Consider the following 72,089-nt stretch of genomic DNA (forward strand, 5'->3'; position numbering starts at 1 on the left):
TCGTTAATATAAACATTCTTACTAATTTTCATCCAATAAATATTGTCTTAGTGTGATAACAAGATGTTTCTAAGATTTAACTAGGTGAACTATTTTTTTGAAATGCACCATACCCTGAATAGAACTTTGCCTAGAAATTTTCCAAATAACAATTCTGACTTAAGTTACATCAAGGTTTAGTCATTAATATTGCCTCTTGAGTAGAAACAAGGTTTTTCTAACATTTGACCTGGTTATACCTACTTTTTGGACACACTTAAACCAGAATCGAACTTGCCTAAATATTCTACGGATGTGCAAATATCCACAGGTTTCATCAAGATTGGATACTAAGATGTGGCCTCTTGACGGGTAACAAGCTTAATGTTTACTACACATTCAACACTATGATAGACGCCTGATATGGGGTGATTACAATAGCTCATTTTACGGTTAATTAGGTCAGCTAAATACTGTTTTGAGGTTATTTATACATTTAAATGAGTTGACATTTTAAAATGTTTAACTCAGGTAAAATATATTTTAAATTAATTATAATATTTTTTCCATAATATTCTATCAGTTGGCTTATTTTTATGTGGAGTATCCATTTATCTTTTTATCTTCAGTTCTTGTATCTCTCTATTACAAAATGTTGCATTTTCATTTAATGCCGACTTCCTATTTCTCAATTCATATGGACTACAAAATCTGATATGCAGAGGAATACCTGTAATATGATTGAGAAGGATAAAACACAATAGTGTGAGTAGACTTAATGATATGAAACATGTCTTATTCTGTAGCAGATATGTTTATCTTAAATAATGTGCAATTCAGGATTTTTATGTTTCAAATTTCTAACCTGAAACACAACAGTTGGTAAATAGCGAGTGAGAACTGTTAAATCAGCAAAGACTATCAGATGATTTGTAACCTCTGATTTCAGAGTGTGTTTCAGTTCACTGGGAATATCATGTGTCACTGTATTTTCAGAAAATGGTTTAACCCTGCTTTATTATCAGCAAAATGTTAAGCAACTATAACCTTGTTTGTAGCGTGGCTATGGACTTTGTATTCAGTGTGTATTTAATAAGTTGTGTGTGCTTAAACCTGCAACATAATTGAGCTATATACAAGGTTTAAATAAAGAACATGGGAAATATATTAACTAAAAAACTGTGTGTGTTTTCATAAATACTCATTTTGTTTCCAGAAATGGGATAATAATAACAGTGAATACAAAGAACTTAAAACTCAAGGACAGTTTCATGACAATATCTATCCCAAAATGATGGCATCTCTGGATTCAGGCCTCAACAGTTCAGATTTAGTGAAGGACTATGTTTGTGGAGGTTGCGAAAGTAGAAATAATCTTGAAAGTGCAGATTATTTTTGTGCATCGTGTACAAAGTTTTTCTGCAGAAAATGCATTGATCCTCATGATCAAATATATGCAAACCATTCCAAATATGGAAGAGGAGAAACAAATAAATGGCCTCTTACAAAGACAATGGAGAATTTGCTACTGAAATGTGATGTTCATAAAGACAAGAAACTTAAAATGTTTTGTCAGGACCACAGTCAGCTGTGTTGCAATGATTGTGCTTTTCTGAATCATAGGTAAGTTGCACAAAGTCATGCAATAAATGGGGAAATCCCACCAATGTCAAATGGTACAAACAAAGCTTGCCCAATTAAATCTATTCCAACTCATATAACCCGCAAGGTATCAAGGTCAGTTTATGGTCAGTAACAAAAACGCTAACCATGTAAACTTGAAGTTTATTTTTATCAGAAAGATAGTAAATGAAGATATTTGGCGATATTAATACGGTATGTCAATAATAGATTCTTATTTTTTTCAAAAATTGCATGATAAGTACCAGTTTTGATTAATTCAAATAGAAATATTCAACCATATAGACCAATTTATTAAGCATGAGCACGATGATTCACAATACTATTAATAATCAAATCAAATAATAGTGTCAAACCACTAAACCAGATCTGTTCCAAGAACGTGCGTACATTTTTTTCAAATATGTAAGGATGATTTCTTTTGTTGCCAGCTGACCTATAAAGCTTTCATTTATTTTCATTCTTCTTGTGTTTTTCTATTATGTAAATATAGATGTCTGATTAATAATACATTATAAACAAGAGGGCCAAGATAGCCCTAGTTCACTCACCCCAGAGGAGTCGGTTCATTCAATCTTTACCAAATGTCAAACTTGACCTAGATATTGTCCAGACAAACATGCTGGTCAAGTTTCATCATAATTTCATCTGCGAGTCATTATCAATGTACCTATGAAGTTTCATGACTCTAGGCGTAAGCATTCTTGAGTTATCATCCGGAAACCATTTTTCTAAGTTGAGTCACCGTGACCTTGACAGCCATTGTGTGAATACAATTTTTGGTACTGTGACCTTGACCTTTGACCTAGTGACCTGAAAATCAATAGGGGTCATCTGTGAGTCATGATCAATCTACCTATGAAGTTTCATTAACCTAGGCATAAGCGTTTTTGAGTTATCATCTGGAAACAATTTAACTATTTCAGGTCAACGTGACCTTGACCTTTGACCTAGTGACCTGAAAATCTATAGGGGTCATCTACGAGTCATGATCAATGTAACTATGAAGTTTCATGATCCTAGGCCAAAGCGTTCTTGAGTTATAATCCGGAAACCATTTTACTATTTCGGGTCATCGTGACCTTGACCTTTGACCTAGTGACCTGAAAATCAATAGGGGTTATCTGCGAGTCATGATCAATGTATCTATGAAGTTTCATGATCCTAAGCATACGCGTTCTTGAGTTATCATCTGGAAACCATTTTACTGCTTTGGGTCACTGTGACCTTGACCTTTGACCTAGTGACCTGAAAATCAATAGGGGTCATCTGCGAGTCATGATCAATGTATCTATGAAGTTTCATGATCCTAGGCATAAGTGTTCTTGAGTTATCATCCGGAAACCATTTTACTATTTCTGGTCATCGTGACCTTGACCTTTGACTTAGTGACCTGAAAATCAATAGGAGTCATCTGCGAGTCATGATCAATGTACCTATGAAGTTTCATGATCCTTGGCATAAGCGCTCTTGAGTTATCATCCGGAAACCATCTGGTGGACGGACGACATGACATGAGCAAAACAATATACCCCCTCTTCTTCGAAAGGGGGGGGGGGGGGGGGAATGAGAAAACTGCCCCCCTCCCAGCAGCCATGTTATTCAACTGACCGAAACCATTTTTGAACTTAACTCTCGTATCAAGGAAACAAATCTTCTGAGCAAATTTCATGAAAATTGGGCCAAAAATGTGACTTCTACTGTGTTCACATGTTTTCACTATATACATATAGAGAAAAATGCCCCGCCCACTGGCGGTCATGTTTTTTCACCGATCCCAACCATTTTCAAACTCGTCCGAGATATCAATAAAACCAATGTTTTGACCAACTTTTATGATGATTGGGCAAAAATTGTGACTTCTAGAGTGTTTACAAGGTTTCTCTATAGCCAAATAGGGAAAACTGCCACTATATACATATAGAGAAAAATGCCCCGCCCACTGGTGGCCATGTTTTTTCACCGATCTCGACCATTTTCGAAATCGTCAGAGGTATCAATTGAACCAATGTTTTGACCAACTTTCATGATGATTGGGCAAAAATTGTGACTTCTAGAGTGTTTACAAGGTTTCTCTATAGCAAATTCAGGAAAACTACCCCGCCCACTGGTGGCCATGTTTTTCAACGGATCGGAACCACTTTTGAACTCAACCAAGATATCATTAAGACAAACATTTTTACAAAGTAACATGAAGATTGAACATAATATGTGACTTCTACAGTATTTACCGGTACAAGGATTTTCTTTTTTTTGACCTAGTGCCCTAGTTTTTGACCAGGCACAACCCAGTTTCGAACTCGTCTGAGATTTCATTGGGACAAAGCTTCTGCCCAAGTTTCATGAAAATGGGACAAGAAATGTGGCCTCTAGAGTGTTTACGAGCAAATGTTAACGGACGGACAGACGGACATACAACGGACAAAGACCGGTCACAAAAGCTCACCTGAGCAATCAGGTGAGCTAAAAATAAGCCACAAAATCTGGCAAAACATCCCGTAATTGATTTGCGTGTGATGCATCTTAGAACTGTCCAGGAAAAAAGGCATTTCTTATCTTTGATCGCATAGACATCACTTTTGATCAATCAACATCGACCACAATCAACGCTGTATATCTTTTTTTCAAGATATTTCTTGTTTCATTCTTCAGCTGAACTTCACAGTTGTTAAATGCATTTTGCAGTTAATCATAACAAGCAAGTAAAATTCTTCTTTATCAAACTGTTAAATTCATGTTTATAAAACTGTTAAGTGTAAAATAGATCATGATTTTTTATTAGCTTGGCTGTTTTCGGAAAAAAACCAAGGTATTGTCATAGCCAGCTGGTCGTCCGCCGTCCGGCGTCGTGCCAAAACCTTAACATAGGCTCTAAAATCAAACTGCTTCCACCTACAACTTTGAAACATCATATGTAGATGCACCTTGATGAGTTCTACACGCCACACCCATTTTGGGGTTACTAGGTCAAAGTTCAAGGTCACTGAGACCTCTAAAAACAATTATTCTGACAAGCTTTCATTTATTTTAACTGCACCGGCAGCCGAGCATTGGGAACCGCTATGCGGTGCTCTTGTTTCCTTAAGGATAAGTTTTTAATTTAGACTCAAAATGTTTGCCAAGACATGACCTGCTTTGCAAATTATAAATTTGATAGTTGTTTATGTTGTATTGTCATAAGAAAATGTTGCCAAGACATGACCTGCTTTGCAAATTATAAATTTATAGTTGTTTATGTTGTATTGTCGTAATAAAATGCATGCTCACAAATGATTCTTGCGGTAATTTTTATTCTTAATTGCTATTTCAGACAATGCACAAATGTGGCTCTAATTTCTGACTTAGCCAAAAACCTGTCAATGAATATGCAACAGTTGTCAAACAATCTTCAAACTATTGTTGGTGAACTAAATAAGTTTAAGAGTAAACAAGAGGCCAGCATTCAGTCCGTGGAAGTATCATGTAATGAAAAACTACAAGAAATAAAAGACATTCGAAAGAAATTAAATGCTGCATTGGATGCACTAGAAAATACAACATTAAAAGAATTGGATGAAATTCGGACCACATTGCAAACCTCTCTTAAGAAAGATAATGACAACTGTATCAAACTGAAAGATGACTTGCAAAAACTCATTGAAGCTGTAAATGGCCTTTGTGATAAGAGCAAGAAAGAACTTGAGTTCATAGCCAGCAGAAAATGTTTGGACAAAATACAAGAGTCAGAGTCATATCTGAAGGAGAACCCTGTAAAGGTGCAGAGTTTTATATTCCATGCAAACGCTGACATTGAGCAGTACCTGTCTAAACAGTCTAGTCTAGGGAAGATTGTAGACAGTATGCCATCTCTAAATTTCAATATGAATCCAGACCAGGTGTTAACTGTGAAGAGATTGGAGTATACTGTAAGCATACCGAACGACACAAGTAAGCCTTACTGCATTGGCATTTGCAGCCTGCCTAGTGGCCATGTCATTGTTGCAGATTATCATAATCAAAAAGTGAAGCTTTTGGACCAGCATTACAACGTGTCCAGTCACTGTGATGTGTCTGGTAATCCATATGACATTTGCAATATCACATCCAGTGAGGTGGCTGTGACTGTTGGTAAAAATGTCCAGTTTATATCTGTGAGCAATGGGCAATTGGTGAGTGGGAGGAAGATTTTATTACAGCATGATGCCAACGGTATCGCCCACCATGAGGGAGCGTTGTATATCACCTCTGGAACTGCCCTGTACCACTACAGTATGACTGGAACACTTGTGAAAAAGCTGTTTGAGGATGCAAGAGGCTCTTTTACAGGTAAATGTATTTTTTATTGATACACATACAAGATTTTATCTATTGATGACACTTTAAAACTCTTAAAAATTTTTGATTATTTTACAGAACATAAATGTAATAAAAGTAACAATAGTGTTAATGCATATATCATAATCCTAATCTACTTATATAAACATGTTAATTGCTTTGCAGTGTTTTACTGCGCAGTGAATCCTGCTGGTGACAGGATCTATGTCACCAACCTCTTTCAGCACAAGCTCATTACTCTGGCTACAGATGGAACTCTGATATCCACCTTTACAGACCCTGAACTAATACACCCAAGGTGTGTAATGGTAACACCTGTAGGACAAGTGTTGATCTGCGGATGCAGCTCCCATACTGTCATACAGGTGGATCGTGAGGGAACAAAGAGACTGGCAACTTTGGCTTCACAAAAAGATGGACTCAGCCAACCAGCCTCTGTCTGCTACAACACCAACACTCACCAGATCATTGTTGGTCTAAGTAATAACAGTAAAATCATTGTTATGGACTTGCAATAGCTCTTGCATTAGATGAAAACATTGACATAAAACACTTTTATAAACATAATTACCCATTTTTCTTTGAATTGCTTATGCAGTATTAGCAATTTATATCTAGGTAAACAAAAAACCGTCGGAGACGGGTGATGCTCCCCAAAGTATTTTTTTGTCACAATATTGCACTATATATTTAGATAAAAGGAAACGTCTTGAGGGGCATAACTTTGGACAAAATAATATGATGGATGGTTTAGCAACTTAAAAATTTCAAAGGGCCATAACTCTCTAAATAAATCATCTAACCAGAGCCCACAAATAACATTCGCATCTCCTCTTGGTAGTTAAGCTTCTCATAAAGCTTCATTGAATTTCAGTCGTTAGTTGCTGAGAAATAGCCCGGACAAGAATTGCACTGTGTACAGTTAATGGAAAATTTCAAAGGGTCATTACTCTGTTAAAAATCATCCGACTAGAACCCGCTGATAATATGCACATGTCCTCTTGGTAGTGAAGCTTCCCATAAAGTTTCATTGAATTCCGGTCATTAGTTCCTTAGAAATAGCCCGGACAAGAATTGCACTATATGAACAGTAAATGGAAAATTTCAAAGGGCCATAACTCTGTGAAAAATCATCCGACCAGAACCGGCTGATAATAATTGAATTCCGGTCATTAATTTGCTGGGAAATAGCCCGGACAAAAATTGTGCTCAGACCGATGGACACACGCACGGACAGACGAAGCGGCGACTATATGCTCCCCCAAAAAATTTTAAGGAGCATAAAAAAACATATTCATAGAGTTAAATTTTGTTATGAACAAGTAATTAAACTTCATTTGAAAATCAGTTGTTTTCATGCTTGAAAGATTGCACAATTTTTAAAGTGAATTTATGTCATCTATCTATAATGTTGATGCTGATTAGTTCTTAAGTCTGGCTTTATTAAATGTTTTAATTATACAATATGCATGTTCTATGTTAAGCAATTATTATGATGTATTAACATTTGATTATTTTTATGCCATTTATGCCTTTTCTTTTATAAAATTATGTATTTTGATATTGTCATATTTGAATGTGTGCTTTTGAATGCCTATTAAAGGCAATATATATATGTTATACTTTGGAAACTTCAGTAAAATATAACAATAAGATAAAAGCGTTTATTTGGCAATGTATCCACTTTAGGCTTACATTTTTACTGTGGTCTAACACAGATGTTTATTAAACCACTTACAATATGAGCTCTGTGGTGGGTAAGACTTCTAGCAGAAAAATACACTAATATCTCGGAACAATTATAAAGACTCAGAAAAGATGGAAACATTTAAATACAAATGCCCCATGAAATATGAAAACAAATCCTTATTAATAAATGATAATTGATTCAACAGCTTGTTGTTTTCAAGGCTTGCTATCTCACTTGAGTGCATACAGAGCTTTAGTCTCAATCATCATCTTTTGTTCTCAGTTACAATTAATGGGTGGATTGTATTCATTTTTGCAGAAATGTTCTTTGAATTGTCATTTTATAAAAGTTCATTGAAATCATCAGAATATTTGGAAAACTGCATGCAACAGAAAGTGTGAAACATTAGCAGGACAACTTGTAAAATTTGTGTGATCGCGCACAAAATTTCTTAAGATTATTTAAATTAAAATAAAAACATGGCTGCCAATAGGAATCACACTTTTAATGTCTGCCAAAGGGAGAAATACAAGGATGAAAATGTCCTTCTGTCAACGATCTCTCGACCTCTTATTTATAGCATAACTCAGAAAGAATTGAAGGGATACATATGAAATTCACAAACTGATATGGAAATATTAAAGAATAACCATAACTCTCTTCAAGATATACTGAATTATTGCCCTTTAGTCAATTTCCATTGTGGATCATGACTGCGTTGTTATTGGAGGTCTTTCAATAACATTATTTTTTATTGATTGAGGACTTTGAATGGAAATGCACTTTTAAGTACCACAACCCTGTTATCAAATATGTTTCAAACTGTGCTTTTTGCACATCTGTTCCAGATTTGCAATTGCCTGATTGTGACGCTGCTTTCGGCTTATATTGTAATTTTTGTAAAAATGAGTCTCTTCTTACAAAAATTCCAGTATACACCTATAGTGTTGTCCTTGAATAGCCAGTGCAACTTTTTGACAATGAGGCTCAAGATAATTGAACATTTGTGTAAACTGACCTATGACATGTTTAGGGTCCAGTGCTGCAGGGGTTGGGGACTGTGCCCCACTTTTCTCCTCCCCCTCCTGGTACATTCCCTCATCCACCACCTTCTGGTATCGACCCAGAGTGAATCTTGTGTCCTTTACATCACGCCAGTTGTGGGGCTAAAACATGGTCAAGATTTACTTCAGTGGGACTCAAATTAGCCTGGCTCTGGGAAAATAAGCTCTTATGCATGTGCAGTCTGCACAGGCTAATCTGGGATGACACTTTCTGGCAAAAACAGGATTTTTGCAAAAAAGAGACGTGATTTATACTTTAAACACAATATTAGCTGAAAGTTTGTCCCCAATTAGCCTGTGGGGACTGCCCAGGCTAATCAGGGACAACACTTAAAGCCATATTTCCCCAGAGGGAGGTTCATGTATGTTTTTATTCAGTGGGAATTTAATGCATCAAGAGTATATGCACTCACAATAAGATTGAAAAAACAATAATTTTGCTGTCAAAAATGATCACACTTAATTGACCAGCTAAATAGCTAGCTTTTATTTGCATCTTTTAGCTTTTTTAGACAGCTTGTACAAGAATTAAAAGTGGATTGAATGAATCAACCCTTATACCGAGCTAAGATACCTACTTTGATGTATCTGTAGTCTCTTAGAAAATAAAAGTTTAGTTTAAGAAGTTTCTTACTAGATTCAAGTTATAAATGCTTCATTTAAAACACTTAAGTACTGATGAGCAGCAGACTGCATAATATCTGAACAGCCTCCAAGCTTCTCTGTTCTGTTCTGGTTTTATGCTGTTTACAAATACCTGTGTTAACTGAGCTCCTAAACAGCATTGGATTAAACAACTACATACATTTTTACCACAGACATGACAGACACAAGTTAAGACTATACTCTCCTTCAGTGGAACCTGTATGGTCTAATAAAAACTTAGCTCGAATTTCACAGAACATGGTTTTAACCAGCTAAATTTCTGAATTCAAAGGAAAAACTAATTGGCCTAGCCAATGATGAGCAGAGCTTACCAAGGCCTTGTAGAGCTCATTCTTGTAGTAGGTCCAGGGCGACTCTCCCACGTGTAGCCGATGCCGTTTTAACGACAACTTCCAGTGTTGCTCCTGACCCTGCTCCTGAAACCAAAATGAAAGAATCTTAATGATTCATCAGTGTTTGAACCTTGCTCTGCAGACTGCACAGGCTGATCTGGGACGACACTTTTGCATTAACTAATTTTTGCTATTTTTTCCTCAACTTCCTTCAAAAAAACATTCCATAAAAGAGGAAAGTGTTGTCCCTGATAAGCCTGTGCAATATTGAAGCCCAGTTTTCTTAGAACCAGGCTCAGTGTTTATATTGGGTCAATTTACAGCACACAAAAAAGTCTCATGTCTCTTCATATGTTTTTTTTTGTCCCAATATTTTGTATTAATTAAAAAAATGGCTTAACTCAGACTACAAAAGTGGAACATATTTTAAAATTCCATATTTTTCATCAAAATTTTGACTTCTATTTCATAAGGAAACCCTCTAACTCCATGGCTCAGAAATTCAAAAACTACAATTTTAAGAGAAATGAAAGCAATGCCAAGAATAAATGTTGCTCAAAACAAATTAGCTCAGCCGAGTTACATTTCAGCTCAACTCTGTTTACCTCATGTTTTGTCTCTTCTTCTCCAAACTCCCCTGGCAGATGGTGCCAGCGTGTGGTGCCGTCCCGCCCAGCCAGGGCAAATGTTGAGAAGTGGGTGTACGTGTTCTCATCAACACTGTGTTCCTTGTGAGACGAATCTGTGGCATTGCTGGCAGTTGGGATAGAGAAGAAATGCATGTATATACAAATAAGCATACCATAACTAATATTGATATTGTGTTATAATAAATAACCCTTTCCCACTCTGAAGCAAAGTTAAAATGGCTATGTGCACTCGCAGTCTGTTCAGGTTTTATGCTGTGTGCTGCTCATCAGTATCAAAGGGTTGAAATTGAAGCATTTAAAACTTGAATCTAGTAAGAAAGGTCTTTAATTAAATTAAACTGTCTAAGGGACTAATAAGATGTGTTTGTGAAATACAATGTCCCCCTATATGACGTTTGACCTTGAAGGATGACCTTGACCCTTCACCACTCAAAATGTGCAGCTCCATAAGATACACATGCATGTCGAATATAAAATTGATAGCTTCAATATTGCAGAAGTGACATTACATGAGCAATTCTGACCAAAATCTTTGACCTTGAAGGATGACCTTGACGTTTCACCACTTAAAATGTGCAGCACCATGAGATACACATGCATGCCAAGTATCAAGTTGCTATCTTCATTATTGCAAAAGTACTCATCAAATGAGCGATTTTGGCCACATATATTTGACCTCCGACCTTGAAGGATGACCTTGACCTTGACCTTTCACCCCTCAAAATGTGCAGCTCCATGAGATACACATGCATGCCAAATATCAAGTTGCTATCTTGAAAATTGAAATATTGCAAAAGTGTACATTAAATGAGCGATTTTGACCCATATATTTAACCTTTGACCTTGAAGGATGACCTTGACCTTTCACCACTCAAAATGTGCAGCTCTATAGGATACATATGCATGCCAAATATCAAGTTGCTATCTTCAATATTGCAAAAGTTATTGCAAATGTTAAGTTGGCGCAAACCTATAGACCAACCAACCAACAGACCAACAGACAGGGCAAAAACAATATGTCCCCTACTACTATAGTGGGGGACATAAAAATGCGTAAAAATACGTATCTAAGTGGTAAAGGGATAATGCAACCCATAGTAAACTTCTCTACAACACAGCTGCCTTGTTTTTTGATGGACTGGAACCATATCTCACTCAGCGAATATATAATTTGAAAAAACATTCTGACCAAGTTTCATGAAGCTTTCACAAACAAATGTTACTTCTACAAGCATTTTCTTAAATTTGATCTAGTGTTCAAAATTTTGAACTCAACTGAATCAGTTTGTAACTCGGCTGATATATAAATAGGACTTATTTCTAAACAAGTTTTATGAAGATTGGGCAAAAAATGTAGCCTCCAGAGTGTTCAAAAGCTTTTTACCAGTAGTTCCTTTGAGCAAGTTTTTGACCTCATGTGACACAGTTTCAAACTTTGCTTAGCTCTCTTTGGGATAAAGATCATGAGCAAGTTTCTTGAAGATTGGGAAAGTTATATGCAGCAGGCATGCATACACGGGATCATAACTGTGGTTAAGTGAGGTTAGTTTGAAGTTTATACTTCCAAGATGGCGTCGTTTTTGTGTTTTTCGTGAAGAAGTAGCGGATATTTTCACCCGGTTAGCCACTTTGTATTTATATTCATATTAAATGGATACTCCCTTTAGTATTATAACAATAACTTACATTGTTAACATAAATAAACAACGATTACTCTTGATCTCTAGCGAGAAAATGTTTTCCAAAACATTTGCACCAATGCGAAATTCATTTGCGACAGTTATTTGTGTCAAACCTTATAACATGGGAAAGAGGCTGAGCATTTTCATTTTGAAGTCAGGTTCCAAAATGTGCTAAAAAAAGAAGTCGGTTCCAAAAATGGGGGGGGGGGGGGGGTTAAGAGAAAATGATATGTGTAAATCCAATTTCTCAAACGTCACGTAAGTAGACAACAAATTTGTGGACGGTTTCCCTTCAATAACTTTTTTATCCTGACATCTACAACCTTGAAACAAAACACAGAGAGAAGCACAACACCGAAGAGCCGAAAGGCTGCATTCATTTAAAATAAATATAAATACAAAGTGGCTTACCGGGTAAAAAACTTCTGCTACTCCGTCATTAAAAATACATAAACGAAGACACCTTGGAAGTGGATTCCAACTAACGTCACTTAAACCCGGTAAGCTCCCATATACGCACGCCCCCCCCCCCCCCCCCCCCCCCCCCCCCCCCCCCCCCATTGAATATGGCCTGAGCAAATTGTATTCAGGTGAGCTAACACTTTACAACTACATGTATGCAATTTACATCAACCATGCAACGCTTCATACAGCTGCATTTTTTCTAGCCCTACTTAACCAATTTGGGAATGGGGTCAGACCCTTTTTGTTGGTAAAAATAGCATCTAAAATTAGTATATTGGTGTTCAATATTATATTTACTAAGGTTCAACCCATAGAAATACTTAGTGAAATTTACTAAATGTTTGGAAAGCATCAATTGGAAATTTAAGGCAGACATTTGGGAAAAAAATAAACCTTTTAATATTGGGCAAGGGACTGAATAAAGGCCCTAAATTTGACCCCTCCAAATATGCCTTACCCATCCTTGTTTATTTCCTTCTCTTCTGTCTCAAGGTGTTGCTTGTGAGCGTAGCTGCCCCCAACAATGATCAGACCCCCATCAGACTTTTTCACGGACTGTGAGGTGACGTGGGCGCCCATGGACTTGACGTAGTAGTTATCAAACTGCTCCTTGAAGTCTAGCAGCTGTCGCTGCCAGAGAAGCTTAAGGTCAGACGAGTAACAGAACACCCACCATGTGTTGGTGACTATTACAATGACCTGGAATAGCAAAGAAACAAATTGAGTTGTGCTCTGGGAAAATGGTGCTTAATGAATGTGCGTAAAGTGTCGTCCATGGATAGCCTCAGAGACAACTATTTCTGCCTGGACTGTTTTTCTGTTTCGATGAGACTCCCTTTAAACCAAAAATTCCCTAAAAGGCTTTAAGCAGAAAGTGTCGTTCCTGATTAGGCTCTCCATACTCAGTGTTTTTTTTCACCATTTTGGGAATGGGGCCCGGTCCGTTTAGATTGGGAAAATTCGCGGTGTTTTGACCAAAATTGGGAAATTAGTGTTGTTGTTGTTTTGCTAACAAATGCTTCAAAAGTGAGGATACAAGTGTGTCCAGTATTAAATGTACTAAGGTTGATCTTATCTGGATGGGAAATGAACGAAATATTGATCTAAAAAAAATATATTTTTTTTGGGGTTCCATTGGGAATTTTTAGCTCTCATTTGGGAAAAATATATACTTTTTTCCATTGGGAATGGTCCTGTTACCAGACCCGATTTTGAATGAAAAAACCACTGATACTATACGAAGGGTGCAAACACTTAAAGAAATGTTACATATACTAGGTTGGCACTGAGAAATCTATAGCCAAAATACATGTTATTTAGAAAGTTACTACCGGTAGTACCTGTAGCTCAGAAAGCGTGACAATCTGTTTTATTTCAAAAATATAAATACATTTTAGTAACCAATTCATGAATTTAGATTTCAGAGCCATTGCCTATTTGGGCAACGGGTAATGCAAACATAGTAAATATTTAAAATAAAAAAAGTTTTGTTTCCATTTACCTGATGTCTCACTTGTACCATTGATAAGTATGGCTCTGTAAATCCAGTTACCATGACCACCGGCCATCCCGAGGGTTGGTCCTGTCCCCCATTGGTTGCCTGGGGCAACACGGCCTTGTGCTTAACTGACACATGCGGCAGAGTTTTATCTTCCTCATCTTTTTTCACTGCATCAGGCAGGGTCATAACGCTCAGCTTTAAGTCGTTTGTCACTAATATAACTTCATTAATTCCATCACTATCTAGATCTGTGATAACTGGTGGGGGCAGTTGTTCAGATTTCACAGGGTATTTCTTGTTCTCAAAATGATGATATTCCGCCCGCTTGCGCCACACTGGCCTTAGTTCATACGAGTCTCTTGATCGAATGAGATAGCTTATGACAGCACACAACAGTAACAAAATGAAATGATTCTTTGATGGAGTTCTTATTTTGCTGATGATACCCATCGTTAAAACTGAAAAGAAAGGAGTTAAATTTTTATTAAACAATGAATAAGTCTGTGAAAGGCAGTTATTGGAAGAGTCTCATGGCCAAACAAGTCCCGAACCATCTTTTTATGGAGAAGCATTAATGATCAGGCCAATTATAATTCTGATATGCCACTAACCATGTTTTTGAAAATTAAACAAAAATATAGTAATTAAGTAGGTAACAAAATAATATGCTGAGAGTTTCACCATGTTCAGTATGTATCTTATTCAAATTAATAACAATTAATAACAACAGTATAGTTGTTATAAGAATGCATTTTCTTTACACTAATGTGTCAAATAATATTGTTTTGATTTATTGTGAACATATATTATGATTATGATCTTTCTCTATATACACGTATATAAATAGAGCCCTATTTGCCAACCGATGGGTTGAGTCTAACAGAGATCGGAATATTTTTTTCTCTGTCAGATGGGATTACTGCCCCATAGATGAAAAAAAACAATGGGCAGTTACAAAGTTGAATGGGCACTTTGCAAAAATGAATGGACACTAAATATTTATTTCGGGTAAAAATTACAGGCAATAGGAAGATCAGCCTCAGTAAAATTGCGACCCCATCAAATTTATTTTGGAGACTGTGACACAACTATATTGTTTTAAATGTTATTTATATTTAACAAACACGATATTATTGTAGATAAAAATAGTATTACCTTGCAATATGATAATTAGTACAAATAGTCCAATAAAACACTGCCATTATTTACGATATATGTGTTTAGGAATTTTGTAATCATGGGCGTCCGCCATAGTAAGGAACTGTACAGAAAGTTTGTAAATCGGAACTAATTGGTATATTTTGGAAAATCATTGATAAATGTATTTGTTGTTTCAATGCTTAGGGCCGAGTAATTTCGGTAAATCGGAACTCAACTTGCGTAAAACGACCAGCGTTCAACCCTAATCCGACATCCCAGGGGTTTTTTCCCCACTTTTTGGGAAGATAGCCCATGGCTTTGGAATTGGGAATTTTATCAGCATTTTCATGAAAATGGGAAAATAAATTCATTAGCCTTTTTTTTCCACACGAAAAGTCCACTGATAAGGAAAATACTACATTTGATATAACTGTTTATAATCATTCAAATTAAAAGAACAAAATCATATAATACTTTGTTAGATGTAATTGAATAAAAATTGAGATAAAATACGCATTAGACACTTCTTTCTAAAAAAAAAATAATTTTTTTTTTGGAAATTGGGAATTTTTGCCACATTTTGGGACAAAAGTATACTTTTTGGGATTGGGAACATAGCCGAATTTCGGCTACAGGGCCCTCAATCTGTCAAATCCACGGCCGAAATTCGGCCGCATTCTCCCCCTGAAAAGTATACTTTTGTTCCCCTTTTTGGGGGAAAAATTCCCCCTAAAAAAAAATGAACAAAAAAATAAAAAAATATTTTATTTTTTTTATAGATAGATGTGTCTCATGATTATTATATTTCAATTCTATTTTAATTTAATCTTGCCAAACATACTAAATTATGAAATAAGCAATGAATATAGGGCAAACATGTACATATGTACAAATGTAATAATTAGACAGCAAGTGAAAAATCCCCCAAAAAGGGAAACGCCGCAAAAATTCCCCCTGCTATGGGTAGCGACGTGCTTCCCCTAAAATGGATTAAGGGCCCTGGGCTATAAAATCGGGCCAAAAAAAACCTGCATCCACAAATAAGTATAAAAAATTTATGAGCGAAAATTACTTGTGTGGAATATATACCAAGCGACTAATGTATACCAAGAGACTCTTGTGATGAAGAATCTGTGGATCAAGGAAACTTTGCTGGTGTGTGTGACGGCACTGTCAACTGGTCTATTGTGCACAGTTTATTAGAGGGTACAGTATTGTTGAGATTTGCACCAGCTAATCAACTAAAATATCTTGCACTGGTTTTTTAAGTGCGAAAATGAAATCAAATTAAGATAACTGCTTTAAAAATGCAATAACTTATAACATTAAATATTATTTTATTGACAATATATCACATTTAAGAATATCCGAATGTGTGAATCCGAAATTGCAGCCCTTTCAATAACTGCTCAAAAATACTAAACCAATACCACATTAATTGTGTGGCTAACTGCGACAATAACTTCGCATCATTTTGAAACAAAACCTCATTGAAAACAGAATTTTGGACTCAAGGAGTCAACAAAATATCAATGTATTTTCGGATGTACTGTAGTTTGTATTTACATGCAAGTCAAAACGGTCTGACCAAGAATTGGGTACCATTTGGTCGTGTACTTGCCAATTTGTATAATGCCAGGGCACTGTTATGAACGGTTTGTGTGGGCGCAGGATGCTGGCCAGCGTGAGTTGGTAGCTTCTATCGAACTCAAGAAGTCTCAGCCCTCTTTTGTTGGTCTCTAATGTACCAACTTGACTTACTGTCCTTGATCAGTCCTGGTAGGCGTCTGGTCCAACCTTTGCGTTCCAGTCGCTTTGGACGATGATGATCTCGTTCTTCAGGACCTTAGCTATGATGCGCTACAACTGCTCATAAAAATATTCAGTCTTAATGGTTTCGTAGTATGATGTTGGTGCGTACTTTGATGATGGTGATGATGTTTGCTGAGATGCCAATGGAGATGAGTCCGCTGGAGACTAGGGTGCAACTGATGACACCGTTTACTACCTTCTTCACACTGATGAAAGTAACACCATGGCGATGTTTGGCATACTCTCCGTTGAACCGTATCATATCAGATCAATACCATGCTTGCACCACAAATGTCCAGCATCAACAATGCAAACACACGAACGTTTCCTGGCACAGGCATCGGCAGTGACCATCACTTAGCTCTCCTGACTATCAAGCTGATGACAACGAACATTTGTATTACCATGAACTTTCGCATTAGATTTGACTTACAGAAACTGAGAGATCCAGAGATAGCGGAGGTATTTCAAGCACAGATAGGTGGAAAGCTTGCAACCCTGAAAATTGTAGACAAATACATTGACACCATCACCATCAATGAAGTCCTTCTGTCATCTGCCGAAGAATTTCTTGGGAACAAGGCATGGGTAACGACCGAGATTATGGACCGCTGCGACCAAAGAAGATAGCTGTGGCATTAGACCAGCCAGGACTCTAGAACAGAATACCAGAAAGCAGACAGGGGTCAGAAAGAAGCTGAAAGAGAAAAAGGAGGAGTGTGCTAAAGACCAATTTGTCAACATTGACAAAAAGATGACTACATGCAACAGTTAGAAGGCCTACATCGCCTTCAAGACCCTAACTCAGACCAGTCAGAACAAGGCCAGTGTAATTGCTGACGCCTACAGGAACCTTTTTGACCGATAGTTTCGCAATCCTGATCGAGCATTGAAGCGACCGTTATAACTAATCGCATCATTTTGACCCCAGATTCCTTCAGAATGATCCTAGACCTGAAGCCGACAGCGAAAGTCCGTCCATACTAGAAACATATTTGAAGGAGACTGTGCACAGTATGAAGGCATGAAAATCTCTGGGTCTGGACAACGTCCTTTCCTAGCTGATTAAGCACGGATAATAGGCAACGACTGCAGCAATTAAAGCACTTTACCAACACAAAATCTGGGAAAAGAAGTGACCCAATGAGTGAACCCAGTCTCTGGTAATCAACGTACAGAAAAAGGGCAACCTCAAGCTGTTCGAGAATTCCCGCATCATAAGCTGTATCAGCCATCCTAGCAAAGTCATGTTACACATAATCCTCAAACGACTGTAAAGTTAGGCCGAGTAGGCATTAGTGAATTCCCACATCTGTCTTGTTTTATATGATATATATTGGTTCTTGAACAAACGTATGTAAACGTATTGAGGATCATCACTTTACATGACGGTCATGTGTCATCAACGACAACGAAATACAATCATGTCATCGCTGTAAAATTCCCACGGAGACAAATTGGCCGCACTGCGACAGTTTTTAAATATATACTTTAAAACGAATAGTTACTTTGAAGACAATCAATATAGAACAATGTATAATGTACCTTATACTAGTGCTTGATTTATCATTGTCGGCTCGGGAACTACTTAGATGTACCCCGTGTATGTTAATACACATACCTGAATTATTCAAGAAAACATGATTGCAATAAAAAAAAAGTATATATGCATCACATTAAAAAAACACTATCAAAATAAACAAGAAATATCTTTTAAAAAGATATACGGCGTTGATTGTGGTTGTGGTTGATGAAAGATAATGAGACAGCAAATTCCTTTTTCTACGCAGTTCTTAGGAGCATCACATGCAAATCAATAACCTTGCGCCATATTGCGTGGCTTACTTCGCATTATTAGATATTGTTTACCATATATCTATAGATATAGAACAAAATATACATGAAGAATAGAAATTTAATGAAGATATACGAGTTTATGGCCAAACACGAATCAACTGTACATATTTAAAATATTAATACGCGCGTTCTTGTATTGTTGTAGTGGTTTTTCGGACATAGTTATTTGATTCGATTGTTAATAGTATCGTGAATCATCGCGCACATGCTTAGTAACTTGGGGGAATAATTCTTATTCTTATTAAAGTATTCAAAACTATTACCTATCATGGAATTATTGAAAAACCAATCCTTTATTGACATACCATAATTATATCATAATTATATCGCCGAATATCTGCAATGGAGATCATGTTCACCGGGTTAACGCGATAGAGTTTATATAATGAGTCTTGTACTGACCGCGAACTGAACTTTATACCTTGCGAGATGGAATGCAATGCGTTAAAGTGAGGACACGATTTCACTGCTAGAACGACGGTTTGTTTAAAGCTTTATACTTTTACATATTATTTTCTGTGTTTCGAAAACAATTAAACATATTTTGGTCAAAACAAATATCAGGATATGGAACAACAATATTTATATGATATAAAATATACGTGGTCACAGAATGCAATACGGTAGTAATAACTAAATATGAGAACGCAGCCTTTAAAAACAAACGCTATGGCGCTGACCACTGAAAATAAAAGGTGCACACACAAACCGTATTGATGTCAAGAATTGAGTGTTAAACTGTTCTATCTATCAATATAAAGAAGTGAAACTCCAGCTGCTGGAGCAGTATTGAATTCTCATTAAAAACAATTAGTTGGTCCTTTATTTAAGGCAAGTGACCGATTGCCCAAACAATACAAAACAGCACAATACAAACCAACATAAAAACAAAATATGAATAAAGCTGGGGTCACCGCCTTGGAACGGTCAATGCAAAGCATTGGGGGTTTAAACCGGTTATAGAGCGCTAAACCTCACACTTGGCCCATCAATATTCATAATACATTTAAGTGTAAATAAAATTTAACGTCATAGCATTGTAACTCAAATCAAACAATAATAAAAGGGGATTTAAACGCATTCAATTTAATTACCATTTAATTACTCAATGGTATTGAAGATACCAGAGCAACAGAGTAACAACTTTTTGACGAACGATAAAATGAAAATACAAACAAATGTCAACTACATTCCTTCTTTCTAGAAACAGATTTAAATATATAGCGTTATTAAGTTAATATTTCAGATAATCATCGCGCAAATACAGGAAGAAGCAGCAATAATGGGTGTAAAAATTCCATATTACATTGCTTGGTTGTTTATGTGACTGCTAAAAATTAAATTAATAATAATTAAATAAAAAAAAGAAACGCCTATCAGAGAGAAAATATAAATAAAATTGAACGTTATAAACCCAATGACCTATGCATGTAGCTTACAATTGGAACAGAGAAAGAGTTATGACGTAATTGACAGGCAAAGACACAATGACGTGAAAAAAATCCAGGGGTGGTACTGTAAAGAAATAATAAAACTATTAAATGGGGGGGGGGGCTACTGCAAAATTGTACTACATTTGTATTAATAAAACAAGTTTAGTTGATTAAATATTAAGAATCAAATATATAAAAATAGTAATTCCATTAAAGCGACATTATTGGAATCAAACAGTATATAGGTGTTTTGACAACTGACGACAGAAATGATTTGATGTACGATTTGAGTCCAAATGTAGTTTTCATGCAGATTTGTTTATACGACACAAAGACACAGTTTTGTTCAACAGTGAAAAATGCCCTAATAAAACAAGTTTAGTTGATTAAATATTTAGAATCAAATATATAAAAAAAATAGTAATTCCATTAAAGCGACATTATTGGAATCAAACAGTATATAGGTGTTTTGACAACTGACGACAGAAATGAGTTGATGTACGATTTGAGTCCAAAGGTAGTTTTCATGCAGATTTGTTCATACGACACAAAGACACAATTTTGTTCAACAGTGAAGCCTTTTCATTAGAGATACAATTGTTTCATGCCGAACACGCAGTAAAACAGTGTTACAAAGACGCGGACATGTTTCCAATGTTTTGGTTGTATGCTGAAGTCAGCCAATGGAGTAAATGTAAGTGTATTCATTTGTAAATAAATATTTATTTCAGAGAAATTTGTTCTGACTTATTGAAAAAATGTTAGTGTATACAGTAGACTGTGTAGCCTGTATCAAAATACCTAGCCATTTTCTAATCAAGTAATCATCAAGTCGTGCATCTCGCACTAGAAAGGCTAATTTACTTGATTGGTTCGTTAAACAGTTAGGCAGCAACGAAGTTAACGGCTTCATCGTTGGAATGCGATTGTGCAAAAAACAAATATTTGACGATATAAACAATACTTTTAGAGTACGGAGGTATTGCGATTGATATATAAAAAAACATTACGAGATGAAAACCTGGGACTACACCAAACTAGTATAAGTAAGGCAATATTGGACTCAGCCATTTTTCTAGGCACTGAGTCCCATTTACTCTCATTATGACATCAATGACAAATGGCAGTTTCAGAAAGACCGGTGTGACACATCGCGGTTTTACATTGTGTTAAATCACGTGATTGTCATGTGACTTCATAGAAAACACTTCCTGTTTACAAGATTGTTTACAAATAACACTGAAGTTATTGATTTCTTGTTAATTGCATGCAAATATATTGATGTAAGCTGTTCATATAGTGAAATTTGGGATATAAACAAATATTAATGTTAAATTTTATGAAATGGAAACGACGCCATCTCACTTTTGTTCTAGCATGTATTGTAACTGTAATTATAAATATAATGCGTTCACATTTTTTCAGGACTTATCATATGACAATTGAGTTTTCACATATTCTTAAATTAAGGTGCTGATTATCCCCACGCTTTTTGAAAAAAAGGTGGGGATATTGTGGTTATCTCCGCCGTCCGTCCGTCTGTCCGTCCGTCCGTCCGTCCTGGCCACTATCGCCTCCTACACTAAAAGCACTAGAATCTTGAAACTTACACACATGGTAGCTATGAGCATATGTGCGACCCTGCACTATTTGGAATTTTGATCTGACCCCTGGGTCAAAAGTTATAGCGGTTGGGGTGGGGCCGCGTCAGAAATTATCACTCATTTTTTTAGGTTATTTTACATTTACTTCTTTATTTCTACACCGATTCACTTCAAATTGATACTGGACCTCTCTTATGACAATACGGTCAATCTCAACCATGCATGGCCCCATTCCCAACCCTGGGGCGCCCCGCCCACATAGGCCACACCCACCAAAAATTTCCATTTACTATAATTTTTTCATTTCTACACGGATTCTCTTCAAATTGATACTGAACTTTTGTTATGACATTAGGGTCAATCTCAACTATGCATGGCCCCAATCCCAACCCTGGGGCGCCCGCCCACATAGGCCACACCCACCAAAAAATTCCATTTACTATATTTTTTTCATTTCTACACGGATTCACTTCAAATTGATACTGAACTTCTCTTATGACATTAGGGTCAATCTCAACTATGCATGGCCCCATAACCAACCCTGGGGCCCCGCCCACATAGACCACACCCACCCAAAATTGCTTTTACTATAATTTCTTCATTTCTACACCGATTCACTTCAAATTGATATTGAACTTCTCTTATGACAATACAGTCAATCTCAACTATGCATGGCCCCATTACCAACCCTGGGGCGCCCCGCCCACATAGACCACACCCACCCAAAATTGCCTTTTACTATAATTTCTTTATTTCTACACCGATTCACTTCAAATTGATACTGAACCTCTCTTATGACAATACGGTCAATCTCAACTATGCATGGCCCCATAACCAACCCTGGGGCCCCGCCCACATAGACCACACCCGCCCAAAATTGCCTTTTACTATAATTTCTTCATTTCTACACCGATTCACTTCAAATTGATACTTCTCTTATGACAATACGGTCAATCTCAACTATGCATGGCACAATTACCAACCCTGGGGCGCCCTGCCCACATATGTCACACCCACCCAAAATTGCCTTTTACTATAACTTCTTCATTTCTACACCAATTCACTTCTAATTGATGATGAACTTCTCTTATGACAATACGGTCAATCTCAGCTATGCATGGCCCCATTACCAACCCTGGGGCACACCTAGGTCAAACATTCGGCGTGGGGATACGCGTTGGCCTCTGCCGCGCCATTTCTAGTTCTAATCTAGTTTAATCAAACATGTTGCCCATTTAGTTGTACTTTAAATATGGGGCACATTTTTTCTTGATTGACAGAATGAAATCAGTACAGTCAAGTTACCATTATGCTCTGTGTGCCTAAGTTCGATCACGTTAAACTTTGTCTCTGCGCATGCTCGACATCAACAACGATTACTGAAAACTTTCTATGGTATTGAGACAGAGTATTCAAAACTGTATCCAAATCTGCCAAAAAAATGAAATATAAACAAAAAAACGGTTAAAAACTATCTTATTACCCCATATGATATACGTCACTGAGAAGCACTCCTAAGGTCAACCAGCTGTCTTCATGACGTCACAAATGGGGGCTCACATGGGGTAGATAAATAGTTATTTGTTACACGAATACTTAAGCTAGGAGCGAGACATTCGAATGTTGTTGTTTTTTTAAAAGAAAGGTTATTCATATATTTTGAAGATTATTGTATTGCGTGTCTTAAATATTTATTAAAATTAACTACAACTAACAACTTAAGAAGGTAACAGAAAAGAACATTAAACACTCATAAACACACATTTGTAAAATTACCAAACAAATTTACATTTTAATACGATATTTTTCCTAAACACAATGTGGACATAGGAATGTCTCACCTCTTCTAAAAGCCAGTTTTTCGTGGCAATTGCGCTGCAGTTAAGAGCTTGAATTTAAAAATAAACATTGGACGTCTGTTATCTTAAAATGTAATGCGTCGATCTAATTCATGAATTCCCCCTTATGAGCCCCAGGAAAACAAAGCGCTTATTTACGGAGATTTGTATTTCCTCCCCTGAATACTGCAGCGTCCCTGGCAATTTAGAAAATAGTATTTTGATGGATGTTTTATGAATTTAATAGTGATTTAAAGAATATAAGTGCAGTAAATGCATGAAAAATGAGGTATCGATAACAAAATTTAAGCTTTGTTATTCATAAAGACCTGTTTAAACCGCATTTTTACGAGAGGTTGACGGAATAACGACTTCTGTTATGAGTTTTCACAGGAAGGCTGGCGCGTGATGTAAGTGCTGGTATTCGAAAATACGTCATAAAAAACTGATCGAACTTAGGCACCTGATCGAAATTAGGCACATAGAGGATACCTGATCAGTAGCATTATTAAGTTGTTCTGGTAAAAAAATAAAATGTTTTGAGACTTCTTTTACACCAGTTTGATTAAATATTACCTTTGCTTACTGATTCAGCACATAATCTTATTTTTAAATGCAGGCAAAATGTATTTGTGATACCTTTTTGTCGCCGCAGAATGCATGCATTAACGGATCAGTTGTAGCCATAACGGATCACGTGACTGAAACCACTCTGGGGGGCATCTTACATGCTTTTTGAACTGTCAAAATATGAAATGCGTTGTTTACAATGACCAGGTTACATTGCCAGTTATTAATTATATTTATTTTTTTGTTATTAATTGTTTTTTATATGTGATCTTGTATCTACACTTTACGTATGGTGTTCTTGTGTGAATTATCTGTTGAAAATCCTTAATAGATCGAAAAGATATGGGCATCTTATAAACCATATAAATTGTTTGAATCATTAATATTGAACATGGAACATAAATAAAACATTTATTTAAGATTGAGATCATTTATTGTAAGAATCAACAAGATTTGCATATTTTTTAATATAATATATTATCAATACGCATATTATCACGCTTGATTCGATATTGCCCTAATTATGCCCCCCTTCGAAGAAGTGGGGGTATATTGCTTTGCTCATGTCGGTCTGTTGGTCGGTCGGTCTGTCGGTCGGTCGGCCTGTCCGTCCACCAGGTGGTTGTCAGACGATAACTCAAGAACGCTAAGGCCTAGGATCATGAAACTTCATAGGTACATTGATCATGACTCACAGATGACCCCTATTGATTTTGAGGTCACTAGGTCAAAGGTCAAGGTCACGGTGACCCAAAATAGTAAAATGGTTTCCGGATGATAATTCAAGAACGCTTATGCCTAGGATCATGAAACTTGATAGGTAGATTGATCATTACTCGCAGATGACCCCTATTGATTTTCAGGTCACTAGGTCAAAGGTCAAGGTCACAGTGACCCGAAATATTAAAATGGTTTCCGGATGATAACTCAAGAACGCTTAGGCATAGGATCATGAAACTTGATAGGTAGATTGATCATGACTCGCAGATGACACCTATTGATTTTCAGGTCACTAGGTCAAAGGTCAAGGTCACGGTGACCCGAAATAGTAAAATGGTTTCCGGATGATAACTCAAGAACGCTTATGCCTAGGATCATGAAACTTGATAGGTACATTGATCATGACTGGCAGATGACCCCTATTGATTTTCAGGTCACTAGGTCAAAGGTCAAGATGACCAGAAATAGTAAAATGGTTTCCAGATGATAACTGAAGAACTCTTATTCCTAGGATCATGAAACTTGAAAGGTAGATTGATCATGACTCGCAGATGACCCCTATTGATTTTCAGGTCACTAGGTCAAAGGTCAAGGTCACGGTGACCCGAAATAGTAAAATGGTGTCCGGATGATAACTCAAGAACGCTTATGGCTAGGATCATGAAACTTCATAGGTACATTGATCATGACTGGCAGATGACCCCTATTGATTTTCAGGTCACTAGGTCAAAGGTCAAGGTCACAGTGACAAAAAACATATTCACACAATGGCTGTCACTACAACGGAGAGCCCATATGGGGGGCATGCATGTTTTACAAACAGCCCTTGTTTTTCATTTCATTTAAGGTTTTGAAAAATCTTGAACACGAATCAAAACTGAAATGGACTTTTGCAGGCAGAAAGACTACTAAATGGCCTTTAAATTAATGCGTAAACTTATTACTTTCCAACAGAGTTATAGCATGTGGCCGCGAAAAATGTTCAACCTCGATTTGGAAACTTGACGGAAGTCATATATACATGTCAGCAAAACATACGAAATGTTTGACAAAGTGTAGCTCCGATTACAACTCAATCAAAGCGTTTTAAAGAACAGGCCTTGAAGATGCTGTGTGCAAAAAAATCATCTAAAAATGTCAACATTTTATTGCGATACGCAGTCTTGAACATCAAAGTGATCCTCTATGAGTAATGATCCGGTAATGGTAACTTGACTGTATTAGTTTTTTATGATTGTCCCATTTTAACGCTATAATGACCGCTCTGTTCTTTTTGTTAATTCAGCAAATTTTATTCCGTGCAAAGTATATTTGATTTTGATTATGAACCTAAAGTTCAGTACTAGTATTTATTTTGATTTCATTTTCAGGAAGAATGACTAAAGCTGATGACAATTGTAGTTGAACTCCCTTTGATATAAGTCTAATGCAGAATGTCAGTAAGGGAAGTCAAACTCTGTTTGCTGGGGGTAAGAAAACAACATTTATGTTCACAACTACTGTATATATTTGTCATGCAGGGGTGTGGAAGTGTTTACTTGTCCAGGGACATTTTCTTTACAAAACATCTACTTCTTTATCGGCAACCATCCTGTATTTTTTAGGTTACATCTTAATACATGTAATAACATACAATTTGTTAATAAACTAAATATAATATGTTATAAAGTTTCCAACTTTCCAATAATGATGACACTTTGAAATTGTATTTGCAGCTGAGTCCAGTTGGGTCAAGGTCACTGTTACTAAAAATAGAAAAAATGAAAATATTGAAGGTCCTATAAATTGAGTTTTGTGGTGAAATTTTATGTGAAAATTGCATAAATGAAGATATATCATGTGATTGCATGTTGAGTGTGGGGGGAGCAGTTAGGAAAGCTTGAAATGAAAAAGAAGAAAAAAGTCAACAAATTCTGCATATAAGCATATTCTGCTTAGTTCAACAAGAGTACATGTATCAACAAGACTTTCAATGGAAGTTTTGCCCCCCCATTTTTTTAATGTTTATATGCACACCTTGCTAAGGAAATAGAGTTATTTAATTTAATTGAAATTGAAGTTATTTTGTCCTGTTTACTTTTTTATATATCTCTTTAACAGTTACTGATATTAACAATAAAAAATGTCCTGGTGGTCATAACATCTGGTGATTTACTGAAAATATAAAATATGCTATCAATGCAAATGAATACTTGAGAATGCTGTCTTGGGACGGTTTTGTCATAGTTTTAAAATTTGTCACACTCTTTTACATTGGAAATTAAACTAATAAAGTGATGACTATTGATGTTAAACCTAATACCAAGTAATTGTGTTAAAACACTCTCTTTTTCTTAGGGTTTTCGTGGTTAAATCTTAAACCAAACAATGTCTTAAAACAAGTAGAAAAATATGTTAAGAAACCTGAATAATAACATTTACCCAACAAAATTGAAAACTTAAACAGAATTAAACACATGAGTTGTGAAAAAAAAAGAGATAACATCCCATGTGGTTTATTGCTGACAGGAGTCGGGAGTTGGCAAGTCGAGTATTGTACTGCGCTTTGTGAGAGACCAATACAAGGAGAACCTGGAGAGCACTATAGGGTAGGAGAACTCTGCAATTATTATTAATGGGTATTCTTAATCCCCGCCATAGGTGGAGGGATATTGTTTTGGCGTTGTCTGTCCGTCCTTCCATCTGTCCTTCCGGCCGGCCAGCCGGCACTTTTGTGTCCGGAGCCATATCTTGGAAGTGCTTTGGCAGATTTCATTGAAACTTGGTATGAGTATATATATAGATAAGAGGATGATGCATGCCAAATGGCATTGTACACCATCGAATAATAACGGAGTTATGGCCCTTGTATCTTGTGTCCAGAAGTATAATAATGGGGGATATCAATTCAACAAATTTGCTTGTTTCTCATTATAACCCCTCTAGGTTGAGGGCTATATTGGGATGATTGACCTTTCAGTCTGTCCCAAAGAAGCAGTCCCTACTGTAACATACCCATGCATTGATTGAGTTTTCAATAATTTTTCACAAGTCTTTACGTTCATGGTAATTGCACACAAAACCATATAGCTGCTTTCAAGGTCTTGGTCAATTTTTGAGGTCAAAATACAGAGTTTATTGACATCATTTGGCTTGGCCACTCTACAATTTGACAGAACATTAAGGTACTAAAAAATAATGAGGCACAAATGTTTAACTGTATAACTTGGTATTCTGCTTGCTATTAACCACTTTGAAGGTCAAACGTCTAAAGGCTCAACCTTTGTCAAAGCTTTATGTAGGGGTAGTCAATCACTGTCAGCAATAGCTCAAGTTATTTAATTTTTCATTTATGTTAGAATAATAAAGTCTTGTTCTGGAAAAACTGGGCTTAATGCAAGTGGGTAAAGTGTCGTTTAAGCCTCTGCGCAGTACACATCCGCTTATCAGGGACAACACTTTCTGGTAAAACAAGTTTCTGCTGAACAAAAATCCCTCTGAGGTAGAAACTGTTATCCCTAAATAGCCTGTAAGCAGACTGCACGGGAATGTAAGTTGACACTTTATTTGCAGTTTTCCCAGAATGAGGCTCAATTTATTTACACTTAAAGTAGCATTATTAATGAGAAGATTGCCAATAACACCAAACAATTTCCAATTTCTATGTCAAGATCATATCAACTTGCTACCTATAGCAATATGCAATGACATAAGCATTACAACTTGCTACCTATAGCAATATGCGATGACATAAGCATTACAACTAGCTACCTATAGCAATATGCGATGACATAAGCATTACAACTTGCTACCTATAGCAATATGCAATGACATAAGCATTACAACTTGCTACCTATAGCAATATGTGATGACATAAGCATTACAACTAGCTACCTATAGCAATATGCGATGACATAAGCATTACAACTTGCTACCTATAGCAATATGCGATGACATAAGCATTACAACTTGCTACCTATAGCAATATGCGATGACATAAGCATTACAACTTGCTACCTATAGCAATATGCGAAGACATAAGCATTACAACTTGCTACCTATAGCAATATGTGATGACATTATCATTACAACTTGCTACCTATAGCAACATGCAATGACATTATCATTACAACTTGCTACCCATAGCAACATGCTCTCAGGGGGGTATTCATCACTGCTGTGAGATGCTCGAGTTTATTTGTGAAGTTTAACTCTTTCAGTGCTTGAACCGAATTTTGAAGGCCTTTGCAAACAGTTTGGATCCATATGAGACGCCACAGAACGTGGCGTCTCATCAGGCTCCAAACTGTTTGCTATTCTGATAGTATTCTTTGAAAAAAAAATCAAAGAAAATGCTAATTTTAAAAATTCAGCAGACAATTTTAGCAGACGACAAATTTCCCAGCATGCAAAGGGTTAAGCCTCTCTCTGGGATAACAGAGTTAAACTCTAATAGTTAAATGCCATTTGAGATTAGCCTGTGCAGTCAGAAGAATACTAAGACTGGATTTTCCCTAAGTAGAGACATCCTTTAAACGAAAATTACCATAACAGGGGAAAGTGGAGTCCCTGAGTAGCCTGTGAAGACTGCACAGGCTAATTTTGGACAACACTACGCACATGCATTAAGCCCCATTTTCCCAGAGCATTGTACATTAAAAGTTTCATATGTCATGTTATTCCAGTGCCTCTTTCATGACGAAGCAGGTTGTGTTGGATGGTAAGACATACATCTTCCAGATCTGGGACACAGCGGGCCAGGAGAAGGTAACTCTATAGTAAAACAATCTTGTTAATTATTCCCTTTGCGGGGCAAGAGAAGGTTATTCTATTGTCATACAATATTGTTCAATATCTCCCGTTTTGCAGAATAACTGAAAGGCAAGTCTTTGTTGTACAATAATATGTGTGTGTGCACATGCATGCATGAGGGCAGGTGTGCTGGCTTGTGCGTGTGTGTAATTTGAAGCTAATGAGGTCCTTCCATTATTAAGGCTGCAATTTGTTTGTGGTCCTTCCATGCTTAAGGCTGCAATGTGTTTGGACCAGACATGTCTGTGGTCCTTCCATGCTTAAGGCTGCAATGTGTTTGGACCAGACATGTCTGTGGTCCTTCCATGCTTAAGGCTGCAATGTGTTTGGACCAGACATGTCTGTGGTCCTTCCATGCTTAAGGCTGCAATGTGTTTGGACCAGACATGTCTGTGGTCCTTCCATGCTTAAGGCTGCAATGTGTTTGGACCAGACATGTCTGTGGTCCTTCCATGCTTAAGGCTGCAATGTGTTTGGACCAGACATGTCTCCCATCACTCCTACTTACTTAAATTAATAAACTCATGAAAGTTAGGACAACATTCTAACTAAAAAGTAAGTTGATGAGGCACAAGTGGTTTGATACATTCCGGCTCCTCATTTAATCCAGCGTCAGGTGTGGAAGGACCTAATAAATGTCTAAATAGACACTGACATGAATAGAATGTCTTTACTGCACAAATTAGATGAATGTCAACTTACCTGAGCCTTGAAGAGTATTGCTAAGTCAAATTAATGTCTTGCACACTAACACAATCAATCAGCTATCAAGTTGTTGGACCTTGGTATTTAATAAATGGTTCAAAACTTGTATACAAATATTGCAATTGACGTGAAGTTAATTTGCTCAATGATTATGATTTGTGTTTTGTTGAACTGCAGTGTAATTGTGTACACTGTATTTGTTGAACTGCAGTGTAATTGTGTACACTGTATGTGTTGAATTGCAGTGTAATTGTGTACACTGTATTTGAGCCTCCTTCTGGCAAAACAGGTTTTAATACATATTGTTAAATTATCGTCCCAGATAAGCCTGTGTAGTCTGCATAGGCTAATTGGGGACAGCACTTTAAGCATTAAGGGTATTTTTCTTAAAAAGGAAGTGTTTTCCTTGCAAAAATCAAGTTTTGTTTGAAAGTGTCTTAACAAATAAGCATGTACAGACTGCACAGGCTAATCTGGGACAATATATTATGCACATGCATTAAGATCTGTTTTCCCATAGCGATGCTCATTTGTCTTGTTGCCATATTCCAGTACAGATCTCTTGCGCCTATGTACTACAGAGGGGCAGCTGCAGCAATTGTGGTTTACGATGTGACTAGAGAAGTAAGTCACATTTTATTGTTCTGTACCATGTTACAGGGGAAGTTAGTGACATTTATTGTGGTGTACAAGGTAACAAGGGAAGTGACATTAGCTATTGTGGTGTATGATGTTACAAGGAAAGTAAGTGTCATTCTCTATTGTGGTGTATTATGTTACAAGGGAAGTAAGTGACATTTAACACATTAAACTGCCCACTGTTGGAGCTGTGGCATTTGTATAGGTTTAGCATTTTTGTTTCGGTATTTGTTTGCTGGGTCTACTTTCATGCCCTTTTAATGTTGAGTTTATTGACAAGTTCAAGTTAATTGTTACCACTGTTGCAAACAGCTATGTAATGTTTATCACGCATAGATGGGACCCAAGGAATCTGGCTAGAAGCCTTTACCAAGGCTTGCCTTAAACAAAGTCACAAGGGTAATTTTAACTTAACTTAGGCTTGAAAACACAGTTCTTTAACTTAGGCTTGAAAACACAGTTCTTTAACTTAGGCTTGAAACCACAGTTCTTTTTTGAGGATGCAACTTTACATAAGTAATTATTTTGTTAATTTAATGCCTTTTATCTTGTTGACATTCAAGATTTGTTAAATGTATTTCTTCTTACTTTGTTGAAACATCATAAATTAAATATTAATAATCCCACAATCACAGTTTGGCAGGGTATACAGGACTCATTCTGTAAATTTGTTTGTTGATTTCTTTGTCTGTGTGTGTGTTGGTCTGTTAATTTTGAATGTCATGTTTTCATATATTAATATATTTATTGGTTTATAAATTAAATTAAATTTAATATAAATTATGTAGCTTTTTGTAAAATTAAATGTAGTTTTGTTTCATGCTAGTTATCCTCATGTGCCCTTGAACCTAGCATTTTTATGCATTAAATTGTATAAGGAGTAAACTGTGTCAACATTTCTTTATATATTTAATTCAAGCTTCAAATATATCTTTAGACCCCTTTTTCATGCTAAGTGATCAGCACATTCCCGAGTTATGTGCCCTTGAACCTAGCTATTAATGGCAGAAGCATAAAATGTAAGAAGTAAGTGGACAAAACCAAAAATGTATTGTATGATAAGATGGAAAGTATCATCCCTTATTAGCCTGTGTGGACTGCATAGGCTTATCAGGGACGACACTTAGCGCCCATGTGTGTTAAACCCACTTTTCCACAGCTCACATGAAAAAATGAAATTCACTATCTCACCTCAGGCATCGTTTCCCGCAGTGAGGGACTGGATTAGGGAACTTCAGCGGGCTGCATCTGGCAACATTGTCCTCGCGATAGCGGGAAACAAGTGTGACCTCTCCGACCTACGGGAGGTGTCCAAACAGAGTGAGTCAGGCGAAACGGTTAGGGTGGTACTAGTATTACTAACATACTTAAGTCAATATTCTGATTCAACTTTGATTTTTTCTCTCAATATTAGAGATGAGTTTGATCATCTCAATTTGGTGTTCATGGAAGATTGTTTGAGTATTTTTGTTTGAATCAATCATGAGTTTGGGGAGGAAATTGAATTTGAGCTGTTCTCTGTGAAAAACGGGTTTAATGCATTTGCGTAAAGTGTCGTCCCAGATTAGCCTGTGCAGTCCGCACAGGCTAATCAGGGACGACACTTAACGTTTTTATGATTTTTTTCGTTTCAAGAAAGTATCTTATAGCAAAAATCAAGTTTAGGCTGAAAGTGTTGTCCCTGATTTGCAGTCTGCTCTAGCTAATCTGAGACAACACTTTACGCACATGCATTAAACCCCTTTTCCTCAGAGCACGGCACATTTATTTGTATTTATGAGATTTGAGGTTGTTCTTGAGCTGACTGACATTCTCAGTTGAGTGAAGTCTTAAAGCTCATGTTCTGAGTTGAGCTGAAACATTGTGCATCTTCATGATACTGGGCCCTGGAGTGCATAGATTGACCAGTGGATACTGGGACTTGCCATTCAAAAATTGAGTTTAGCAAACATTGGTTCATTTGTCCAGTGTTAAATTATGTAAAAATGGTACTTATGGCATGTGGTGCCAGCGTAATTTAGCACAGCTTGGGCATTTGCTCTGTTGGGTGAGGAGCTACATTGTCTTCTTTGCACACAATGAAACCTTATGTGACTTAATGGCGGATGGGGTAGCTCCTGACCAGATTGTGGTACATAAACCCAATTTTGTTTTACTATTCTCATCAAGATTGAGCTATAAATGTGATTTCCAGAGTGGCTACAAGGTTTTTCTAAGCTTTTACCAGGTGACCTAGTTTTTGGATGGACATGACCCACATATTGTTGAGACAGACATTCTAACAAAGTTAAATCAAATTCGATGAAAATGTGGCCTTAAGAGTTGTAGAAAGCTAAAAGTTGAAAATAGACGACAAAGTACACAATCAAGGACATCTCACAAAAAGTACAATAGGCAGTGGCAAAGTGGCAAACATTATTTTACGCAAATATATCAATAATGAAACCAGCATTAGCCACACAAATAAAGATTACATGAAGTAATGGAGAAAGAAAATGATGGAAAGTTAAAATAATTAAATGAAGTCAAGCATATTTTACAATTTGACATAGTTTAAGTTCTGATATACATTGTTTTACCATATAGTAATTAAATGAGCCTCGTTTGGAAAGAAATGGGCTGGACGCATGTGCGTACAGTGTCGTCCCATATGTGCCTGTGCAGTCCTAACAGGCAAATCAGGGACAACACTTTCTGCCTAAACTGGATTTTTGTTTCAAAGAGACTCTTTAAACCAAAAATGCCATAAAAGCAGAAAGTGTCATCCCTGATTTGCCTTTGTTTACTGCAAAAAATCATCTGGAAAGATATTTTACGCACATGCATTAAGCCCAGTTTTCCCAGAACAAGGTTAATTTGCTGATTGTCATGTAGGGATAGAACACTTGGTCTGTTTTCAGAAGCCAAGGAGCTTGCTGAGGAACTTGGAGCCATTTTTACTGAAACCAGCGCGCTGACGTCGGCCAATATACAGACCCTGTTTGAGGAAATAGGTCAGTGCACATGTGGGACGAGTATTGGTTCAGCAACAAGGCAACATTTTTCACGCAAACAACTTTTTATTCATATTTGTAGTTGGTTCAGGACTTTGTCCCAACTGGCTTGGTTTTAAAATTCATTTTTAAGAATGCTATGCGATATACCATTCATTCTGTTCATGGAAAAGTAGTTAATATGCCCCCTTCAATGGAAAGGGTCGAATTGCATTTCCCCTCCTATCGGTTGCATGTTTGGTCTGTCCTGAAACCATTTCTCATAAACAATACTTAACATCCACAAATTTCAATGAAACAATTACACTCGACAACAGAATAATCGAAACACTAATTAATCTATGTTTTATTTTCCTCTGCTCCAAGACACTTGTCATTGGCCTAGGTGCATCATACCAGAAATAATGACAACTGGTATCATTAAAACTTAATGTTTTCCTGTTCATTCCAGCAAGCAGATGATATGAGCCTCGTTCTGGCAAAACTGGACTAAATGCTTGTGCACAAACTGTCATTCCAGATTAGCCTGTGCCATCATCACAGGCTCATTAGGGACGACACTTTCCTTTTCAAAGAAAATCCAAACTAGGCAGAAAGTGTTTTTCCTGATAAGACTGTGCATACTGCGCAGGCTAATCTGGAACGAAATTTCTATGCACGTGAACTAAGCCTAGTTTTCTCAAAATGGGGCTCATGTGTTTTCCTGTGCATTCCAGCACGCAGACTACCAGCAAATGATATGCTCATGTACAGCGACAGCATGGCCTCGAACATTCACCTGCGTAATTCCCATCGCATAACGGAGGATCGAAGGAAAAAGTCGTCCTGCTGTGCAACAAAACCTCCGCCCCAACGGTCTTATAGCGTCACATGACCAAATGACTAGAAAGTGCTTATGCATTTAGTATAAGTAGCAGTATTTGTAGTGTTCCTTGTATATTGTCTGGTGTTTTGCTGTCTCAAAAAGAATGAGCAGTGTAATGTGGAAATGGGTCTTATGCCAGATTTGGCGGTATTATTTCCAGACCAGGCTGGGCATTTGCAGGAGCTACCGTGTCTGCTAATGTGACAACAAAACCTTGCTTGATTCTATAGCAGACAGGGTAGTGCCTAACAAGACTGTTCCAATGCACAGGCTAGCCTGGAGCTACGCTGAATGCATCTGGTAAAAGACCTATTTTCACATGAAGCAGCTTAAATGTAACAATCAAAGTTCATACTTTTTTTACAGAGAGCTTAATGTGTTGGGTTTTTTTCATTATATAATACTCAGATTTTTCTTTGTATTTTACTGAAATTTCTGAATTGATATATGGTCACTTTATAAAATTAAGTTTTTAACATATCTTTGACATTTACTATTTTATCTGTGTAATCCCATTTTTGGTGAGGTTGCTTGTCAATTTGTTTTTACCAAGGTATTGAAATAGACTCATTTTTGATGCATTTCGTTTTTAGTTGTGTTAAACCTTAAATAACTTTCGATGTAAAGAAGCAAGGATTACACATTCTGAACTTATATTTTCATGTTTTCTCAATATACCCATATATAGATTATGTATTGAACATAACATGAAATGAATTAAATGTCTGTAAAGTTTTAAACAGTAAATTTTTCTTGACATTAGGTTATTCATGTTCTTGTATATTATTATATTATAAAAACCACAAGTAAATATCAATGAATCAAAGTATCAGTTTAATTTATTGTGCTTAATCCTCGTACAAATACATGTTTGTAAATATTGATTGTCTTTATACTATAATAAAACTATAAGTCTTTATAGACACATGTCAAATAAATAAATTTGACTTATTATCTTATTTAGCTTAAACCAGTAATTTATAATTTTGTTGATATATGGTAATACTTATGTTGGTCCGAAGATCTTAAACTACCTTTATGTTGTGAGTTTTAATCTAAAATGAGAGCCTATTTTGCTGTTATTAGTTTTGTTACTGATTTTCTTTTTACTTTTTTTCCATGTCATGTTTAAGCTTGTATACTTGTCCAACTACATGTATATTGATAGTTCTTATATGTACAAAGTTTCTTGGTTGATACATTGTTTTTGTATGGACAAGGATTTTGTTGTAAGATATAATGTCTCACATCAATCACAAAATGTTAATAGCAGAACAGAACAGAAAGTTTATGCATATAACTTGAACAATTCCAGTTCATCGTTATATATACAAAACTGAAATATAGCCATCTCTGATATTAATACTTGATTAATTTAAATAAAAAAAGGATATTTGTCACATGCTGTTCATTGTTTCCAGTGAACAGCCATCCCAATTATTTGTATTCAATATTCGTTTTAATTTGAATATATTTTCAATAACATTTCGAGAATTTTTGTTTGCTCCTTTTTTCTTTACTGATTATAAGCATGTTATTAATTTTGCGAAACCTCAAATGACATCCCATTAGTTATCAGCTTTTTAGGTTAATTAGCATGTTTTCATAAAATTAGAAGTATTTGCAGTTGAAAAAGAGTTTGATAAAAACGGTCTGACTGAGGTTGTTAATGCATGCCATATTTTATAACAGTCTTTTGTATGCCATATTTTATCAAATTTGACCAGATATAGAATATAAAAGTTAGTAAGCACATTTTTTTTATTTTTTTAGAATTTAAGATAAATACCGCATGATGCCTAAATGGGTCTGATGTCATATGTGGTCAAGGTAGCTTCAGCCCAGCCTGGGCAAAGGCACAGTCTGAACAGGAGCTACCCTGACCACTAAATTCATGCACTGTCTTGTGGTCTCATTAGCGGACAGAGAAGCTCCAGACTGTGTGAATGCACAGGCTGGGCTGAAGCTACGCTGGCCACATATGACATACTACCTGTTTGGTCATATGATTATTTGAGTTGAGAAGAAACATGTATTCAATGTGACATTAAATATTAGGGAATTAACAAAAATATATACCATGGCTTAACTTAAATTCTTATGAGTAAGGAAAATACATGTACATACAATGACATTTGAGCTGGTCTCTAGGGAAACCAGGCCTATTGCATGCGCCTAAAGTGTTGTCCCAGATTAGTCTTCGCAGTCCACAAATGCTTATCTCTGTGAGAACGATTTCTTCTTTTATGGATTAGTTTAAAGAAAGTCTCTTAATCACAATCACGGAAAAAAACTGGGTTGTCCAAGATTAGCCTTTGCAGACTACCATATTGTTGCTATGGTAACGGAAATTAGAGAAAACCAAACCAAATAGTGTTTCATCTGCCTCTTATCACAATATTTATCTGGTAGCGGACTGCTGCTTTGTCTGTGACAAAGCACTTATTTTATTTGTATTCTGTGAATATGCTTTGCACGCATTAGCTGAACCATATTTTGTTGTCAATTTGTCGACATTGTTTTGATAATATTACTTATTTTTAATAAAATTATTGATTTTACCAATTTTTTGGTGTGCCATAATGTACACGGTTATTTAACTTGTTAAGTTGAAGTATGTTATACTTGTAAGTCTCTGTCTATCTTTTAAAATAACCCAGTTATGACAGCATTAAAGAGGTAATTTCACTGTTTTTAAAACAGTGAATACTTGCTTTCAGTCAAGAATAATATTCGTATTTAAAATCATAAATACATTCTGTTTATAATTTCAAAAATTAGTTTTAAAGAATGAAAGCTGATTGGATGACAAACTGGCTTATTGTTATTGTCATGTTTGGTAACTATTTTATAAAAATCTCAAATGTGCGCAAAGGGATGATCATTCCGATTTTGTTTTAAATTCAACCTTCAACTATGTTTCATATTGCTGGTATAAACGGTGGCAGACTACAGTGTCCGGTATAATATAATTGATGGATGAAAACCATATACTATTCACCAAATAGTCGAGCTAAACTCCTACCTCAAGAGTCTTCGTGATGCTAATCTCCATATAATTTTTTGTTTCCACTACAGGGATTCAATGGAAACTTTACACATGTTGATTGGGTAATTATGCAAGGTCACTCATCAAGTACCAAGACTCGTACATGCAATTTAGTAGAATTATGCCCCTTTTGTAATTAGAAAATATATCTGTATATCTTCAACATATATTCAAATAACACTTAACACATGTGTGTATGTTCTTTATGAAAATGCACGTACATGTGATCCAACTTTTAGCACGATTATGCCACCACGACTTATAAAGAGCTTGCAAGGTGAAAAGTATAATGAAAAAGATGATTCCGTGCACCACTGGTCTATGTATTAACTACTTCAGATATTCTATTGAAACTGTTCACATATTTGGGGATCATTATGCATGGTCGCATTATAATCCACATAACCATGACCTGTAATTTAACATTTTGGTCAACAATACTGTTCCTACAAAAAGGAAACCAACTATGTCTAAATAACTATAGCTTAGAGTGAGGTACTTAGCTTTAATTTTGTGTGTAAGTATAATTTATATGAAGACTTCTCACATACATTTAATTATATTCGCCTAAGCTAATGAATAAACATCGCTCTTATTGATAACAGTTCATATTTATTTCACAAATGCTATTTATGTACTACAGATAGTAAACTCCTAATATTAAGGAGAGTGACAGAAAACAAACATAATCCTATAAAATCAGAAGAAATCGTGCGCATCGTGTTGGGACAGATCTTTTTAATGTTTATAATCTTGAGCTATCAGACATTGTCTCCCTTGACTGTTTAAAGTTTTGAAATCAATAACTAGAACAATTTCACTCTTCTCTATTGAATTTTTAATCAATAGACGAATCGAAGCATGTCCAGTCTTATGTCTATTTATAATCCGCATATTTGTAGTGGGTATACTTGTAAATGGATCATACTAGAATTTTAAATAAATATTTACGGCAGCTTATCTAGCATAGGAAACTGTGTTGATGGGACCGTGTTTGGATGTTTTGTTGACGTTTCTAGCAACAGTGTTTGTTTTTGAGTGTGGGTATTCTATATTTCCATTACTGATGTCAAAACGATTAACATATAGTCGGTTATGTTATAACGGTAAGTTTAATAAATGTTTACTGTAGTGTGTGATATATATTTAATTGGCGTTTCGATTGATCATTAAACAATTGAATAAAATATTGGACATTCTAGTTTTCTGATGATACTGTTTAGTTTTTAATGTCATGAATATAACAACTGTGTTATTGATTTGTATCTAACGATCTCACGGTTGGAAATCGCTTTCGTAGTGTTTCGTAAAAGACATTTAACCACGAATGTTCCTAAACGTATCGATGAGCCACGAAAAATAGACGATTAAGTCGCGTTGCCTGTACGGATTATCTCAAAGTTTGTACGAACTTTTAGCTTTTGCTACAAATATCACGTAGAAGTGGTAAAGCATGATAATAATTATATGATTATGGCTTATATTATTAGAAACGAAATCCATCGTGAAAAATCGTAGCGGTAACGCATTCAAACCATAGTTGTTCGTATCACATCTGTATGTATAACTGGTGCGGGGACACGATAATATGTGTCTTGTTCTGGGAAAACTGGGCATAATTCATGTGCGTAAAGTGTCGTCCCAGATTAGCCTGTACAGTCCGCACTTTCCGCATAAACGAGAATTTCGGTTAAAAGGGACTCTTTTTAAACGAAAAATACCATTAACACGGAAAGTGTCGTCTCTGATTAGCCTGTGTGGACTGCACAGGCTAATCTGGGACGACACTTTACGCACATGCATTATGCCTAATTTTCACAGAACAAGACACATATAAGGAATTGTTTAGCTCGTCGGTACAAACAAGTTGTATTGTCGGTACCTGCGACTTTGAGCCATCGACTGCACAGATAAAACGATGTAAAATAAAAGTAACAACATACGTTTCTCTTTGCAGGTTAAATGGTCGGTCGGCAGGTCATCCTAAGCGGAGACCTCGACGTCAAGTCGCCGTCGACGTTTATACGTGGATGGCGTCCCAATGTAAGAGCAACTTGGCGCCTAACATATGAGCCGCATTCTATAAAAACTGGGCTTGATGCATGAGCGTAAAATGTCGTCCAAGATTAGCCTATGCAGTCCACACAGGCTTATCAGCGTTGACACTTTCCGTACACATTTGTTTCTCGTTTAAAAGAGACGTCCTATAAAAAAAATCCATAAGAGCGTTAAGTGTCGTCCCTGATTAGCCTGTGCGAATTGTACAGGCAAATCTGAGATGCCACCTAATGCACAAGCATTAAGACAAGTTTTTTTCAGAAAGAGGCTTATATGTTTAAAGTATGATTATGGAATGTAATTTATTTTTAAGACAAACTTCCAAAACGCTGACTGTCGTTGATTGTATGTTTAAATTGTACTATCTACGGTTTATACTTAGTAGATTGTCAGTTTAAGCTGTTAAACTAACAGTTTGTATGTTATCTAAGGCTTTGATTTTAGCTTTGGCTTTCGGCCCTCATTGCATCATGGACACCTTCCGGTGATAATCGTGCAATGACTAACTTCATGAACATGTAGCACACTGTAGAATTTCGAACGCCGTCGCATAGAAATTAGCCTCGCTCTGACAAAACGGGATTTAATGTATATGCGTAAAGTGTCGTCCCAGATTAGTCCGTGCTGTCCGCACATGCTAATCAGGACGACTCACCCTAAACTGGATGACCGAGGCTAAAACACTTTCGTTACAGCCTTGGCGGACACAAACGGTAGAGCTGGTTCTACAAAATGGCGTCCATTATCTTAGCATATACGAGAAAAATACCACGAAGTCGACGAAGTTTGAGGACTTCGAATTGAAAGATATAACAGAGGTGACAATGGTCCCATCAAAAACCCACGCGCATGCGTTTCACATCGTTTCCGGAGGCGCTCCGATCATTGTGTTGTCAGGGGAAACATCTATGGTTAGCCGGAAGTGGATCTGGGCAATCCGGAAGGCTCTTTTTCCACGGGAGAATATAGCTGAAACTAGTAATGATATTTTTATTAATCAATCGTATCGATGTTTTATTTTTATTATTTAGTCGATGTGCAGTTTCAAATGATTTCGTCTACAGATTTTTGTTTATTCTAAAGACAACATGAAAGAATGTCACTCGAAGTCGTAAAGTGATTTTTTTACGTATTGTGGAAATGATATTTTGCTAACTTTATGTCACACATTCAAAAAATATAACAACATTATAAATCAGAGAGCGAAACACCACTAATGACGTAGGTTCATACTGAACATTTAGCGTTGTTTATGAATTATCATCATTTGAAATTATTATAATTATTTAACATTACAAACGCCAAACGATTAAATAATATGGAGTCGACCACTTTTTATATGTATAAAATGTGGCTCACAATATAATTGCCCTGATAAACGAGCGGTTTATGTAATAACTGATTCCAGTATACACTGTTCGAGCCCCGCTGGATACATACTTTGTTCTTTCTTAAATTATATTTTTGTCATGATAAGGGAGCACTGTAATTTAGCGGTGGTTAAATATAATAATTTAAGGTATTATCTGACATAGTTCAAAACATGCGTCAATCTACGAACACGTCCTTTTAACTTTTGCAGGTTTAAAGGGGCCTTTTTACGTTTTGATAAATTGACAAAAAATGTTTCAGATTCGCAAATTTTCGTTGTAGGTATATGTGTGAGGAAATAGTAATACTGAACATTTACCATGCTCTAAACTATCCATTATATGCATCTTTTGACGATTTAAAAACATGAAAGTTATAAAGCGTTGCAACGCGAAACGATTGAATAATTTGGAAAGTTATGTTTTGTGATGCTACGTGGATTGCATATATAAAGTATAAAATACATCTCTAATTGTATGAGCGCGACACTTCAATACAACCAAAATCTGTGAAAAGGCCCATTTAAGAAGAGTTACTTCAAGTTCAAGAAAGCTGACGAAATCAGTTATATTTTAAACAGAGATGAATGCCGAAACATTCGCTGGGTACTAAAAATTTCGAATATTTTGTCTAATTTTAATAAATGTATTATTTAAATTCGTGAATGAGTTATGTTTGTCATACAAAACAGTTTATTTTAGAAATGGCCATTGAAAATTACAACCCGTGTTACCCAACACGTATACCTGAACGTGTATAAACACTTTGGCAGAATTAAAAACAACACTACAAACAAACAAACAAACAAAAACGGGGATCAAACCTGCCGATGTATGTGCATTGGTTTTGTACTTTGTCTACTAGTATTAATGGTAGTTATCTTATATCAACTTGGAGGAAATTGATTAAGATTGCTTACTGTTTTGTTTCATTTAAGCGTACTGTTTGTGGGGGAAAGAAATTTTAATTAGACGCCTGGTTCGCCAGTTTTAATAAGCCATAACATATATCTTTATGCCACACACATTTACTTTCTGTTCATATATTTGAGACGGGCTCTGGGAAAACCAGGCTTGATGCATTTGCGTAAAATGTTAACCGAGGGACGACATTTTCCGTCTTTACTGGGTTTTCTTTTGGAAGAGACGAAACATTCCATAAAAGCGGAAAGTGCTATCTTGATTAGTCTATGCGGACAACGCAGACCAAGCTGCGCACGTGCTTTAAAGCCGAATTTCTCGAAACGTTGCAAATTTATAAACATGCAAATGACTATTGTCTGCATTTATCATTACACGAATTATCATATTTGGACAAAAATCACAGTTGTACATCAATATGGCTCATGAAAACGAACACTTCCAAATAACGTTTGTTTTCTACATTCCAATTCAGAAAAACTATTCCTTCGCCTTGTTCCGAATGCGGACACCACGCGACTCAACCTAGCGCTAGGAATCTACATCGTGGAAGTATCCGCGGTCGCCATGGAGATGACCTTCACCTCTGACGTGGACCGGGCATGCACGCCCGTGGTGCCGTTCAGCGCCGTGGTCCCCACCCTCGGTCAATTGAGGCTGCCCCTCACGACTCTGGGACGGGTGACGGAGCGGGGGAGCGACGATAACGCGTTGGTTATCGTGGAAACCAATCCGTAAGTCTTCCAATTTGAGTTCCGAAATTCATACAAAATGACCTGTTGCAAAAATACAAGATAACATTTTGCTTCTCCTTTCATTTTTTAAAGGGGCCATACTACTGTCAATAAAATTATCAAGAATTTATTTTATACTTTCCGGTGGTTTATAGAGAAATATCAGTGAATTAAAACTGATAATTTCACTGTTTCAAACAATGAAAATTATCAGTGAAAATTATCGATAATTTTCACTGTTTATGTTAAATGACGTCATTTTTTGGACGAAATGACGTCATTTTCCCAACGTAATTCTTTAGTTAAACTCTTTAACAATGTATATAAACTGTGAAATAAAGCATAAAATAAAAAGAAAATTTGTTGGGTTCGGTGGATTATCGATTTTAATTCACTCGTGATCATATAAAATGTATATTTTCACTCGTGGCTGCGCCACTCGTGAAAATATTATTTTCTATGATCACTCGTGAATTAAAATCGATAATCCACCGAATCCAACAAATATCCTCTATATATTCAACGAATGGTTAGGGCTGTTCTGAAGATTGATTCAATATAATAAGAACAGAACAGAATGGTTTATTTTGACTTAAGCATATATACAGCTCATCGTCATAAACATACATATTCAATAACAGCATGCGTTTCATCTATATACAAAACATACATCATTTCAAAGAAAGATCGTTTCAAAAACAAATTAAATACAACATGTTTAAGTGAGAATGTCACATGGAAGAGGTAAATACTCAGTGACCACATAATATAAAAAACGTTGTTTAATGATTGCAACAAGTATTACATTATTCTAAGCTTATTAGCTTTATGGAAGATATTTATTTTATGCTTTCTGGTGGTTTATAGAGAAATATCAGTGAATTAAAACTGATAATTTCACTGTTTCAAACAATGAAAATTATCAGTGAAAATTATCGATAATTTTCACTGTTTATGTTTAATGACGTCATTTTTTTGACGAAATGACGTCATGTTCCCAACGAAATTCTTTAGTTAAACTCTTTAACAATATATATAAACTGTGAAATAAAGCATTAAATAAAAAGAAAATTTGTTGGATTCGATGGATTATCGATTTTAATTCACTCGTGATCATAGAAAATATATATTTTCACTCGTGGCTGCGCCACTCGTGAAAATATTATTTTCTATGATCACTCGTGAATTAAAATCGATAATCCACCGAATCCAACAAATATCCTCTATATAATGTATACTACATATATAATACATTTTCTCGCATTTCAAAGCCTTTAACACAAAACATGGCTAGTTTTCTTAACGCCTTTTTCTTTGAACTATCAAGTAGTTCGATAAACTTAAACATATTTGGACGAAATCTATAATACTTTGGAATTTATGTTTTCCTAACATCGGCATAGTAAGGGCATTTAAGAACAAAGTGATACTCATCCTCGATATCATTAAGGTGACATAAAACACATTTACGTTGATCTCTAACAATGTTCAGGTCACTATTTGATCGTGGGATTAGGGTTTCAATATCTGTGTCAGAAACAAAATCAATATCGTTCATATATCTATCATTTTCAATATAATCTGGTTTATTTCCCGTTCGCAAGTTTGTGTCTCCGGTGAGAAATACTTTTCCTTTGGATTGATAAAAATTTACATCAAGTTTAAAACATTGAAACATATCATAAGAATACAAAGAATGAGCAGGGGAATTTTCAGTTGCAAAATATACAACACAAAGATATACATCAGATTCAATATTAAAAATAACTTATCTAGTTTAAGCCAAACAATACAATCAATATCATTTTTAACTAATGTGACACCTTTTCGAATAGAGTCTTTAATATAAATTACTATTCCACCACTCGAGCGTTTTGCTCCTTGGTGTTGCAAACGTCTGTATGAGTTAATAGGTTTACTGTATCCTTTTAGATCTATAGAAGAGTCTTTATGTGTCCAAGTTTCAGTGAGACAAATAAAGAAAAGATGAAAACTTACTATTAGAGCATTTAAGTGTTGTTAGAAGAATTAGAAATCGCAGATGTTTAAATAAATTGGATGACTACTTTGCAAACGTTTGCATTCATTAAGCGTTGTAATACAAGTAAGTACATTGACAGTGGGTGTGAATTTCGAAGTTCACGAGGTCCTTCCTCGCCCGATTCTGCATTATGTGAGGACCCGGAAAGCACTCTTACCTAATTAACCCTTTGCATGCTGGGTAATTTGTCGTCTGCTAAAATCTCGTCTGCTGAATTTGTAAAATAAGCATTTTCTTCATTTTTTTTCAAAGAATACTATCAGAATAGCAAACAGTTTGGATCCAGATGAGACGCCACGTTCTGTGGCGTCTCATCTGGATCCAAACTGTTTGCAAAGGCCTTTAAAATTCAGCTCCAGCGCTTTAAGGGTTAACTATGCCACTCACGAAAGTTGGGAATAATTTTTCAATTATAGCTGCAATTTCCAGCCATTTAGTTTTAACTGAAACATATTTCGTGTAGGCGTGTGTTGAACCCAAAGGCACCTAGGTGAGAAGCGTGTGTATCAACCACTGCTCTAACCGGACAGCCTACATGTTGACAGAAAACTGAAAGTTGACCACCTCAATAATTGATTGACACGCTACAAGTGGTCAGTTTACTAGTAGATACTTCCAATCAAGGATTTTGTTGACTAATTTATTTGGATTTATTTTTCAGTGGTAAAAAAAAAGAGCCATGCTCTGGTAAAACGGGGCGTAACGCATGTCGTCCAATATAAGCCTGTGCGGACTGGGGCGTAACGCATGTCGTCCAATATAAGCCTGTGCGGACTGGGGCGTAACGCATGTCGTCCAATATAAGCCTGTGCGGACTGGGGCGTAACGCATGTCGTCCAATATAAGCCTGTGCGGACTAGGGCGTAACGCATGTCGTCCAATATAAGCCTGTGCGGACTGGGGCGTAACGCATGTCGTCCAATATAAGCCTGTGCGGACTGGGGCGTAACGCATGTCGTCCAATATAAGCCTGTGCGGACTGGGGCGTAACGCATGTCGTCCAATATAAGCCTGTGCGGACTGTGGGAAGACGCATGTCGTCCAATATAAGCCTGTGCGGACTGGGGCGTAACGCATGTCGTCCAATATAAGCCTGTGCGGACTGGGGCGTAACGCATGTCGTCTAATATAAGCCTGTGCGGACTGTGGGAAGACACTTTGCGCATAGACTTATTTTCGTTTTGAAGAGACTTGCTTGAAACGGAAAAGCCATTAAAGCGGTAGGCGTCGTCCTTGATTAACCTGTGCCGACTGCACAGGCTAATCTTGGCCACACTAAACGTACATGCATTAAGTCCAGTTTTCCCAGAACGAGGCTCGTTTACACTGCTCACCCAGCGTCATATTATATATTTTCTTTGGACAAATGTTTAGTTGTTAATAATAAAAGTTCAATTTCTGTGTAAGTATTTTAAATATATGTATGTTTTCTATCTTTAGTGACATCAGTGAACACGGGGCCTTGTCCTTATATTTCGCTACAACAGACGGCAGTCATGAATCCCGTTCTAAAGTCATTTCCGTTTTCAAGAACGTTCTGTTCCAAGCTACAAACAATCTTCACGACTGCATTACATATTCTAACTGGGACTTTGACGACCAATTGTAGATGCTTAATTTATAGAATTTTCTATAACCTTAACTTTTCCTTGTCTTTCAGAACCTATATATATTCATCAAAATAATTATAGGAATCCTGTCTTTAAAACACGTTATATGTGATGGTCAGTTTTTTTTGTTAAGCTTGTTATTTATTCACAGTTAACTGCTAGATGTCGTAATTTTCAGAAGCGGAAAATGAAAACAGAAATTCGTGATAATGTATGAGATCATGGTAAAGAGATGCGTTCGAAACCATGAATTTTTATTTTGCGTTAAATTAAACGTCTTATGTCAAAATTTACTTAAGTATATAGTTACTATCATTTTTAGCTCATCTATTTTTTGAAAAAAAAAGAGCTATTGTCATCACCTTGGCGTCGGCGTCGGCGTCCTGTTAAGTTTTGCGTTTAAGTCCACTTTTCTCAGAAAGTATCAATGCTATTGCATTAAAACTTGGTACACTTACTTACTATCATGAGGGGAATGGCAGGCAAAGTTAGATAACTCTGGCGTGCATTTTGACAGAATTATGTGCCCTTTTTATACTTAGAAAATTGAAAATTTTGGTTAAGTTTTAGGTTTAGGTCCATTTTATTCCTTAAGTATCAAAGCTATTGCTTTCATACTTGCAACACTTACTAACTATCATAAGGGGACTGTGCAGGCAAAGTAATGTAACTCTGTCTGGCATTTTGACAGAATTATGTTCTTTTTTTATACTTAGAAAATTGAAAATTTGATTAAGTTTTGTGTTTAGGTCCACTTTATTCCTACAGTATCAAAGCTATTGCTTTCATACTTGCAACACTTATTACCTATCATAAGGGGACTGTGCAGGCAAAGTTATGTAACTCTGACTGGCATTTGGACGGAATTATGGGCCCTTTATACTTAGAAAATTGAAAATTTTGTTACGTTTTGTGTTTTGGTCCACTTTACCCCTAAAGTATCATAGATATTGCTTTCATACTTGGAACACTCGCAAACTATCATAAGGGTACAGTAAAAGGACAAGTTGCATAACTCTGGTTGTCATTTTTACGGAATTATGGCCCTTTTTTGACTTAGTAACTTTGAATATATGGTTAAATTTTGTGTTTCGATCCACTTTACTTCTAAAGTATCAAGGCTATTGCTTTCAAACTTCAAATACTTTCATACTAACATTAGGTTACTGTACCTGGCAAGTTGAATTTTACCTTGACATTTGAATGACCTTGACTCTCAAGGTCAAATTATTAAATTTTGCTAAAAATGCCATAACTTCTTTATTTATGATTAGATTTGATTGATACTTTGACAAAACTACTCTTACCTGACATTCCACAAAAGACTCCACCCAAACCATCCCCGTGCCCCCCCCCCCCGAATCCCCCCCCGAATCCCCCCTATTTTTTTTTTAAGATCATCTCACAAATGACCACCTCACCCTCACACTATACTATACCCCCCCCCCAAATTGTTTTTTTTGAAACGGTTAAAAAACGCAATTATTTATTTTTATTATTTTATGTTTACCGTCCAACCATCGCACCCAAGAATACCCCCCCCCACCCCCTCCCCCCCCGAATTCCCCCCCCCCCTCCTATTTTTTTTTTTTTTTAAGATCATCTCACAAATGACCACCACACCCTCACGCTATACCGCCCCCACCCCATCCCCCTAATTTGTTTTTTGAAACGGTTAAAAACACAAATTTTTATTTTTATTATTTTATGTTTGAAATACCGTCCAACCATCGCACCCAAGAATCCCCCCCCCCCCCCCCGATTTTTTTTTTGCATTTTTTTCCCGCATTTTTGGAAGAAAATGTAATAAATGTCCACGCCCCCACACTATACACCCCTCTTCACTCCACCCCTCCCTCCTTTGTGATTGAAAATGAGAGTCCCTTCACCTTGAAAAAGAAAATAGATGAGCGGTCTGCACCCGCAAGGCGGTGCTCTTGTTTTCACTCCGAGGTCTTTCGTTGCTCCTCTCAATATATGACGTCTATGTGATTGTGCATTCCTATGTATATTGCGTACTTCATATTTATTTGTAAATATTGTCTTCTATAAGCCATAATCACTTTTAACATTTTGTAAAGTATGGACAGAACAGACGAGAACAGAACGTGTTTGTGTGACTAAATCATGTACAGCTCAGCGTCACCCAGATACTCGCAATAAGGCAAACAGTAATACGCATGTGTCAGAAAAACAAAAACAAAACACGCGGAAGGACAAACATGCAAAACTATTTTATGATTTTGTTTTAGAAATAAAGCTATATGAGACTCTCTCTTAGAAACAACCTGTGCAATCTGCAAAGGCTAATCAGGGATGACACTTTCCGCACAGAATGTATTTTCGTTAAGAAGACAATTGCTTTTAATAAAAAATTCAATTAAAGCGGAATGTGTCGTCCCTGATAAGCCAGTGTGGATTGAAGAGGCTAATCTGGGACGACATTTTACGCACATAAATAAAGACTTGTTTTCCCTGAGCGCGGCTGAAATGCAAGTTTGCCCTTTCAAGACTAGTAAGAGTCTCTGTACTTAGAGTAAAAAATTAGTCGATGGCATAAACAAATAGCAATATCCTTCTGAAAAAAGAAAATTACCTTTTTAATGTTGTTGAAGACGCATATAATTTTACTCATGCAAGTTCAGTGTATCGTGATAGTAGAAAGTGGTACTTAAGTCCTGTTTATTTTGTTATACCAATTATTATAAGATTTTTACAATTGGTTCAACTCATAATTGTATTGTGAAAAAGTTAGACATGTTTTTTTTTAAAGAGTTGAAAATTGAACAATATTATTAGACCTATCATGACTAACTCTTTGTTGTATACTAAGTAGAACACATTTCGCTTTTCACGCCCCGCTCTGATTGAAAACTTCGCTGTATTGTTTGATTGGTATATTAACTGCAAACTCGAAAATGTATATGTTTTTAATGTTTTATATATGTTTGTCCATATCAAATCGAGACTATGTTGATAATACGATTATGCATGTAACTTTGTTTAATGAATCATAATAGCCTTTTGTTTTCTCATTGGTATATTACCGTATTATTTCTGAATAAGCTAAAATTTATACATCAATTCAGATTTTCGTGTATCGTTTAATAATTGTAAAAAATCATTTTAATTGGTGTTCTTTTGTTAACGGCAAGTACAAATTTATTTCCCAAATTGTCAAGTTAAGAAAATACACAAACGAAACAATAAAAGAAACTATTAATCTCACTGACAATTTTAATCAAATAATTCTAACAATAACAATTCAACACTATAATTTTCATCTTGATGGTTTCACTCCAGGCAAAAACTTCAAAAAATGAACTGCAATTAAGAAGCAGTAAGTCCATTTTGCAAAAGACAAATCAGATGAAGATAAGTGAGCAAAACGTTTCTGTTGTGACAAGATATAGTCACGTACACTTCACAAGTCGGTATCTAAGGGCCAAGAAAAATAAACCATCAATTTAGCGGAATTAATGCCTAAATGTTCTTAAATAATTCAGTTTAAAGTTTACGTTTGATTCTTATATATGTATCGGCTAACAGTATGTCATTGTGGTATTTATTTATTGTAACTTACTGAGGCCCGCAACTTTGACCTGCCACCATTGTACGCTTGAGGAATATCCCCATACACGTTTTTAACCATTTACCACTTAGATGCGTATTTTGACGCATTATCAGTCCCTTAGAAAGTTAAATTTAATTTAAGGCATTTCTTACTAGATCCAAGTTTTAAAGGTTTCAGTTAGATACTGATGAACAGCAAACAGAATAAAACCTGAACAGACTGCGAGTTACTCGCAGGCTGTTCTGATTTCATGGTGTTTGCACATAACCATTTTCACTTTGCTTCTGAGTGGGAAAGGGTTAAACCTCACACAGCAGAAGTATCATGCTCCTGATTGGACCCATAAAGTACCACATCGACAACTTTAAGATGCGCTTCTTGATAGTCACAGGATGTATTACATCAGTTATTTTATTCTTGGTTGAATTAAATTGAAGCTCGCTTTGGGAATATGGTGCGCAATGCATGTGCGTAAAGTGTCGTCCCAGATTAGCCGGTGCAGTCCGCATCCGCTGATCAGGGGCGACACTTTTCGCTGTAATGTAATTTTCAGTTAAGGTGTTAACAGGATTATCTAGGACGACACTTTACGCACATTTTCAAAGTACCGTTTTCCCAGAGCGATACTAAAATTGATCATCAAATCATGAGAGAAAAAGAACCGTAGTCCAGTAAACGTGTCCACCAGTCACCTAACAGAACCAGTCGTGAACGATATGACAATAAAGACAAGGTAAGCTCCAGAAGGAAGATAAAGTTATCGGTCATCACACTGTCAACGAGGCAATTAAGATCAAACATCATGTATCTTTAAGAAAGGCAGGTGATAGACCGCGCTCAAGGCCAATGAAAAGCTTATCCCTGCGGTTACAGAGCAGCCAGTGCCGAGCCTTGGAAAGTGGTACAGCAGCAATGTAAGTGACAGAGGCGGTGTGGCCAATTAACATGTATAAATAACATGTAAAACATCACTTTTAAACGGACTCAATCTGGACAAAAGTAGTTCGTATTGCTCAGTTAAAAATATCGCTCACCTTAGCAATGATATGAGTCGCGTTCTGAGAAAACTGGGCTTAATGCATGTGCGTAAAGTGTCGTCCCAGATTAGCCTGTGCAGTCCGCACAGGCTAATCAGTGACGACACTTTCCGATTTTATACCATTTTTTGTTTAAATGAAGTCTCTTCTAAGCAAAAATCCAATTAAGGCGGAAATTGTCGTCCCTGATTAGCATGTGCGGACTGCACAGGCTAATCTGGGAATACACTTTACGCTCATGTGTTATGCCCAGTTTTCTCAGAACACGACTCTTATATTAAGAATCACATAGTTTCCGTATGTAATGGTTCCATTGAGCAAGCGTTTGTTTAAATATTAGACAATTATGGATAACTCATGATCAGCTCATATATTAATAAATAATTTGTTAACATGGTACCTACAAAGACCAGGAAAGAATTACTCAATTACCGGTACTCAAAAAGTTTTTAATTAATATTACTCCAAATCAATATTAAATGCATTGCTAGTAGTTTGAATCCATATTTACCGTTTAAATCAAATATGTTTAACACGAACCAAGTCAGGCAAAGATTCATTGACATTTTTCAACCTAGCGATATGTTATGTAGAGCCTGAGAAGGTACGGGTTGACATAGCGCTTGACTTAACCAAAATGGGCACGGGTTGGCTTGAGTACTAGTTAACTAATGTTGTTCGTATGATATCGCATAGATTCGCGTTTTAGTCACACGAAATGTAGATGCAGTTTTAATTCACGTTAAGTCTAGATTCAGTGACATATTTATATTTGAGGGCTGTATTTTAAATTGCATGTTCAGTGAATCCGAAAATGTTCCATATGTAAAGCCAATGAATGTGGCACCTCACCTTACTCACTTACTGTCATCTGTATACCGGTTATCCGCGGAAGAATATCATAATTCCTTTCGCGGTTTTGTAGATACTTCTTGCCCTTAAAATGGAAGACCATGCCCTTTTCCATAACCATGAACCATTAAAAACCGGTTAATTCAGTAAAAATTAGTATTATTAATTAGTAAATTAATATATGGATCTACGATTCCCGGCGCGGTAGCCTCAATCTTGAAAATAATTCCTATCACACAACTTGCATAAGCACATAGGTTAGTTGCGAATCGACATTTGTGGACATTATTTTGCCAACTTGCATATGGGATTCGAACTTGATCATTCCTAGCTCTATGTTCCATTTTCGATGCGTAAAAGTAGTTGTCCAAATGTGGGAATTTATTAAAAATATATTTGGTTTACTACCAGTTTACTTACCGGTAGATGCTTTCAACTATCCGGTAAGTGAGAAAATAATAAGGAGATTGTCTTTTTAATAGCTCTTTTAGTGTTAATTGACAAATATTAGATAGAAGATGGTAAGTACACTGTTAATTGTTAATGCTATTGACTTGATCAAGGGTTTAATTACAGGGTTAAATTACCGGTCGCTAAGCTGGAGCTTGCGCGTCGCGAACGGAGAGAGAGTCTCCCACATATAAGCTTCTTGAAGACTTCAACTTCCTTCTGGCTTTGCCTTTATCTACCAAAGAAGTTCTGCGGACGGCTCTTCTAATCCAGCGAGTACCGCCCCATCACACGAGTTATACTTCCTCTCTCGCTGTTTTCTTTAACGTGTAAGACCCACCGGATGGTACGTTTATGCGCATTCTCTTCGGAGTCCATAGTCGGAAGAAAGACTAGATTAGCGGAGGTGGCAGCAGCAGAGGACGGATTGTGAAGACCACTGGCAGGAGTGCAAACCAGGACATCGCGGTTGTGGTTCTTATGAAAACCGTCCTGGGTTTAGAGTCGACAGCCGGTGATGTTTATACAGTGGGGCGGATCGCGGAATGAGCGGGAAGAATTGCAGTCTTGAAATTGTTAGAGTTCTGTTTGCGGAGTAGCCTTGTCTCGATTTACTTTCGGGGGCATGGCCACCGAGAATTCGTTGAAAATTGTTTACCAGTGAACCGTTATGCCTTATTTGCCACCGTGCACTGTTTTTTTAATATAAAATTGTATCTATCTCTGTGCTGCCGGGGTAAATGCTACCTATATTAGCTTAAAGTAACTTTTCCCTTGAAAGGTCACATGGGCAGGTCAATCCAAAAGGTCCATGCGGTCAATGAACTATGAAGTATGATGATGACGAGGGTTTTATTTTATCTTTGGTTTAATACACTGTTTCGTAACAATAACAGTACAGAACGTTGCTATTAGTTTTGGCGAAAACGTCTTCAGTTGCTTTCTCTTAAAGAGAACGTTTAACCCATTTATGCCTAGTTGACTCTCCCATCCTACTAAATTGGATCAATGTATTTCCAAAATTAGGGATGTCTAGTATATTTATTTCTATATTTATAATATTTTTTACCGAAATTCCTTTAAGCAAATAGCGCAGACCCAGACGAGACGCCGCATCATGCGGCGTCTAATCTGGGTCTACGCTGTTTGCCAAGGCCCTTTTTCACGACGCTTGTCATAAATGGGTTAAGGGCAGACAAGGTCAAACTAATCGAAAGTTGGCTGACAATGCTGGCATTAGCGAAACTACACTAAAATTAATAAAAATGACGTTTGTTTGTTCAGAACATACATAGAACAATGTTGTTTTCTGTACATTAAATGCCAACAGATACACATTTAAGACTATACATCAGAAGTTTAAATAGAAACAACACGCAAAATTACTTGACTCATTAAAACATGCATACAATTTAAACAAATATATATACTTGCCTAAAGTTTTACAACACATTATATATTAACATGGATATCATATATATACACATATATATATTAATATATAAACATATTCCATGTTTAATACAATTTATTCCATAAATCATTTTGCAAACTTTCTGATCACCTTCAGCATTTTTTTTTCGAAATTGTAGTATATTGTAAAATAATTATTTGTGAACTATATTCTAACATGTTGTCAAAAATATGTATTATGTATTTTGTGTACTGTAAAACATAATAAATATCTGTTCTGTTCAATATTTTTATATGAGATATTTAAAGCAATTGTATGAAATATCTGTCGCCAAACATCATTACACCATATGAGCATCTAAAGCGATCGAAGAAACAGGGTAAGAGGAATCACACCTATGGCGAATCTTGCGGCAACCCTAAGTCCGCTGTTGCAGAGGTCGGTGTTGCAGTTACAGATGTTTACATCGATACCATTCACCGAAGAATAGTGGCATGCATTGGAACTAGAGTAATCTGATTCGCATCCCCTTTCGACATCTGAAATATATGTGTGTTAACTATAGCGTTTAAGAGCTACAGCCAAAAATGAGTAATGTTCTGTCGCATGACCGAAATAGAACATCCTTTTCAAAACAGTTGTTCTGCGTTTTCATTTTGTTTCATTTTTATGACAGTGGAATAATTATTCGCAATAATGATTAAACTGACAATTTGTTTTAATTCGGATCTACCAAATAGACTCTGTACAACATTCGAATTGAGATTACGGCATCTGAAACAATAGACCGATATTAATACAGGTCAGATGATGTTTTGTGCCAGCTACGCCTAAAGGTGTTAAATTAAATTATTTGCTTTACGACATTCAGGCATGAAAACAAACTTTCGTATGCGATTGAAATGTTGGTTTATATGCAAATGAAATGTTGGTGACATGCGATGGAAACGTTTGCGATACTTACACTGAATAGTACCAGTCTTTCCTTTGCCTTTCGAGCAATGGGTGCAATACTATATTATTGTGATTCCATCGGGAGCAAACTTGTCGGCACAGTGGCTCACGCAGGAGTAGCATCGTATCGCTCCGCAAATTCCTGATTGAAATAATATTAATACTGTCAAGGAACACTATCATCTGATGTGATACATTTAATGGTTGCCCCCCCCCCCCCCCCAAAAAAAAAAATAAAAAAATATTTCATTTTGTGTGTTTTCTTGGCGTAATATGAAGTCAGCAATTTCTTTATGTTTACTTTCATTATGATGGCAGTTCACTTCAGAAAATGATTGGAAAAATATGATAGCATGCAAGAGTCGAACACAGATATTATAATTTGCTCGGCACAAAAACCGAACCAACTCGCCCAGGCCCGTGGTTCAGTGTCTGTAAGTTATGCAAAGTAAACATATCAACTTAGTATTCTCTTTGTAACATGACTTCGTATTGTTGATCGGTGAAAAACCTAATTTGAAAGGAATTTTTAGTATGTGAAATGCAAAATGCTACGGTGGCACCTCCTCTGCTAATACAAATCCGCATGTAATGCATCACCCAATTAATAGGATACCATACAATTTTGATCTTAAGACAGCACAGAACATGTGCATATCTAATAATAATCAAAACGCTGATAGCGTATAAAGACTGTTAGCAAGAAAAAAAATGCCTTTTCACGCGTTCTTCATAACCGTCGATTTGTTTAATTCACTGTAACGATACTTGCTCGTTTTGAGATATTCGCACGACTAAGGAATTTAATAACATTATCATTCGAATATTTTGGCAAACAGACGCGAATGATTAAAATTCACATGATAAATATGCTACCTACACCTAAATGTAACACTACATACATTCTAAGTTGAGCTTTTTACTCAAGTTACTTAGCGGAAAATGAGAACTGAATTATTAGTGGCCCTAAGTGAAATAACTTGTCGGCATGTAAGATACATACAAACATAATTTTAGCGAAATACGTAAATTGTAATCGATTTATTGAGCGAAGACCATTATTCTACTTTTATGTAGATCAAACATTGACCTTGACCCGATTGGGCTGAAATTCAAATCACAGTAAGGTCTCATTGCACGCTTGATATATATAAAGTTGCATGAAAATTCTAGTCATGGGGAATCGCTCTTTTTTATACCAGCACCAGCTCAACCACCAAAGGGTTAACCCCCCATCGAATATTTGCTGCCAAGAAATTTGAAAGTGTCTTAATTGCCTAATGTTTTATATACGCATCAACGGCACATGTTTGAAATTTGAAATGCTTTATAGTAAATATCTCAGACTCAACATATACACCGACAGTGTCATTGTCAAACACTAACATATTTGTATCTTATGTCGTAAATGACAGCTGGTTCAGCAGATGCCTTTTCACTCACACATTGTTTAAAGCATAATATGAATGTAAGGTAAACCAGTGGCAACATAAGACAATTACTTACCATAGCGATTAACTTTAACTGTTGTTAAAAATATGAGTAGTTGCTGGAATAAAAGCAAATATTAATATTTTTAATCTTTTCAGGATTTTGTCGGTTTTATTTTTTCAACCATTTGAGACTTTGCTGCCTTCAAATTGGGACAAATGCTCGGAAAATCGGATTGGGTGTGTTACCGTTTACAGGTACCAACGCATGCAAAACACAACGCATAAGTGCCAAAAAAACGCTTCAGGAATTTAATTAAATAAACAATATTACCTTTGAGATTAAAAGAAGCTTATAAGCATGAAGCAATTGCAGACAGTTTTTTTCAGTCAAGTAAGCACAGACTTGCAGTCCATTTATCTTTGAAATTGCGGTCTCAAAAACTCCTAGCATTAGATGAATATGTTGAAACATTTCCTTGATAGTATGTGATGTTTAATGAAACAATCCCCGTGCCTTTAACAATTTGACTGGTTCTCGTAACAAGCCCCCGTGACTTTAACGATTTGTTTGGTTCACTCATATAATTTCAGGAACTATATTTTCTTAAGTGAGACAGAAGACAAATTACAATAATACTTCGACAGTCAGTGGCAGCCTAAATTCCGTCTTTTACGATCACCTCTATATAAATGGAATTCAACATTGAAAGTGTGAGCGAAATCCGCCGAACAGTAAAAGAGGAGATATTTCGGAGCAAAAATATTTTATATTGGACAAAGCAAAAGGCCACAATATGAACGACATGTTTAATAAGTTGGAAATAACAATATTTTCTTCTCAGAAACTATGATATCAACACAAACCAAGTGAGTAGAAAGAAAATGAAAAAATCATCCAAAGCACATTTGTGAGATTATCAATATTGTTTATAGCGCACGTAGAATTAACATGGTATAAATTAACATGGTACAAATATGTCCCAACTTTTTTAAACAAAACATATGCGTGACATTGAAGTCGAAGAATCGCATACATAGCATAGTAAAACGGATCTCGGGTCAATATGCCCATAAGCCTGTAAGCTGCCTCGTGTAGTGTTTTCGAGGATCGACATAAAACAATTTACTTTGCAGGCTACATAGAACTTCAAACTGATACCCCATAAGCTCCATTTCAATGTAAATCATTATTTGCACAATGAAATTGCAATACAAAACAAGTATATAACTAAATAAAATATGTGTGCTAAAATAAGTAACATGAGTAATTGTATTTGTCTGGTATCAAATGGCATTAGATAAATGCATTTTTCTCAACCTGTCGACAGTGTTTCCCGCCAACATACAATAGTTAAATTACTAAACACTAAGCACAAATGCATTGTATAAAATACAACTTTTACAAATACAACTTTTACAAATACACACCAACTTGAATCAGTCTTAATAAGCTGTATAAAAATGGTATACATGGAGCAGAATCAACGCGGTTTTCTGGTCTTTACACACGGGCTGGACAGAATGTAAACACACTGTAAAGAACTTTATTTTCTTCAAATATCTCTAGTTTATTTAAATACATTTGCCATACTCTTAAGTGCATAAAAGACAGTTTTCTTGCAGTTTATGCCGCTTTCTTTAAGTATAAGAATATATCCTTGAATACGACTGAAATCTTTTTAACAAGAACAGATACCACATACTTAGTAAATAAAGTAATTCTGCTGTCTTTCACATTGCCATAACAGCATACAAATCTGTCTTTTATTCACAAATTGAACTTCTCAAGAAAAAATGTTGTACAAAGTTATTTTTTTTAAAGCACCATTTGCCGGTGTGTTTACGTCCATTAACGTTTAATTGAGACCCCGACAAAGACACGTGATCCTGCACCCTGGTTTAGCACTCAGATATTATTTGTAAAATGTGGAATATGTTGATATGTTATCGTCCTAACTGACACGCAAGGCACTGTCTGGACTATTTAATACTTTTATACGGCTAGAAGCAAACACGATGTAGAGCTATATTATCCCTCAGGAAATGTTGTTGGAAAATACAGTTTAGCATATTTATGTTTACAATTTGTATTTTGTCATAGAAAAACTGAAGTACTTTATACTGGTTTTTGTCATGAGATTACCGGTATTTCAATTTAATACTGCAGATTATCATCGTATGTCATAATTTCTGCGTAATTAGTAGAATTTTGTTCATATATTGCGCATTAACGTATCAGTTCTTCTGAATGCATTGAGCTTTTATGAGCACATTTCCAGCAACCCGGGGAGTTAATGGCTGGGAGTTATATTATTTACGTACAAGGTAAGTATTGATGCGAAGCATCAAAAGCCGTCGGGAATTTCAGTGTAAAAGGCACTCAATGAAGTTACATGGAACGATTTTTTTTATACTGTAAATATTACTATATTGGCCGATTATTTTAAACAAAATAGAAAAAGATACTGGTATAACCATTATCTATGATTTTGTGTTATAACCTCCAAATAACCATTATCTATGATGTTGTGTTATAACCCCAAATAACCATTATCTATATATGATTTTGTGGTGTAACCCCAAAATATTTCATAGTTCATTTTATTTACATTGGTTTCCTTTTTTACTGGCATCCGTGTGCAGTTTTCATTAAGGGAACAGAACTGTGTAGGTTTTAAAAAATCTGCTTCATCTTGTAAGCGTAATTTCATATTTTTCTCAACTTCAAGGGGAGATGATTCTGAACTTATTCTTACGTTGCTCATTTACGATAGGGGTTAAGTACTCATTGATATGAAAACACTGTAAAAGTTTTAATGTGTTTACGAACCCCCCCACCCTCTCACACATATATTTCATGGGCATAATAAAAACAAAAAATGGTTACAACAAAACAGCATATTTATTTAAACCAAAATGTCTACATCAAAAGAAAAAGTTAACATAGAACACAAATAAAATAATTTGATTCTACCTTGGACCACTCACATGTGAAGCGAGCGTGTAACCATTACACTACGGAACCGCTTGAAAAATCACCTTCTAACTAAGATATTAATAAGCGACTGTAGTGTAACGGTTATCAATAAAGCAATAAACCGTGTAATCGCTGTCGTCTTGTAAAATTGAAGAAAATACGCGTTAACCAAAACCCGAACAGCAAAAGTCTGCGCTATTGTTAGAAAAACCACAAAATAAATATATTTTGATTATGTTTTGTTTTTGTACAAAACCAGAAAGTTTCACCGGTTCGCATATTTGCCCAGTCCCTGTGATCTTTTATTATTGCCCAGTCCCTGTGATCAGTTATGAATTAAAAGAATTAGCTTTGCATTATTGGCAATAAATGTTGCAGTAAATGTAAAAGGCACAACTGCAGTTCTTATTTACACTAATTTACACAAAAAAATCTCCACTATGCAAGATATTCTGACAACAAAATATGTACATTGATCCGTAAAATAACTTCTCCTTCCATAAGTGAAAAAACGTATTACATACTAGTCGCCTCACTTCAGTGCGACGCCAATCAGCAAGGAAATCTAGACATTGCTGCTATTGTAACATCACGCTGGTAATTCGTATACTTCGATAACAGGGATAAACAAAATCCACGCGCGAAATATAAGTTCCTCATGTTTTTTTTTAAAGTAATATCCTAAAGATAAGTTTTTTAGACAAGGCACATGGTCGAGTTTGGAAATGGTGTATCCTTTTCTATTTCCCCCAATAGAAAAATATTTGGCCGGAAAACAGCATGAACTGGATGAATAGTACGCATTTCAACAAAATAAAGCTACTTAAAAAAATGCAAGAGATTGTTTTAAATTCCAGCATGTATAGTAATTACTGTGCTTCAAATACTGCAATTTTGATGGTATTTAATGAAATATTAAAGGGGCCTTTTCACAGATTTTTGGCATGTTTTGAAGTTTGTCATTAAATGCTTTATATTGATAAATGTAAACATTGGATCTAAAAAGTTTTTAAAAGGAAAAAAAGGTAGCCCGCAGCAGGGCTCAAACCAGTGACCCCCAGGGTCCTGGAGTAAAAACCAATTAGACCGCTCGGCCATCCTGCCAAGTATATATAGACGACGTATTTTATACTTTATATAAGCAATTTTCGTAGTTTCACAAAATTAAATGACAACAACAGAACTCTCCAAATTATTCAATCGTTTCGCGTTGCAACGCTTTATAATTTTCAGGTTTTTAAATCGTCAAAAGATGCATATAATGGCTATATTAGACCATGGTTAATGTTCAGTATTACTGTTTCCTCACAAATATCATAACTAAAACAAAAATTTGCGATTCTGAAACAACTTTTTTCAATTTTGTCAATTTACCAAAACGTGAAAAGATCCCTTTAACAAAGATATGGTTTGTTTTAATAGGTGGGATTCGTGAAGTTGCAGACACTTTGATTCCCGATAAGGGCCACTTCGGATAAAAGAGACTTTCAACAAATTGGGCACTCTGATAACCGAGTGTTACCTTCTACAAGAAATACATTTATGTATATTATGGATATTCTTACCAAACATTTTGAAGTACGAATCAATGTCCATAGCCAAGCGCGACAAATTAGGAATCTATGCATAACTTCATTACAATCACATATGAAATACAATATAACCAATAGCGTTACTGGTTTTCAAAAATCACATTACTATTAATGAATACTATTAATATTATAATTGAATTTTTTTAATAATATTAAAAAGCTTATTTCTGAAGAAAAAACGACCGGAAATAATTGTGTATATAATAAACTTATTTTGTTAAGGGGTAACTTGAGATTCAGAGAGATGAAATACAACGGATCATGTGCTCATTATAATAGCATCATCAAGACGATACGAATGCGTAGCCACAAAATTAATAAGAGAATTGAAAACTCCTTTTATCTTGAGCTCTGCTTATATGGAGCACTTACTTTTACACAATGCTAACGTAAGCTCGAAGTGCGATTCACCTGACCCTAAGTCACTTTTTTGGATGAGTTAAAAGAATTTTGGACCTCCATCACTGCTGATATTTATTTTCAAGTAGCAGTTTTAGCAGTGTGATGTTTCATGACATGCTATCTAATGTACAAGTAAATGACCTTAGTGCCTTTATTATGGCATAATTAAACATGCTTTAGATCAACTGTTTCGCTACAAAGAACGTTCGTTAGAATTGTTTACGCTCTGTTTGTGTACTATGCGAAGATCCGGCGGTTGGGTGACTCGAGAACTGGAAAATGTATGGTCATATAGACGGTACTCATCAGACATATCTCATTAGTTTCACATTTATCTTTCACATTTATACAAAATCATAATCATATTCCAAGGGGCTAAAAATATGTTTCGGAAAATCGTTTTTAATTTACTTCAGTACAATAATTTTTATGAAATGCCTGCTTACTATAACAGTATTCTACAGCGAATTCTGCATTTCTGATTCACTAAAAAGAGTGTGTTATATCTGGTTAAAAGAGTCGATTGATCGGGAATAGAAGTGCCATAGTCATTGAGATGATCGGTTAAGTAGTGTCCATGAAAATTTGGCATCCGACTCTTTAAACATTTGAATTTTCTCAAATACGTTAGTAAACTCAAGTGTAATGGATATATTGAACTTTTATTTCGAAAAGTTAGCACGTTCTTGGTTTATTCCCAAGTATTTTTATTTTGTTGAAATATGTACTGATCCTCCAATTAATGCTGATTTTTGATGGAATTTTATCGTTTTTTCTTATCCACCGTTTTTCTGCGAATTTCTTTCTTCGCAATACGAAGTGTTATACCATTAAACCAGCAAACAATGTCCCGTGTCTGAAAACCAAATAAACAGAAAAAAAAGCTGAAGAACTCTCCTCTTGCGCGTGATCTTTGTTGTTCTCTGTTATCGAAGAGCCATCTGTTATCAAATTATCCGCATACCCGGCGTGAGCATGTTATCTAAGTAAGACGTACAAAGGGCTCATTTTTGTCGCTTGCAATTTAAGCCATTTGAAATATGGAAATTTTGCTCAAATAATATTATATGCAACAAGATTCTTGCCAAGCAATATAAGTCCCCTACCGGCTCCACCATTGTCAGATTTTTTTCTTGCCATAGCAACCAGATTTTTGACGTAGGAACAAAATGAAATGACGTGCATAATGTCCTTATCGCCATCTATCCATGTTTCAAGTTTCATGAAAAAATATTACGAACTTTTAAAGTTATCGCAGGATCCTGAAAAGTGTGACAGACAGACTGACAGACAGACAAACACACAGAGCGCAAACCATAAGTCCCTTCCGGTGAAACCGGTAGGGGACTAAAAATGCTAAAATCTCGTAAAATTTTAGAAGTAAACGGTAGGTCTGGTTTTCTACTTATACATTTCTACATTTGTTTCATTACAAGCATCAGCAATTAAACGTTAAGCAAAAACCGGTCTGCATTTGGAGATTCGATCTCGCGTGATCTTATTTTTAATAAATATGCAAAAGAACGTACACGCATGTAGGCAAACTATCAATTAATTTCGAACAAAACGGCATTTTTAGAAGCAAGATCGCCATTTCTTAAAACAAAACGTATTGCTGAAAGCAATTGATGAAATCAAACTGTATAAAAAAGCAAGTAAAACATTCTCAACTTTTAGTTCTTCAACCAATGTAAATTTTGGACCTAAATAAACAAATATAAACTCAATAAAAACATAATTTATCGTTTGTATCCTCAATGGTTCTATAATAATTATATAACATTTTCGGATATTAACGACAGAAATATGTAATATCGCAATAATGACATAAAAGTAGATATGAGTCGTGTTCTGGGAAAACTGGACATAATGCATGTGCGTAAAGTGTCGTCCCAAATTAGCCTGTGCAGCCAGGGACGACACTTTCCGCCTAAATCGGATTTTTGCTAAAAAGAAACTTCATTTAAACGAAAAAATTCATTAAAGCGGAAAGTGTCGTCCCTGATTAGCCTGTGCAGACTGCACATGCTAATCTTTGACGACACTTTGCGCACATGCATTATGTCCAGTTCCAGTATATACTGATGTATAGAAATACTTATACAAAATACGAAGTAAATACCGGCACAGCACGCGATGAATACAAAAGCCGCACACAACTGCACATTTATTGACGAGACGTTTTTTAACGTTCAGCTGTTACTAAGTCCTGACGGGTAATGAATGAACTGTCGGGGCAAAGGTTTTGTGCGCATGTAAGTTGCGCAGGATTGCTAGTTTTGCTACCCGGTTGATAGCACGTTGCAGGATCACGTTACGTTGTGGGGTTCACGATTGAACGTTAATGGGTATGAACGCACCAGTTAATGATTTTTTTTTTTCAAAAAACTTTTTAAACAATCAATTTTTCGTAAGAATTTCAATGTGTGCTTAAAAGTTGTGTATGCTGCTTGCGGCAATTAGAAATACTTAAGAATTACTTTATCTAATAAGCCTGTGTTCTTGGCATACAAATTTGATTTGTACAGCATTCATCGTGTTTACATCGTGTTCTCAACCTGTCCAAATGTTTGCACCATTTTCAGACGTATTGAATGATTTATTGTTAAGTCTTAAGATATCGGCATAAACTGCCAGCAAAGCTGTATTTTATGCAGATTTTTGCAAATGTATTTCAATAACTTGAGGTATTTGCCAAAAAAATATTATTACCTGTATGTTAACTTTCTGTCCTGCCTGTGTTTGCACCCCGTTGATCTTGCACTCTGATAAGTGTTTTATGTAATACGACTACATTGTTAAGCGACCTTGTCATTTTGGAACATTAAGCTCTTGTTTTAATAACTTCCTTATGGTTGTTTACGATTTCGGATTTTACCTTTGATTAGCTACTATCGTCCTACTTGTTTTACCAGATACAAAATATGTGCGCGCGTGCAATTATAGTCAGAAAACTTGCGATGCTATTTTTTATCCATCAAATATAAAGTGTCACTTTCATGGTAAGTTTAAAAGAAACTGTCGGTGTATAATTATTCATTACCATTGTAAAAAACTGTACATATCAATCTCTTGCGCGACAGTTACATTACATTCGCATGCGAGAGCTTAGAACGGCAACTCTGCGTGGGCATTGTGTACCCATTACTTGCCACGTTCTTTGTAATGGGTACACAATGTCCACGCAGAGTTGCCGTTCCAAGCTCGCACATGCGAATGTAATGTAACTGTCGTACAAACGTATTTTAAACATTACTAAACCAAGTTTAACTTGCTATGCTTATGAAAACGGATAACAGATAATGTATTTCAATAAGTTGAATTTGAAAACAAAAATCACATTGTTTAAGTTTTTCCAGAGCTGCAAATTCCCATTGGTTTCTTCTTTAAACTGTTTTAGATAGATCAGCTTCTCAATCACGTTGTGCTCATATTCGAACCTGTTAGGCGTTTATTGATAAAGTCGGGTTCCAGAGCGTTAGCGCCAAGCACCAAACAAACTGCAACAAGTCTGAGAGTCATGCTTAGTTAGCATACGAATAGGTATGAGAACCACGTTTCATAACCACATAATTCACCTATATTCTCTTCGCTGGGTCACATGGTTGCTTTGTCGTGGCGATAAAAAAACATGAGGCTATTTAACAAACTAAGAACTTCTGAGTATACCGATAGTTGATATTTTAAGTCTGAGTATGCTTTCTATTTAAAATATTTGAATTGATAAAAAATGGTTATTCAAGCTTTTGAAAGTGTGACACGTTAAATCAGGTCCGGTTTTTGTTTCGACCAACCCTGTAATGAATCATTTGCAGTTTTGATATTGATAGTAGAACGATAACAATAACAACAGTCATACCTAAACCGAAAACCTTGCCTTCTTAAAATATCTTATACATTTATATCTAATGAATTTATAAAATATTTATGTGAATGTCACTTATTCGATGAAAACAACTAATTAAATAAGTGAGTCCTTCAAATATATCTTTACTGTCATCACTGCAGTAGAATCGATTGTAACGCGACCATTTTCGGAAAATACAAGTATATGCATATTAGATTCATAAGGTGTTCGTTTTTAAACTACAATTGTCAATGCATAACTTGCTAACTTGTATTTGGGCTAATATACATTAAATACATTTATAATTGTTAACAGTTACAGGGCACGTTAATGCTGGTCTACCGAGTTAGGTCGTCCATAAATCAGAAATAGGGTATATCCTACGCCATAGAAACACGGAGGCCTGCACAATCTATGAGGGGTGGTCGTTTTTGAAATTTTGACACAAAAAGAGAAAGAAAGAAAACGAATACAATTACTACTATTCTGGAAATTTTATATAAGGTCTTATATTTCATCTTGTTCAAATCTAGATGGGAAAATATATTTTTTTATGTAGAAATCACATGACTATAATATGGAAACCAGTAATTATTAAGTAAAAAAATATACGTTCTTATTAAAAGCATAGAAATAACATAACTATAACAACGCCCTTAGTCTTTAAAAAACACACATCTTGTCTGTAAAGGTTTGGACATAAAAACAAAGCAAATTTCAACCCATGCGAAAGACAAAAAAAATCTTATCGGACATGATGTCTAATAACTTAAAAAAAACTTATCGGACCTCACCAGATTTAATATTTAATATACTTGAGCTGATATAACCGAAACTTTTATTTAGGAAAAAATCCGTTGCCATAAAATTACAATGAAGCTTGAGCATGAAGACAGGCGAGACAGAAAGGGCGATATTCAGCTTTATTGTAAACAATAAATACAATTTAAGTGTACTAAAGTGGTGTTAACAGTTGTTATCTTTGCGCGTCGACTTGTTTTACGTTACATTGATTTTGCACCTTTCAAGACAATTTTCCTACAGAATTAGAAAATCACTTAAAAACCGGAATTTCGAAACTCACAAGACCACTCAAATACTCCAAAGATCTATCAAGTATTTGGATGACTGTATTTTGATGTTGACAATGGCGATTGTTTAAAACTATAAACAATGTTTGCTGTAAATTATCAGTTTAAATTATTATTTTGTAATCCAACAAATGAAACTAGTCTCATTTGGTTAAACTATATTACACTCATAAAATATTTATTAGACATGTTATTTCTTTTTTAAACCGGTGTCGAAAGGACAATTATTTTAATATTATGATGAAGCGTTATTTTAATGTTTTGTCAAACTAGTCTAATAAATATAAACTAACAAGTTATCACTGAAAAATTAAGTATTAAGAACTTCTTGTCTTTATTCGTGTTACTTATTTCGCTCCAATTATTTAATATATATAAGATAAAGGATTGATCCTTGAAACCGTTAAAGCGTTAGTAGCGAAGTTATTAAGTGACATTTTAAAAATCCGCGTATGATAACAAAAGTATGACATATTATGACATACTTTACGTTGCTATGTGTTTTCACACATTAACATTTTCTTTTTTACATTGAAGTGATTAATAATGTGATCGGACGATACACAGTTTTCATACTTGCCTTGCAGATCAGGACGACCTAAATCAACTCAGAACGTAATACATTATTTAAACGTTCCGGGGCAAAATTAACTTTTCCGTAATATCGAGAAATTTAACTTCGTGACCTACCTTAGATAATATTTATATTTTTATTGAAGAGTTTTCTTTCATCAAATATTATCGTATGATCAGCTAAAGCAAAATGCAAGAATTAGTTAATTTTATTATACTGGGAGCATGCAACTTTAACATTATATTATATTTTACGTCGTGAAAGAGCATACCCACGTCGGACTATCAATTAAGACATTACAGCGCGTATTTGTTCACGTAATGATAGGACAGAACTGTCAGAACAGAATGGGCATTGTCTTACGTGAACTTGTCTCGTGATCCAATCAATAACATGATAAGTAAGCATGTAAACCCATCAATAGCTTGATCTTTATCGGCGGATTATTTGACTCGATATGTGTTGCAGTCTTGCCAGTTCGTTGTTCGAAACTGTCCACGTGTAAAATTTCAATCACCTTCGTGTATCGGTGGTCGAAATCCGAAACGTTTAATTACAAGACATTATTATTTATATTAATGATGATTAGCAATAGAATGACATTAAAACCTCTATTTAGCAGCAATGTTGTTATTGTTAAAGCACCAATGCTCTTCTTTAAACCATCAAACATACCTGCTGTAAAGTGGGAACACACACGATTTCATTTGGTTAGTTTTTAGTAACAAAATATTTTGATTGTAAAGCAAAACCTGTGAGTGTAGAAGAAGGATTTCTAGACAACTGATAAAAAATCGACGACTTGTTTGTAGTCGTTTTTTCCACATTTTTTTAGTTAATTGTATAAATGAATAGTTTTTTTTTTGATTTCAGTGATTTTATAATCTTAAAATGTTGCATAGAAGGCCTTTGTCAATGGCAAAAGGGGCAAGGTCGTGCTTAAAGTTCATTTTTACGGGCATGAAAAAGCTTTTGTGTGTGACAAGCGCAAAAGGTCAATGTCACACTTCCATATGTAAGGTAATACAATTTTTTTTATACCAATCGGTTGACGACATGCCTTTTGTTATTCCGTAAATGGTTACCTTACAGATTCGATATCCAAATGCAAATGAAAATCAGATCGGCTATATTCTACTTATTGTTTTGTAAGTTATTGATACACAAACTAAAAACTAATAAAACAGCTCTAAACAATTATTACAAACGCAATAGCATGTTATAGAATTAGAGAACTTTAATGAATGTCGGGCATATGCTTATGCGCGCTGGAAAAACCGGGCATGGTGAATGTGTTTAAGTATCGTTCCATATTAGCCTGTGCAGTACGCACGTTCTATACAGCAAATATACTTTTCGCTTTAATTGCATGTTTTGCTTTAAGGAAGTGTCTTTTAAACGAAAATCCAGTCTAGGCGGAAAGTGTTATCACAGATTAGCCCATGTGGACTGCACAGGCTACTCTGGGACGACACTTAACGTTCATGTATTGATCCATGCTTTTAACAGAGCGAGGCTCATTTTTGAAACAATGCTGCTGGTTCTCTATTTAAAACACATGTAATTAATCTTAAACAAATTGAAAAAACAACACATATACATATTGTTTACGTTTAAATCTTCAATCTTTACACTAAAATATTAAACAAAATTGTTATGTTATACTGAGTACACATGATGTGCCTTTAATATTCTTTTAAGCACCCGAAACTTCTATTAAGCGTGACAACGAATAAATGCGCCCTTTGATAGAAGCAGTTAACGTAACTCCTAAAGTAGAAGCGGTAAACGTATCTCGGACGAATCAACCGATGGAACATTTTTAGGAACCTGTTATTACTTATTCGTGTTCACATGAATATTACATTGGATTGGCACTTTGAAATAATATTCCCGACGAAGTGCGAAGAAAGAGAAGTTAGATTCAATATTCGAGCAACCGACTAGAAACGATCTTCAGCGCCTTGGACTACAGAATTTATATAGGCAAACAATAGCCCGATATCCGTTAACGCGTTAGACACGCTTTCCAGCGAGTCCCACATCAGGAGCTAAGCCTAATCTCGAGGCACGATGGGTTGGGGAGATGATTGGGGAAACAAAGGCTTCACGGGATCAATTGCCGGTGGTGGACGGCTGGAAAGCAAACCGCCGGCAGGGACACACGTAGGAAATTGCATGGCCGGAAATCCACCATTGGGCAGCGGTGGATGGGGAACGCCATATTACAACGACAAATGCCCAGGGTGTCGGCGGGATCGATCGGCGACTCGGTTTCCGTCGGGCAGTGGTGTCGGCGACGTACTGAAAGTCGGAAGTCTGTATAAGGCGGCCAAAAGCCTCTGGGGTTAAACATATAAGCACCCATGCGCGGATTTTGCGGAAAAAGGCCTTTCAAAGTGTAGCTTTCTAGCTTGGTTTTGACATACATACTGTAACGATCATGCAAATTTTTGCATTTATTCCGAAGATTTTGGCGATATTTGAAGGAATTTTAATAGAACCCAAACAGAAGAATTTATAGCTAAACAATTGTATGAAGTACTTGCAAATATTATGTAGCGATACGTGTGCTTTAGAAAATGATCATTACATATTGCGTATATTAATGTTTAGATTTAGACACTTACATTAAACCTTATGACTATGTATTAACATAGAGTTTGTGTTATTTGGTGTATTTATTAATTGGTTATGTGGCTTCAACGTGATTATATCATCATTAGTAATTATATTGTCGTAAGCTTAATAGCAAGTACTTTATTTCTTTCACGTATGCAAATAACATATGTTTTCATGTGTAGTTATATAATCTATTGCATCTCGTTAAGGAAGAGTGTAGTGAACCCACTAGAACATTAATTCATTTGTAAAATATATTACTCGAAGGTCATGAATAACTTATTTATTTTAGTCATATTTAATCACACAGCGGGCAATATCTCATATCTTTAAATTAAATAGTCTTGTCAGAAGCGAAGCAACTAAAACTAATATATACATAAATTATTAAATAAAGTAAAAATTAACTGTGTTTATAACTTATTTTATATTAGCAAGTACATATTTAATATAAAAAGTATCGTACAATTGTAGGCTGAACATTATTTCCGTGTTAAAATACAACACACGTAATTGCAATCATTTTAAAATGGCACAATTGCGCATATATAAATTTATATAAAGTCTTGACACTGTTACATAAATATTAAATTAAATAGTAACTGTTTCAAATTATTTAGTGTTCATTTTATAAATACGCGAATGCTTAATTTAATAACAAACAATTGTGCGAACATAAATAATGTAAATGGTAAAGATTGACTTGCACACGTTAATGTATTCTATGCATACATTTGATGAAAATCAGGTAAAATATTAACTAAAAGATATACGTAGCCGGTTGAACATTGGAAAAACATCAAAGTTATGTATAACTGTTTTTGAAAGATATGGCTATTACTTACGATTGGGGTGTCAGTATACTCTTCCATACTTATAGCATTGCATGGACATTTATTGTCACTATTATAACTATTTTTAACATATATGTGTTGTTTATATAATAAATCTAAAAAATATTTCAGTCTGCGTAAATAATTCTTCTTAAATACATTTCATAAAATGTCCGAGACAAGCATATCATTTGCAATTTAATTTTAGAAACCGAAACAATAATGAAGAGGATAACCAAGAAAATGATCGAAAAACACCAAAAGCCCATGGTCGTTTCCATATTTTGCACGCACCTGAAATAGGCCGAAAAAAAATTCAAATCGTTTTCCCTGTATCGCGACACATATTTATGGTGGGCGCTTGGTCGGACAAATACATATAATAGTTTATGGTATATAGATATATAAGTTATAAAAGTTAACCATAAATAAAATCTTCATCTACATCTGAACGGACCAGGCTGTGTGTGTGGTGTCGATAAAACATTCTACAGGAAATTGCATTATGGCTGTCAAATAAAACAGTCATTTTTAGCTTTGTTCCTTATCAAGAAACGAAAAAAAAATATTTGAAAAAAAACCTGTCATTTTTTACTTCAATTTTTAAGTAAGATATTTCTGCGATCAACATTCGTTCAAATGTCTCCTCTTAAAATGGACAGCCAAAGTAAACACAAATTTATTATCTCGTGTATCGTGATACGTTTAAATTAGGCTCTCCTTACATACCATAACATCAGCAGCTGGAAGATTTCTGCCACAATCTACTTGATAATATCTATATTTCAATCAATCGAATTGTAAAGAATCGGTTGAGATATATATATATTCAAATACAATTAAGCAAAACTCGTTCATATTGATAAGTTCACTGACCAAAATAAAAGCATACTACATACATTATGTTAAGACAAGCTTTCATGAACATCGACTTTGTAAAATGAATTCCGTGTATTAAAAGAAAAAGATGATTAACATTAACATTACATGGAAGTTATGAAATTTTAGTCCGCATTTAATGTTATTGACTAAATCTTTACTTTTCATAGAAGAACTAACTGATTTATGAGACTTCTTGTGATGTCGTTCTTAACAAGCTTTTCCATAATATTGTTTAACTGTTTTGTATTTTAAAAGATGGTAAGCCAATGTGCGTCAGCCATTTTAAATCAAAATAAACATCATGAACAGCGTGAAAGTCGCCTTGAAATGGCATGAAGAGCATTATTTCTACAGTAGCAATGCAGTGAAATGTGCATGTTTATAGTTGTTCGCTTGCGAACAACTAATGTCAGTACCACAAGTTTCAAGTCAGTTCGTTCTTAACTACGATAAGCCTGATAACTGCCGCATCTGAACCATCCGCGCGAGAAAGAGTTGTATAATTTATGCAAGAGGTTTGAGTTCTTCGACTATATTCGTTCACAAATGGAAACATAATGTGAATATCATGCTAAATGGACTATTTTTGAACGGAGCGTATATACAAAAAAAATCAATAAACAAGGTTGTATCCCGTACACATCTTCGATGTTGTTATATTTCCAGCCTTCAGAGGCTTGTAGCGGTATTGTTATTTTTTATTATTTTTAGAAACCTTGTTTAAGACCTTTCTTATACTTAGATTCTTATACATTTTCTGTATTTATAAAGTAAACTTGTATGTTCATCAATTGAGAGTTCTGCAGGTTATACTGAATTTT

General features: G+C 35.7%; 4 protein-coding genes across 12 annotated transcripts in view; 3 read left to right on the forward strand and 1 right to left on the reverse strand.

Annotated features, from left to right (window-relative positions):
- LOC127845785 (uncharacterized) overlaps positions 1–16,713 on the reverse strand; it is a 30,609-nt gene extending 13,896 nt beyond the window's left edge. The window contains exons 1-6 of one of the 5 annotated variants that reach the window (XM_052376931.1): positions 16,611–16,713; positions 13,985–14,442; positions 12,941–13,182; positions 10,292–10,439; positions 9,666–9,770; positions 8,643–8,790 (exon numbers count right to left, since the gene is read on the reverse strand). In XM_052376931.1, coding sequence (XP_052232891.1) covers positions 8,643–8,790; positions 9,666–9,770; positions 10,292–10,439; positions 12,941–13,182; positions 13,985–14,434 — 1,093 coding nt within the window. In that variant the 5' untranslated portion in view covers positions 14,435–14,442; positions 16,611–16,713. Of the gene's footprint in view, positions 1–8,642; positions 8,791–9,665; positions 9,771–10,291; positions 10,440–12,940; positions 13,183–13,984; positions 14,443–16,196 lie in introns of all 5 variants that reach the window. The other 4 variants (XM_052376929.1, XM_052376927.1, XM_052376930.1 and 1 more) reach the window with 4 other exon arrangements.
- On the forward strand, positions 396–8,145 carry LOC127845790 (uncharacterized). 3 transcript variants are annotated; one of them, XM_052376942.1, is made up of 3 exons: positions 396–510; positions 4,931–5,925; positions 6,100–8,145. In XM_052376942.1, the coding sequence occupies exons 2-3, from the start codon at positions 4,980–4,982 to the stop codon at positions 6,450–6,452; spliced, it is 1,299 nt and encodes a 432-aa protein (XP_052232902.1). In that variant the 5' UTR covers positions 396–510; positions 4,931–4,979; the 3' UTR covers positions 6,453–8,145. The 3 variants fall into 3 exon arrangements, with proteins under 3 accessions (XP_052232902.1, XP_052232901.1, XP_052232900.1); XM_052376941.1 differs by lacking the exon at positions 396–510 and adding an exon at positions 599–744; XM_052376940.1 differs by lacking the exon at positions 396–510 and adding an exon at positions 877–1,602 and having other exon boundaries at positions 6,100–8,144.
- Positions 16,714–21,401: 4,688 nt separating the features above from the next.
- Positions 21,402–39,210, forward strand: LOC127845268 (ras-related protein Rab-31-like). Of its 3 annotated transcripts, none has more exons than XM_052376095.1 (8): positions 21,402–21,470; positions 26,329–26,427; positions 27,467–27,546; positions 29,623–29,704; positions 31,007–31,078; positions 32,290–32,413; positions 33,994–34,086; positions 34,803–36,436. In XM_052376095.1, exons 2-8 carry the CDS (start codon positions 26,392–26,394, stop codon positions 34,958–34,960), a joined length of 645 nt encoding a protein of 214 aa, XP_052232055.1. In that variant the 5' UTR covers positions 21,402–21,470; positions 26,329–26,391; the 3' UTR covers positions 34,961–36,436. The 3 variants fall into 3 exon arrangements, with proteins under 3 accessions (XP_052232055.1, XP_052232056.1, XP_052232058.1); XM_052376096.1 differs by having other exon boundaries at positions 21,442–21,509; positions 34,803–39,210; XM_052376098.1 differs by lacking the exon at positions 34,803–36,436 and adding an exon at positions 34,538–34,675 and having other exon boundaries at positions 21,442–21,509.
- Positions 38,962–48,046, forward strand: LOC127845267 (uncharacterized). The gene is made up of 5 exons (XM_052376094.1): positions 38,962–39,106; positions 39,958–40,043; positions 40,754–41,036; positions 42,825–43,083; positions 46,565–48,046. The coding sequence occupies exons 2-5, from the start codon at positions 39,963–39,965 to the stop codon at positions 46,731–46,733; spliced, it is 792 nt and encodes a 263-aa protein (XP_052232054.1). The 5' UTR covers positions 38,962–39,106; positions 39,958–39,962; the 3' UTR covers positions 46,734–48,046.
- Positions 48,047–72,089: the final 24,043 nt, after the last annotated feature.

This window comes from Dreissena polymorpha, chromosome 9 (genome assembly GCF_020536995.1).
Source record: "Dreissena polymorpha isolate Duluth1 chromosome 9, UMN_Dpol_1.0, whole genome shotgun sequence".
Classification (NCBI taxonomy): domain Eukaryota; kingdom Metazoa; phylum Mollusca; class Bivalvia; order Myida; family Dreissenidae; genus Dreissena; species Dreissena polymorpha.

Coding starts and splice junctions, on each gene's coding strand:
- LOC127845790 (XM_052376940.1), top strand. CDS start 1,271: ATGATGGCATCTCTGGATTCAGGCCTCAACAGTTCAGATTTAGTGAAG. Junction 1,603..4,930: donor TGTGCTTTTCTGAATCATAG/GTAAGTTGCACA, acceptor TTGCTATTTCAG/ACAATGCACAAATGTGGCTC. Junction 5,926..6,099: donor TGCAAGAGGCTCTTTTACAG/GTAAATGTATTT, acceptor ATTGCTTTGCAG/TGTTTTACTGCGCAGTGAAT.
- LOC127845267 (XM_052376094.1), top strand. CDS start 39,963: ATGGTCGGTCGGCAGGTCATCCTAAGCGGAGACCTCGACGTCAAGTCG. Junction 40,044..40,753: donor TACGTGGATGGCGTCCCAAT/GTAAGAGCAACT, acceptor CTTTCGTTACAG/CCTTGGCGGACACAAACGGT. Junction 43,084..46,564: donor GTTATCGTGGAAACCAATCC/GTAAGTCTTCCA, acceptor TTCTATCTTTAG/TGACATCAGTGAACACGGGG.
- LOC127845268 (XM_052376095.1), top strand. CDS start 26,392: ATGTCAGTAAGGGAAGTCAAACTCTGTTTGCTGGGG. Junction 26,428..27,466: donor TCAAACTCTGTTTGCTGGGG/GTAAGAAAACAA, acceptor TATTGCTGACAG/GAGTCGGGAGTTGGCAAGTC. Junction 29,705..31,006: donor ACACAGCGGGCCAGGAGAAG/GTAACTCTATAG, acceptor GCCATATTCCAG/TACAGATCTCTTGCGCCTAT.